The sequence below is a fragment of the Acomys russatus genome, chromosome 7 (assembly GCF_903995435.1).
Source record: "Acomys russatus chromosome 7, mAcoRus1.1, whole genome shotgun sequence".
Classification (NCBI taxonomy): Eukaryota; Metazoa; Chordata; class Mammalia; order Rodentia; family Muridae; genus Acomys; species Acomys russatus.
Window position 1 is genome coordinate 61,555,310 of NC_067143.1, and position 71,564 is coordinate 61,626,873.

Here is a 71,564-nt window from a genome sequence, read left to right on the forward strand (position 1 = left end):
GGGCACACCTCTGCACATGTCTATGAGGCAAGGAGTTTCCAGAGAGGTCTAACTGAGGAAGGAAAACTCACCCTTATTGTGGGTGGCACCAGCCCATGGACTAGTGGCCCAAAATAAGTAAAAAGGGGGAAAAGGAGAAAGCAGAGTCCCAAATTGCCCTTTCTCTGCTTCCTGATCCTCCACGTTGCCTGACCCCTGACCCCATAACTTCCCTGCCACAAATGGATGCCTCTTGCCCCCTGAATCAGGAGCCAAAATAAACGCTCATCCCTCAGGTTGCTTCTTGCCAGGTATTTGGTCACAGAACCCAGTAGAGTAATTAAAACCAACGTGACAGAACTTTCCACCTTTAAGGGGTGGGGCCTTGTAGAGGGCCCAGACCCTGAGGGGAAGGGTGTGCCTGCACAAGACTGCACCATCCCCTCTCATCTCTTAGCCAGGAAAGGAGCATGACTCTACCACCACCACCATGATGCGCTGCCTCCACACAGTTTCAATCAATGGGATTATGACTGAAACCTGAAATGGTGAACAAAAATTAACTTTAAAAAACAATCTCTAAATTAATCACTTGAGCTATTTTGTTAAGGTAACAAGGCTAACCCAGGCCCAGAACTGCATTTGATTACAGGGAGCCTCCAGGAGAAGTCTCATATATTCCATTTGTTCTTTCAGGAGATGAAAAAGTATTTTCTCCCTTAAAACTAATTCCCATCCAGACAAGGATAACAATTCCAACATTTTCCTGTGACGCTGGAAAATCTGCTTCTATGGAAAGATTTTTTTTTTCTTTGTCTTTTTATACAACAAACTGTTTTATTTTATTGCACGGAGGGGGTTTAAAAGAAAGTCCAAGAATTACCAAAAAGGAGCCAAAATGATTTATGCATGATCTTTGAGTGCAACACGTGTTCATACATAATTTAAAACTCAGAAGAAAGCATGCTTATACAACTGTGTGCAACCTTAATTTTTAATAACTCTGGATGAATACAGGATGGAAACAGTTCCTGGCACCTGTGACTGTCATCTGAGGCCTGACATTCAGCCCAGCCTTCTGTCTGGATGTCACAGCCTTATTTACACAGCCTGGCCTGGTTTTGATTTCTCTGTGTGATTGAGAAAGGCCTTCCGTTGTTGCTAAGCGACTTTGCGAATTTTATTTACAATCCTGGCCCTCCCGTTACCCAAGTACCTTTCTTGCAAATTAATTTATGCAAACTGCACTCCAAACACTGACTTTCAGAGTTATTGAAGCAGATGGCAGGGGACAATGTCCACACTGCTGACCTCTACACTGCTACTAACCTTAGAGAGACATGCAAACTTGCCTGACCTTAGTTCAGTTTGAGGCATGCCTCCCTCAGAGGAGTGAAAAACAAAAAGAAAAGGATTTCACTCCCCTCCTATTGGAAATCCTGTTGGTGGCACAGAGGCTGGCATGGAGTTAAGTAATTAAGAAAGCTTGGGGCTTGGAGAGGAACCCACTCTGGTCCCTTCCCAGGCTGGGGTGAGTGTGGATATGTAGGTAGGGCTACGCCGACAGTGAGGTAGGAACTGAAAGGGCTGAGGGATGGATGTGTGGGAGGCCACAAGGCCAGCGTAGCTCCTGTGAAGCCACTGCCTCAGCCCACGGGAGGGCCACAAGACAAAGACAATGGCTACACTTTGCCAGGTCCGTGTTTGCAAGGCAGGCACCCTCCTCCCTGTGTCCCCCAAACCCGTCATGGGCAGACTTCACCTCTTCCAATCCTCTCCCTTCAAACAAATCTCCAGTCCATGAAGAACAACAGAGCAGCATATCTGGCAACAGCATGGGGCGGCCCACTGCGGCCTTTGCCCACCATGCCTGTCTTCCCCACGCTAGAGAGCTGGGCAGCTGGAAGAAATGTACCGCACTGCATCTTGTCAAGCCAGAGGAAAAGCTACTGGGAAAGAGCTGTGGCTGTTCCATAGCTAGGGGACACTCCTGGGGAAATAAATTAGCCATTTCTAGCTCATGTCTACCAGTGATTCAGCCGGGTCTGGGTCTAGATTGTCTCTCCACCCAGTGGCTCCACGGGGCCAGGCTCCTCAAACGCCATTTCCTGGGCCAGGCTCCGCTCCAGGTCTTCCAACTCCTGGCGCACCGCTCCTATGAAACCACCATCTTCATACTCCTCAGGGACCTCCCTGGGCAGCAGGCTCTCCTCATTTTGGCCATGGCTGCCAACGAAGGCTGGTTTGCACACGTACACCAGACTGTGGCTGGGGAAGAGAGGTGAGGTTTAGTCACGGTTCTCTTCATCACCCTTGTAAGCTCCAGGCTTGGAGGCTTGGAGCACTTCAGCTTGGGCCATACCCCTGTGGGCCTTTAGGCCTCACTAACTACTACTTCCTGTCACTGTCTTACTAAGAATGCCCTTAAGGGCCTGCTTTTCTGTGTGATTGAGTATTGTCTGCCTAGGAGCAGGCCCTGATGTCGGGGGATTCAGAAATTCACCGCCACACGGAGCCCCCTCAGCGCTCTGCCCCTTTTCGGTTCTAAGCAGGAGGCACATTGTAACCCCCACACCTGCTGTACACCTGGACCTCTGTGGAAGAGGGGAGGGAATTCTGTGTCTTCCCTGTGACCCTGATAGAGCAGAAGGCTCAGTAAAGGCTGTGGGCAGGGCAGAAAAATGTAGAAAATATCCCCGTCAACCTGGAAGCTTCCATGGTTGTTTTGTTTTTGTTTTTATTTTTTAGCTTCTAACACTCCAGGTGCCTTCCACATGGGTGGTCATCCCCTCCCACCTCTCCCACTATGATGGTATGGTCTACACTTGTCCCCTCCACACTCTTCCCCTAGGGCATCCACTTGGGAAGCCCCAATCACTATCTAACAGAGCCCCAAGCTACAGATCTGATGTTGCCTGGACCCCCTTCAACCTAGAGACCCAGGGACATCTCCAGTCACACCTGCCCTACACTGAATCAACATCTCCTCTTAGCCAAACCTGCTCCTGAGCCCCGCTGTATGACACTTTGACTGCTCTCAGCTGTGTACACACACACACACACACACACACACACACACACACACACACACACACACACACCCCACACACACACACACACACCACCCCCACTCCTGTGCAGCATCAACAGAAGAGAGCTCACCTGTGTGGTTGGCAGAGGAGGCCACTGGCACAGGGGCATCGGTCCAAAGCCCCTTCAGGCTCCAGCTCCCAGGTGATGAGGTCCAGCAGCTGGCTGGGGGGGTCATGGCAGAGCTCCCCCTCCACAGGCAGGGGTGTGCACACAGGGAACAGCAGGCCTGGATCCAGCAAAGAGTCGCCATGAGGGCAGGCAGGGAAGCGCACGTAGCCCTGCTCTCCTCCCTCAATCCCACATGAGGTTAGAATTGAAGGGGAAGGAGTAAAAAGGGACGGGCATATTCAGGGTGGTGCAGCCACTGAGGACTGGAGCAGTTACAGGGCTGTGCCTGAAGAGAGGAGCTGGGTTTTTTAGGGGCCAAGCCACCTGGAGAAATGAACCGTGAAACCAAGACACTTTCAGCAGAGGCAGAGTACCAATCAAAGGCCTGGGTCAGTGGAGTGGGAAGAGCTGGGCCTAGGAGTAGAGATAAAGGGGACAGGATTGGGTGAGCAAGGCCTTGCAGATGGGAGATTACAGGAACCAGCCGGGAGAAGGGGATAGGAGGAACAACTAAGAAACAACTTCTAGAATTTTGTCCTCCAAGCAAATCACTGTGGTGGCAGATAACAGGAGGACCAGTGAGGCTGGAAACGCGGAGCTGAGAGCTTTCAGATACACTCCTGCTAAGGAGAGGGCCTGCACTAGCCCCACAGGGAGAGGCACTGAGAACAGAAGCCAGGAATTGACAAGAGAACCCACTCAAAGAAACCAGGCCAACGGTGACTTCAGGAGGTAGGGGAGAGGCTTCTGGAATCTCACACACCTTGGGGTGTTCCTCCTGCCCAGACTCACCCAACCTAAAAGAACTTAACCTGCATGGTCAACAACTGAGGAAAAACCAAACCAGGTGCTTATCTTCTCTAGCAGGAGGCTGTGGGACTGGGGCACACAGGTGAGAGCACTGAAGACCCTGCTGAGGGGAGGTGAATGCTGTGGGCAGCATATTCTGAGGCCCAGTAGACCTTTGTCTCTAAGATTGGGACAAGTTTCCCCAACAACCACCGGAGAGCCCACATACCTCTTTGGAAGGCACAGCACAGGCCAGGCTGGCAATCTCTCTGGTTGTCACAGATGGTCCCATTGCTACCTTTGGTGGCCTTTTTGGTGCAATGACCCCAGGCACACAGCTGGTCTCCACAGCACTCACTGTCCCGGGTGCATTGCTGCAGAGAAGTGAGAAAAACACAAGACCCAGGGGCTTACTAGTCTACAAGCCTGTGCAGCGTTTGGCATGCTGCTCCACCCTGCTCAGACTAATCAAAGGTGCCTCACACCCGCATCTCCAGGAGAAGAGACAGACCTAAGGTGGGTAGGGCATTAGTGGAAACTAAAGGAGCCAGTGGGGAAATGTGGCTATTGGTAGGAGAAGGGTCAAAACCCTGGATAGTGGGGGGGGGGGGGGGGGGGGTAGTTAAAAAGAAAAAAAGTTTAAAAAAAAAAATCTTCCCCTCAGGCCAAGACGATACAACGACCACCTGTGTGTATCTTTGGTACCTCCATCCCATAATGGTACCTTTTGCCCTTTTAACTAGCCCCAGTCAGACGGCAGCTTAGGCCACAGGTGGAGGCAGCAAGCTGCTCAGTCAAGTCAGAGGCAGGAAGGCATAGGCTGGGAACAGCATGCTGGGAACAGGAACCCAGAACCCCACAGAGAATAGGAATTAGAGAACCCTGCGGTGTGGGAGTGGCCTGGGGGGACAAGAGAGGACAAGAGCCGCAGTCTGACCATGACCGACTGAGCAAGGTCCCCAGCTTTATTTCCCCAACTTGCTGTGCTTTTTTACTATCAAGAGTTCATGAGCCCATGGCTTTGTGCAAAAGGCCCTAGTGGTTTTTTTTTGGGGGGGGGTCCTCGGCTTAGGCTTCACATTCGGGGAGAGCTCCAGCCTCCCCCTTCCTCCTCCCTCTGTATAGTTATTAATCCGACTGGATGCTCAAGTGCTCTGAGGAGCAGCCCAGGAGGAAAGAGGTGGTCCTTTCCCCCTCTTGGGGGACTGTGTGTGTGTGTCTGCTGCCTTCCGCTGTCCCAGAGGAAGGGACCAGTCTCCTGCTCTCTCCTCGCTCCCCCTTCTTTGCTACCTAAGAGCCACACACCACACCTAGAGATCATGGGATAGGATGGCTGCAACACTGCTGCAGTGGCATCCTGACTGCTCCAGGAGTAAGCCCCCCCCGGGACTCCTCCCCATCACTGAAAGGCTCTGGCAAGCAGCCTGGCTGAGAGCCTCCCCCCCCCCCCAGCCCCGCCCCCCCGCGACACGACAGTAGAGACTAGCGGTATCTTACTGTCTGCTGGTCCCGGCACGGCTGGCAGGAATACTTGAAGCTGGAGAACTGGCAGTATCTGGTGGGCCCACAATCCTCATCAATGATACACTCCTGGGGGGGGGGGGGGGGGACAGCTTTGTCAGTAAAATGTGGAGGTGGAGACCTGCAGTGCCCTGCAGGAGCAGAAGCCTGGTGTATCCTAGCCTTGAGCAAAGCACCAGGCCAGAAGTGTCTGCTGGCTCCAGTCACCAGAGAGCCTGGCCAGGCTGGTGCTTTTCACCTACTCCTGACATGGAGGCGGGGGTTGGGCGGGAGGGGGGGTTAGGGGATGACAGGGGGGTCCTATCTTCTCAAGACTCCCAGGAGCCTTGAGCCTCCCACATCCATTACACAATTGCCATCTGTGTTCAGTCCCCCCCACACACACTGTCATTCCCCTCCCATCCCCACCTCATACACACACCCAGACCCAGGGTGGGCAGGGAGGACTGGGGACTCAAAGTTGCTCATACATAGAGCAGATGGTTTTAATAGGAGGTGCTAATGAGTTCCAGGCCCTGAGTGACTGCACAGGAAGGGCTGGAGGCCAGGTCTGACAGTCCCTGCTGCCTAGGAAGATCGCAGAGACCACCTCCCTCGGCACTGGCCACAGATCTGCATGAAGAGGGCCCTCCACGGGCTCCTGGCTTCTAAGGAACAGCCAAGAGGCAAGGTGTGCTATTTAACACAGGATGGCTGTGGCTGTGGATCCTGGGGTACTGAGGCTGGCTGTAAATTACGTGGTGCCCTTCCTAGCACTCCATCACACACTCCCATACACAGGCAGCTTGGGAGGTACAGCAGGATAGTCTCCCCAAAACCCAACAGCAGAGAACAAAGTGGGTGGGTGACACTTGGGCAGGAAAAGCTAGCAGACACCAGGGTAGGGGGGATGTGGGGGGGAGAGGGGGAGGGGGCAGGGGGGCAGAGATGGCTGTGTGTGTGTGTGGGGGGGGGTCTCTGCCTTTAAGAAATGTGTAATCCAACTGAGGGAGGGAACAAAGAAAACGAAAAAGAAAGTCCAGTCTAGAAGTCCCACGTGAGGAGGCCAAGTCCTCTCACCTGAGTAGAAGTGACAGGGGAGGCCCGACACAGCGGAGAAATCTAGCTTTTCCTTCCTCCCGGAGTTCCAGCTTCTCTTTCCTGTGCTCAAGGATTATATTTACATTGGAGTCCTCCCTACAGCCACCTAGGAGCCCAGCTGTGCCCAGGCCACCAGGGGAGCTGAGATCTGAGGTAAGAGGCCAAGAGGTGCTGAGAGGCTAGAGGCCGGGGGAGGGGGGGCTGGGGGGCTGCTGGGGGGGGGGGGCTCTGTGCTTCCTGTCTGTGGCCATGAACTCTTGAGTGCTGTGATTTCTGAGAGCTGAAGGCCTCACTGGCCTCCCATCTCTTAGGTTCTAGAACTGAGGGCACAGTGTCGCACAAAAAGAGCCAGGCCGGAAGACCAAGGCTGAGCTGCCCAGCAGGAGTCATGCGACAGGAAGCTGCCCCATGGAGGTCTCCAGCCATCTCAACACCACACAGGCCTCTAGCACAGCAAGGTGAGTGCCCATGGGACAACGTGGACTCCCCCTACTCCTCTCAATGTGGGTAAGATTCTTGTGAGCTGAAGTTCTCAGGACAAAACCATACAAACACAACCCTAACCCTAACCCCCTACTCCTCTCAATGTGGGTAAGATTCTTGTGAGCTGAAGTTCTCAGGACAAAACCATACAAACACAACACAGCCACGGCCTCAAAGAAGGGTCTACAGGATAGATTTTCTTACTAGACCTTAAGGGTGAGTGTGGGGAGTCAGAATGTTGCAGGTGCAAAGCCCAACTGTCTTGAGCAATTATTTTTAGCCCTATATCTATCTGTTCATTCCCACTTCTATATTTGACCCATCTTTTTGTAATATATAGACTGACCCTTAGCCTCCCCATAGGCTAAGGCTGTCATCAGATAACAACTGAGGCCTATAGCAGATATTTTCCCAATTTGCTATAATTCACCTATATGTTGTACCTCCCAGTATATTTTAAAGTGCCTTGATTTATGAGTGGTTTTCTCTGTGTATATATATGTATATACACACACACACACACAACCTTCATGAAGCCATTACCAGATTAGAATATGGAATTTATGATAACCTGAATCCATGTTTCCAGGGCCATGGTCACTCATATTTGGCTCCCAAAAAAACTTTTACTCCTTTTTAAGTGATTGCTGTGTTTGTTTGTTTTTGTTTTGTTTTGGTTTGGTTTTTGGTTTTTCGAGACAGGGTTTCTCTGTGTAGCCCTGGCTGTCCTGGACTCTCTTTGTAGACCAGGCTGACCTTGAACTCACATCGCTTCTCCTGCCTCTGCCTCCCTGGTGCTGGGATTAAAGGCGTGCGCCACCACACCCAGCTTTGTTTTGTTTTCCCTTTTTTGGTATCACCGTTCCCATCTCAGTTTTAAGATCTTGAAGCATCAGCACAGGGTCACCCATGGGCCACAGGCATCTCCTTACTCCTCTGTACGTCTCAGCTGGGTGCCCCACCCCCACCCCATCAGCTTCAGTTCAGTCCTCTACCTGAGCCACAGCCCAACACCACCAGTCTGAACCAGGGCTGAGAACAAAACTAAGGCCAAAGGCTCTGGTCTCCTGGTACTGCAAAGGCAGCATAGGGCTTCCAGACTTCTGTGCAGTGGTAGCCCTGTCCTATCTGTCTGTCCTTCCCCTCCCTCAGACGGACAGACGTCCAGGAGCTGGTCATGTGCTACAGCCATTCCACGGAGGCCCTTTTTGTTGTCTGGAGCCTATATTTAGAAAACTAGGTAGGAGGCCTGAAAGCAGAACTGAAAATGGTATGGCCTGGGCCAGGGCCACCTGGAAACTGCCCTGAGGCCTTGATGAGGCCCTGAAAGAGTGGAAAATGACACAGGCCTCGCCTGGCATCTCAGCTAAGCTCACAGTTTATCAGCAAAGAGATCCCGGGAAACAGTGGTCAAAATCCTGAGAGTGGGAGGTCAGCAATGGGTCCCCACACAATTGCCAAGGCATCCATGTGGGGCCAGTGGCGGGGGGGGGGGGGCACTCTGCTGCTGTTCTTAATAGTCTCAAAATGCCCCATTTTGGGACAGCAAGATGGTTCAGCCCACAAAACTGCTTGCCACAGAAGCCTGGTGACCTCAAGTTCTATCTGTAGGGTCTGCATGAAAGTGGAAGCAGAGACCCACTCCAGAGTTGTCCTCTGACCTTTGCACTCATGCCACGACCAGCGCAATCTGCACTCACAACCAGAACCAATAAATAAAACATTAACGCCCCATTTCGGCTTTGCTCGCCTCGCCCAAAATTCCTATGTTGACCTCCTAGCCACCAAACACTTCCGAACTCACCCTGTCTGGAGCTAAGGTCGTGGCAGGCTCACTCAGCATGCTATACTCATGGAAAGGCCTAGCCTGTGTTAAAGAAGCGGCAAGCCCGGCTAATCACAACTTCCGGGCTGTGGGGGGCGTGGGAGTGTTGCATGCCTAAAGCTACATTGTCTCACAGTGTCTTTAGTATCCACTCACTGCCCACCTCTGTGTCTAAGCTAACACCCTGTGATTACCAGATAAGTCCTTTTGGGGTATAATAACAGACCATGGCCTGCCACCTCTGCCCTCATCTCCAGAACACACCCCTCAGGGGGCAGGGGCACCATCCGCGTCTCAGGAAGACTCCAGCAACCTGATTCGTCTCAGTTTGGGCTGGCAGACCTCACCTCAGTACGTTTTCTACTGAGTGAGGAGCAACATGAGGCTGACACCAGGGCTCTGCCTGTCACCACAACTCAACTTCCCAGAATCCTCTGTGAGGAGACAAGGACACCAGAGAGGGCGACAAAGACACAGAAATGCAGAAGGGACCCAAGACTGGTCAGCTCACCAGAGATTATAAGCAGGCAACAGAGGGCAAGAAAGTATAAACCAATTGACCAGTGCTGCAGGCTGAGCCTCACCTGTCACCTCCTACCCACCACTCTCACACCTGTCAGTCACCACCCACTACCCTTACACCATCCTCTCTCTCACACCGAGCAGAGAAGCCCTACTTACATTCAAATAAGTATGACGTAATGACATCATCAGTCTCTTGTCAAGGGCACCAGTAAGTAGCAGGGTCTGCTTGACCCTAAGGTGGAGATTTGGAGACCAGGGCAGACATAGGTCTAAGGGCAGGCAACAGGGCAAGAGATGACAGTGTGAGGCAGTGGGTGTTCCAGAGCTCCTGAGAAGGGGCACCCTCCCTGCTGGCTGCAAGAGGACAGCTCTTTTAAGCTGGCCTTGGACCAAGGTACTCAGGAGAATGGTGGGTGGCCTCTGTTCTTCAGTTGATTTCCACATCAGCAAGTTCTAAAGTGTGTGTGCGCGCGAGCGCACGCGTGTGTGTGTGTGTGTGTGTGTGTGTGTGTGTGTGTGTGTGTGTGCGCGCGCGTGCGTACACGTGCGCAGAGGCCTCCAGGTCGGTCTTTGCCCGCTGCTGAGTCTTTTTTTTTTTTAACCTCAAAATGAAGCCAGTTGCAGGAGCGTGCAACAAAACCTGCACATCTGTCTCCAACACAGCAAGGCCTGCAGCCTTTCCCAGAGATGGGGAAGCAAGCTGTCAGCCAGCTCAGGGATTTGGGGCAACCTCACCCAGGGCTCTGGCCTGGCCCCTGCTGTAGAGACAGCCCTATGGAAAACTCCGGACAGGAGCCGGGGGCCGATGCCAACCCTTATTATCCTTAAGTGCTAGCGTCAGCAAAAGTCTGGGTGGGTGGGTGGCCTGTTCCTGCCAATTCTCCCTCCCTGACATTTTACAACCCCTAGACTTGGCTTGGCTCCCTGAGGTAAGGAGTGTACCCTGGCCCCTAACCCTCAGCCTACTCTCACAGCCTCCTTTGCGTCAGTCACAGATCCTTAGGTGGAGAAGTGTGTCTTAGGAAAAGCTAGCAGACCTGCATCAGGCCCTGGTCGCATTGCCTGACCCTGACGGCTCACATCCCCCCAGGGCTTCCCACTACATTCTTTGAGCCTGTGTCCTTCCAGTCAGCATTTCTCTGAAGAACGGAACCAAGATTTGCTTTATCCAAAGTTTCTCTCGGGTCTTCCATCTGGACTACTGACTGCTGGCCACTCTCCCTCTCCCCATCTCTTTTACCTTTTCTCCCTCCCCCCCTCCCCCCCCCCACTCCTCCCACCCCACCCCCGCTCTCCTGCTCCCTCTTCCTCCCTCTCTTTCCCTTCCTGCTTTCCTCAGGCCGTGATCTGAGTAGCCCTACTCCTGCTATCATGTAGGCGGTCCTCGCCATGACAGTCTGCTTCTTCACAGTCCCCCCCAAAACAACTCACCACAGGCTGAAACCACAAGCCAAAATACACTTCCTCCTTCATGAGTGATTTTCACAGTGAAGGCCAACTGATACCCCGACAAAGGACAAATGATGCCAAGGAGAGCCCCTCACCTCCCCAGCTTCTCGTGTCTTCACCCCACTTCTGCTGTGTTCTCCCAACCACAGCAAACCCCATTCATCTTCCCTTAGGTGAGGGGAGCAGAGGGGAGCTGGGTTAGGCTTTCTCAGGCCCTCTCCCATGCTGCTGCCTCTGCTCAGCTCCCCCACCCCCATCTGAGATTCAGTGCAGGACTGCAGCCTGCAAGGCCCAGCAAGGCCCAGTAAAGCTCAGAGCCATGTAATCAGGTAGGTTCAGAAATGACAGCCAGCCAAGTTCTTGCCAGGTTCCCAGTAACTAAATCCAGACCTGAGCCCCTGGAGAAGGTGTTGAGCACCAGAGAGAAACAGGGAAGGCCAGGCTTCTGCTCACCTGACCCTCCCAAAGGGACTCTTTGGGGGCCAGTCCCTCCCAGGGATGTAGCTTGGGGGAGGGGCTTGCTCCAATTGGGATTCTCGTGTTCAGATATGAAAGGGGGTTTTCACACATGTGGCAGAGGGATTGTTTGAAGGCAGGGTCTCAGATATCCCAAGGTGCCCCCAGGCTCACTAGTTAGCCAAGAGTGAACTTGAACTCTGGATCCTCCTGCCTCTACCTCCTGGGTGTTGGGGTTCCAGGACTGCATCACCGTTACAGGTCCCCAGACCTTAGCACAACTGACGCCATGATGGAGATACCATTCAGGCCTTGGAATCCAGCGTGTAAGTAGCAACACTCACCAAAATACTGAGAACAAAGGCCTGATCCATCAAAGTCCATAGTTCTGAGAAAGTTCCTAAGATGCACTAACCTTGCTTTTTGGCCTCTGTAGTTCTGCTTCTGGCTAACTGTTCTTGTAAACTGAGGTGTGTCAACCCAAGATACGGGTTTTATGCTTAATGGCTCACCCTGAGAAATGCTCAGGACTATGGTTGGGTCCTGAACACTTAGGGTAGTAGCTCAGCAGCTGGTAAAGACCTGAACCTATGTCCAAGCAGTCTCCTCTGGTGGATGCCTCACAACACACACAATGTCACCAGGCCTAGCTTACATGTTGCTGGGTATGGGGACCCAGGGCAAAGAGTCTACTCAACTTACCTGCCGCTTCAGCTCAGTGGTGAGGTTTACTGTCCTCGGAGGGGGCTCTCTCTCCCCTCAGGTCACATCTAGATCCCCACATAAATCATCAACAACAATGCTGACCTCCAGCCACTCGCCACCCCCTTACCCACAACTCTCTGCTGTAGTCCTAGTCATTCTCTGAAAACACAAACCTAATTACGCATATTCCGTGTTCATAATTGTCCTGAAAGTTCATGGCTGAGAGCCCCTGGAGAAGGCTGAGGTTGGACTGATTCAGTCAGCACATAATAGGAGGAGACAGATGCCTTCCGGGCCTCAGTGTTAGCCGCCATCTGAATTGCTCTGTGAGAAATTGATGTGACAAGGAGGACTCGAGTGGAAAAAAACAGCACTTCCCCAGTGATCAGGAAGTGGGAGGGGCTTCAGTTCTAGAGTTGAGGAGCTGTCTACCCTAATAATTCTGAGTCCTGAAACCCACAGTGTGTGGGTCAACCATTTGACCTCCTATATCTTTAATCCTCACTCACCCAGAAGCCTGCTGGGTTATGATTAACATCAGATATGGGGCTAGGGGGCAGGACCCTCACAGTCCAGAAAAGGCGCTCCTTGCCTCTGCAAACTAACAATGTGGCTTTCTGGTTGCACATACGCTCTGGGTTTACTTAGGAGGAAGGCTGAGGATGTCCAAGCACTCTGGGGGTGGGGGTGGGGTGGGGGAGTGGGAACCCTGACTGACAAAGTTCATCAAGGCGGAGCCTTCCCAAGCCCTCTGTTCTGAGGACGCTACCTACCTTCCCCACCAAACACAGCCTGGAATCCAAACTCTGTGTTCCTGACATAGCTTCTAGGGTCAGCTCCCAACCTACCACCCTGCCTGATTTCCTGCCCTCCCCAGGATCCAGAGTCCGGAGCACACATCTGGAATCCTTCACCTGCCTGATCTGCAGTTCCCTCAAAGACTAGCACAAAGAACAAGGCGTGGGGACACATGTCTGCAATCCCAGGACTTGGGGAGCTGAGGCAGGAGGATCACTGAGAGTTCCAGGCCAAACTAGGCAGAGCACAAGTGCTGTTTGAAAGTGGCAACAAAACAGTGGCACATGCCTGTAATCCCAGAATATAGGGAGGCAGAAGCAGGCAGATCTCTGTGAGTTTGAGGCCAGCCTGGTCTACAAAGTGAGTCCAGGACAGGCAAGGCTACACAGAGAAAGCCTGTCTCAGAAAACAATAATAAGTGACAACAAGCTCTAGAGAGGGACAACTCAGAGGATTGGGAGTTTGAAAGGTTATCCTTGGATATATAACTAGTTCAAGGCTAGCCCATAAAAAGGGGGATTCTACCTCAAAAAGCAAAACAGACACATGAAAGCACTACAAAGTATTTGTGGTGGCATCGGTACCCAGTCATACATAGCTGGGGGTCTCCATTTACGACATTCAAGGTTGGAGGAAGTAATTTAAAAGTTAGGCTGGGAGACGGCTCAGTGGGTAAGGTGCTTGCTGAGTGAGAAGATCAGAACCGAAGTTTGGTCTCTAGCATCCACAAATAAAACTAGGCACGATGAGGCACACCCGTAATGTCAGCCCTGGAGAAGCCGAGACCAGACAGGCGGATCCCTAAACTCGCGGCCAACCAAACCAGTGGAATTGGTAAGCTTCGGTTTCAGTGAGAGACCCTGTCTCAAAAACAAATGAATGAAAAACAAATAATTAAAAAGTGGGTGAGAAGAGAGATGTGGTCTTTTTGGGTAGATTGTGAGGGTGATGCTTGGGGGTATCCATGACTAAGAACCCCTACTTCTAAGTTACCTCCTTTAAAAATATAGCATGGGCCGAGATGGCCCTGCAGGTGAAAGGTGCTTGCTGCCAAGCCTGCTGACCTGAGTTCAATTCCCGGGACCCCCATGATGGACAGAGAGAACAAACCTCTGTAAATTGTCCTCTGATTACACACACACACACACACAGAGAGAGAGAGAGAGAGAGAGACAGACAGAGAGACACAGAGACAGAGAGAAAGAAACAGAGAGACAGAGACACAGAGAAAGAGAGAGAGACAGACAGAGACAGAGAGACAGAGAGAGACACAGAGACAGAAAAAGACAGAGATAGACAGAGACAGAGAGACAGAGACAGACAGACAGGACAACACACACACACACACACACACACACAGAGAGAGAGAGAGAGAGAGAGAGAGAGAGAGAGAGAGAGAGCGAGAGAGAGAGAGAGAGAGAGAGAGAGAGAGAGAGAGAGAGAGAGAGAGAGAGAGAGAGAGAGAGAGAGCGCTCCTGGTATGCCCCACATGCACATAAAAAGAAATAAATGTTTAAAAAATACATCACAGAACCAAAGTCGCTTAGCTCTGGACAGAAGAAATAACTCCCTAGGCTTCTCACAAGCTTCAAAGCCCCTCCAGCTTTCCTCCCACAATTCTTTTTCCTCTCCCTGCCTCTACCCACAAAATTCTTCCATGACAAGGCACAAAGGGGGCTCCTGGAATTTCTAGACTTTTCAACTTTAGCCATGCATGTTAATGGGCCTGGAAAGGGTTTTAATTTGCTTCTGTGGTGGAAAAACAGTGCTTGACTTCATTTTTCTCAGAAGTGGTTGAGTCTTTGCTTCCCCCTCAGGGGCTGGTAGAAAACACGGGCACTTTGCCTCCAAGGGGAAAGCTCACTCAGATGGCCCAGGGCACACCCAGGGGCCTGGTCCAACCCCACATGCCTGATGTACTTTACCACTCAGGCATTGGCAAGAGAGAGAGGCAAAACAGCCTGGCACACAGTAGGTGCCTGGGAAAATGAGTTCTCTTTCTTTTCTCTCGCCATCTAAATCCCAGCAAGTTGTGGGGGGCAGAGAAACTGTCCTACTCAAGGTGGCACTGAACTGACTGTGGCCTTGGACTTGGCCCTTCTGCAGCAAGATGCTTGTCCTCCCTGGAGGAGGAGGTCTCCAAAAGACAGGGACACTGGAATCAATGGAAGAAGCAAAGGCTACTGGGAACTGGCCTGAGCCTATGACCTTCTGCTCCCAGGCTAGAGAAAGACAGCGTCACTACCTGTTTTAGTCCCAGGGATCCAGGGTGTGGGGCACTAGCTTGCCCCTATCTTTGAACTTGGATGTTCCTCTGTCCTAAGCAATATTCTCTCTGCCTCCTGGACCTAACTTCCCAGAGGTCCTAACTGATGAAACTGTGGAAAATCCAGGCTGACTCCTGTGGCGGTGTTTTCCACTTCCCGTCGTTGCAATGTAATCTGTGGCCGGTGTCTTCTGACACACATACTACTCTCTGAAAACACCCTGCCTCAGTGGCTGAGGCTGTCCCTCTGCAGCAAGAGCAAAAGAGAGACAAAAGATGGCTCAGTCAGTGACTTCTTTACTCTCCAAGAATGGTCCCTGAACCGCAGGCTGCTAGGACAGACAGAGACAGGAAGAGCCCTAGGACTCACTGGCCAATTTGTGAGCTTTCAGGTCATGGAGAAACCTGCCTCAAAAATAAGTAGGGAATGACTGAGGAAAACACCCAATATTGACTTCTGGCCTCTACATGTATGTACACACATGTGCATGCAAGTGTGCACACCCAGGAGCATATAAACATACACAAAGAGCAGCAGTGATATGAGACCACCATCTGTCTTCGATCTGTGAGCCACAGGGTTTTACCATGTCTGGGGAGGGGACAGCCACTGTGAGTGTTGGGTCTGGTTGTCCTTTGTAAATTTGTTTTCTGTTTCCAGAAGAGAACTGTGACTTTTTTTTTTTAATATTTATTTATTTGTTTTATGTATATGAGTGCTCTATCTGCATATACATCTGCATGACAGAAGAGGGCATCAGATCACATTAGAGATGGTTGTGAGCCACCATGCGGTTGCTGGGAATTGAACTCAGGACCTCTGGAAGAGCAAGACAGTGCTCTTACCCACTAAGCCATCTCTCCAGCCCCGGGAACTGCAACTCTTGATCTAAATGACACACATTGCAATCAGGTAGTAGCAGTTCTGATAAACTCTCCCAAAATTACCCAATATTACAGCCGCAAGTGCCCATGACTTTTTCTATCAGAAATACATGTTTAAAGACTGAAATAGCCAGTTTTTTTTTAAACTCTAGTTCTACCATTTAATATTCTGTTGTAGCACTTGATATTTAACTTTACCAAACTCCATTGTCCTCTCCCCAAAACAATACCTATGCCATAGTGTTACAGGGATTGAAAATAAAACATGAACAACCCACATGGACACCACTCAGTGGGCAGTGGGTGCTAAGGAATAAAAAGGAAGGAACAAGGCCAGAAAAAGAATCGTTTAGAGTGGTCAGTTTTCTAATAAATAAAACTCATTTATAAAGCTGGAGAGATGCTTGCCTCACAAGCACAGCGAACTGAGGTTAACTCCCCAGCTCCCACATAAAAGCCAGGAGTGGTGGTAACACCTGTAATCCCAAAGCTGGGGTAGAGGGTGGGCAGGGACAAGTGCATCTTGGGACTCTCTGGCCAGCCAGTCTAGTTGGACAGGCAAATTCCAGGTCAGTGAGAGACCCTGTCCCTAAAAGTAAGGTGGAAAATGATAGAGAAAAGACACTTGATGTCGTCTCAGGCCTCCATAGGGGACACACACACACACACACACACACACACACACACACACACACACACACACACCATATACTCTGTCCTGGCTCTTGTGTTCAAGAATTTTTCTGTTTATAGTTTCCAATTCATCTATAAAAAGTGTCCCCTCAACTGCTGGGCGCCATTCCTTCCGAGCACAGACCTAGAGGTGACACATAACAAATGAAGCCCTCTGATTTCCTGGGACCCAAGACCTTTCAGAAAATTCTCTCATCTGTACTCTATAAACTTCTCTTCTCCTCATCCAGAACTCCCCCAAAAGTCTCCTTCAGCTATTGAAAAATAGCTCACTTGTGGTCAGCACCCCACCTTCCTTGCCACTAATCCTCGGCGCCACGACACCCCTAGGTTCACCCTCTGCTCTGTAACAGGAAAATCCAGGCCTATCAAAACCTGAACTAACCTGAAATGAGGCTCCAGGCCTGATCTCTTCATGTCCTGAGGAAAACTCACACACCCCCAGCTCTGTACCTCATCTATAAATGAGGCGTTTGGCCCCCCAAATAGTATGAGAAATGAGTCACAAACAGGACTTTTTCAGCTCCCTGTCAGCAACTGCCTGTACTGTTATCTTAGCTCACATACTGACATATCTGCACTTACTCTGCAATGTATTAGTAATGCCTGCCTTAGGGTGGGGCTTGACAAAGTTCTGTACCAAGCTTCCATTCCGTTTTCTTTTGTTTGCTTTGTTTTGGGGCAGGGTCTTGACCAACACAGGCTGGCTAACTGAATTTACTATGCAGCCAAGGGTGGCCTTGAACTCCTGATCCCTCTCCCCGCCACCTCCAGAGTGCTAGGCTCGCACCACCTCACCTGGTTCTTACAGCATCAGACGTCGAACCCAGAGCTTTGTGAATCCCTGCTAAGCAGCCTATCAACTGAGCCACACCCTCAGCCCCTCATTCCTGTGCCTTACAGAATTTGAAGTAAGCCAGCCGGCCCTGTGAGTTCTCCATCTTCTACCTGCCAGACCCTGTGAAATGTTCCATTTTCTTTGGCACAGGACCCATCTGCACACATACAGTTTTTCATCTGTTGGGTCTGGCACCTTGGCCACTGACACCTCTTAGGAACTCATAGTCGCTGCACTAGGAGCAACCTTACAGGAAAATAAACACCATTTCTGATTTATTGCAGTCATCCACTGTAATCTATTGCCTTCCTACCCCAGGGGAAAATACATTAAGTCAGAAGGGAAATTTTACACTTATTCTTCTGATTGTGTGTGTGTGTGTGTGTGTGTGTGTGCGTGCGCGTGAGTGTGTGTGTGTCTGCTATGTAGCCCAGGGTGCCCTCTAATCCCTGATCCTTCTGCCTCAAGCTCCCCAACTTCTGATCCTCATGCCTTAGGCTCCCCAGTACTAGGATGACAGGTGTGTGCCATAGGGCCAGCTCATTGCTTCCTGTTTCTGTCTCTTCTCAAGCTGTCAGGACATGCTCTCCTCAGAGCAAGGCCTGACACTCGGAGGTGAGGGACAACGGCCACACAAGAGGGCTTCTGACCCTCAGTGGTTCACGTTCCAAATCCCACCATAACCGCACTACTCTGAAATACACCCAAGGGCCCTATTCCTTCTCAGTGTTGCAGAAGTGAAAATGGCAGTGGCAGCAGGTCTAGAGAGAGCAGGGAGATCTGTAGCTTCATCTCCATCTGTCATGTCTCTTCCCTTGCGGGGGAGGTGTCCAGAGAAGCAGCCTTTCAGCCTGACACCAGCTAGGCTTGTTCAATGACAGCACCATGGTCATTCCTCAAGGGTATTAAATCTGGCCTCTGCCCTGTCCACCCCATCCCAGCTGTTACCTGCATCCTACTCTGAAGGAAGAACAGACATGACTGAGATCTCCATTGCTTCTGTTTGGGCCCATCTCCCAAGACGCCTCTCCTGATGGGACTCAAAAGTTCATTGGTACCACAAAACCTCCCTGGGGACCCAAAGCTTCTGGGGTCTGGTGTTCCTGCAGAGAAATGGGGGAGGGGTGTTCTTTCAGGAGGCTGGAGAGTGGGTATAAGGCCTCATATGGAGACGTTGGGGTCATAGATTCCTAGAAAGGCACCCAAAGCTTATTTTGTTATTTCAAAGCTCAAGCTATGGGCCTGTGTATAAGACAGTCTTGAACACAGCAACTAGGGACCCCAGTGTGGGCTGAGAATGCAAGGCCAGCAGTGCTGGCTCTACCACTAAGGTGCCCCGGGCTTTGCCGCTGCTGCACTGCAAGGCAACTTCCGGAGCCAGAATTGGGAAAGTACTGCCTCACCCAAAGGTCAAAGAGGCCAGGAGTTGTTTGGGGTTTGGATTTTATGTTGTTTTGCCTTGTTTGGTCTTGTTTTGAGAGAAGGTTCATTAGGTACTCAAGACGTGCTTCAAACTTGAAATCCTCCTGCCTCAGCCTCCTGAGTGTTGAGGACACACAAGAAACAAGATAAGCTTTTATATTAGGTCCCTGTGTGAGTCTCCCTGTGCCTACAATCATGAGATTTGAGAGGGGAAGATATGCTCCTGGCAAACAGGACCTGAACCCCAGTCACTGTGGGAGGCAATATGGCAACCATTCAACAAACCAAAAGGCCCTGTGAGGAGCCGAAGAGATGGTTAAGTGATTAGAGCACTGGCTGCTCTTCCAGAAGACCCAGGTGAGATTCCCAGCACCCACATGGCAGCTCACAACCTTCTATAACTCCAGTTCCAGAGGATCCAACGCCCTCTTCTGGCCACCTCAGGCACCAGGCAGGAGAGTGGCACATAAACATACACGGAAGCAAGACACCCATGCACGATATTAGGGGGCGAAAAAAGAGCCTGTGAGCTGTGAATTCCACTGCTGAGTATACACCCACAAGAATGGAAAGCTGAGTCTTTTTTTGTTTTAATGGTGTGTGTGTGTGTGTGTGTGTGTGTGTGTGTGTGTGTGTGTGTGCGTGCGCACGCGCGCGCGCGCACATGCATGCATATGCGTATGACTGATGCAAGTGCATGCAGAGGCCAGAGATTGACATCCGATCTCTTTCTTCATTATTTTTCACTTTATTTTTTGAGGCAGTATCTGTCAGTGAACCCGCAGCTCACTGTTGAGTTTTAGCTCGGCTGGCAGGCCAGTGAGACCCTGAGGTCCACTTGTCCCCACCACTACCCTAGGAGGAAAAAACTTAAGAGTCATTCTCAGCTATCTAACAAGTTTGAGGCTGGCTTGGGCTGCATGAGACCATGTCATTACAACACACACACACACACACACACACACACACACACACACACACACACACACACCCCTCCTCAGTGTTTCACCCTCCTGTTGGTACTGCCTCCGAGCTCGGATTGATCTCTCTGTCTTCATAACTCCATCTGTGTAATGAGGGTCAGTGGGTGTCCTCCTTGGGTGGCTGCCATGCAGATGGTGGTATCGGGGAGCTAGAGACCCTCACGCATACCTGGCACACGACAGGCAGTGTTCGCTTTCTCCTGTAGAACCCTCACTGCCGTCATAATCACTGGTTATTATGAAACACTTAATCACATCTTGACAGCCAGTATTTACCCTGGGCTCACAAACGCCTGGGGTGGAGGAGGGGCGGCTTAATCTGATCGCTTTTCAGTCACAGGGACCAAAAGAGGGGCCTTCGGGGAGCACTCAGGGAGCACACGGGAAGCACTGCAGACCCTACTGTTATTACAGTGTTTGTGACATTGTTTTCAAAACAAAACAAGACGGGCTCACATGCTCTGTGATGTTTTCAGAACAACACCAAGGGCAAAGGAGGGCAAAACTCCACAGATCTGACAAACAGGACGCAAAGGCCCCTGGGCTGGTGCCTGGAAGAATCTCCAAGTCCCTGGAGCAGAAGACAGCCACACGCCTGCAGGAGACACTGCTTGGCCCCTACACGTCCAGAGGGCACAGTGTGACTTATCTGTAGCCCATAGGGACTTGCATCTTGAGCCTCAGCAAAGCTGCGTCCTCAGAGATGGCCTCTGCCACCCAAACTGTGTCCTCCTTGCTCCCTTGCCTTGGAGATCATGGGATAGCTCATGTATGCAATACAGGAGGCGGTAAAGGCTGACAGACACAGAACATGCCTAACTCAGCATGTCTCCTGACTCCTTGGCTGGGTTCTCCAAATCTCCTGACCCAAACCCCACCCCTTCCCAGCTTCAGCAGCTGCTCCCTCCCTTCCCCCCACTCCCATGCTCTGGCACTTCCAAAAAGTGCTCTGCAGCTCTTATATCCACGTGTCTTCTTGCCTTGGAGCAATCAGTGCCTCCCTTCCTCCCTGCAACCAACTCCCAGACACCATTGCAAATTCAGCTTAGCCACCACCCCTCCCAGGAAGCCCATCAAGAGTGCACAGGGCCCCAGTCTCCGCTGTTTTCAAAATGAGAATGGAGCAAGACTCAGGCGGGCTGCACAGGAGCAATGTGAGGTCAGTCAGTGTCTGTGCCGGTCCTCTGGCTCCCAAAGCTGCATGCACACACTGGGGAAATGCCACCTGTTGTATCTCACACCTGATGAAATGGAAGTTTAAGGAATAAAACTTTTGCTGGGCGTGGTGGCACGCCTTAAATTCCACCACTCCTCCTTGGGAGGCAGAGGCAGGTGGATCGTCATGAGTTCGAGGCCAGCCTGGTCTCCAAAGTGAGTCCAAGACAGCTAGAGCTATTACACAGAGAAACCCGGTCTCAAACAAAACAAAACATGCTGGGGCATATCACCTTCTACCATGATGGGGAGAACAGTCTTTGCCTACCAAGTCTACACAATACTCTAAGGAAACAAAATAGAGCAACAGTTAGTTACTTGGCTTACAGAGCAAGCAGAAACATGACAGACTATGCAGAACGCCTCCCACACGCCCACCAAAGTCCTCTCGGGCTACCCTGCCTGGTTCAACCTCTGCTTTAGAAACTACATATCTGTGGTACATAGCTATGATCCATAGCACCTGAGAGGCTGAGGCCAGAGTTCAGGAGCAGACTTGGCTACCACAGCCATCGCAAGGCCTGTCTCAAGAAGAAAGAAACTGGGCTGGAGAGATGGCTCAGTGGCTAAGAGCACATGCTGCTCTTCCAGAAGATCTGCGCTCCATCCCAGCACCCAGGCTAGGCAGCTCTTAACTGCCTGTAACTCCAGCTCCCAGGGATCTGACACCCTTTTCAGGCCTCCTCAAGTACTTCATACACATGCATAAACACTCACATGAACATTCACTCACACACACACACACACAGTTAAAATAAATCTTTAAAAAAAATAAATTATGAGCCGGGCGTGGTGGCGCACGCCTTTAATCCCAGAACTCGGGAGGCAGAGGCAGGCGGATCGCTGTGAGTTCGAGGCCAGCCTGGTCTACAAAGTGAGTCCAGGATGGCCAAGGCTACACAGAGAAACCCTGTCTCGAAAAAACAAAACAGAACAAAAATAAATAAATAAAAATAAATTATGCACTCATATTGCAATTACTTCTTCGGTTGGTTGGTTGAGCTCGGGTTCTCTTTGATGATGGAAACTCTTTTATGCTACCCGCCAGTAACATAATAGGTGAGTAATGCTGGGAATTATGATAGGCATGGGCTAGTGGTCGTCAAAATATAACAGTCATTGAGTGATGACCCAGGCACATCCAGGTCAAACCCTGGACTATTTTAACTTCATGAATATGGCATGTGGAACAAATTCATCTTTGTGTGTGTGTGTGTGTGCGTGCACATATGTGTTTTAAAAGGGGGGGTGGTCTCATGTAGCCCAGGCTACTCTTAAACTTACTGTGTAGCCAAGGATAACCCTGAACTCAGCCTCCAGCCTCTACCTCCTGAGTACTAGGATCACCACTCCTGACTAGAAGCAAATTGGAGGAACTCATTTTTCCTATGGGAAAGTTAAGGTACAGGGCAGTTAAGGCACTAATCAAAGTCACTCAGCTGGAAGTATCAGGGGTGTCCTTTGACCTGACCTGCCTGGGACCAGCCCTTAATTAACTTGCTCAAAAACTTCTGGTAGGGGCATCTAAAGGCCTATGGAAAGAGAGGATCAGGGGCTGAGAGGAGAAGGGGCCTTGTTTTTCTCTTATTTCAGAGGTGAAGGCCGTGGCCTCTTAAGTCATCTCCTCCTCCACGTGACTCAGCCCTGAGCTCACACAGACTGAGTGCACAGCTGGGCCCTGCTGGACTTCCCACCTCCTTATCTGCCCTGGTGGGGAGGAAAAGGGAGGGGCTGGGATTTGGTCTTGAGACAGCCTGCAATGCAAATCTGACCTTTCTCTGACACTGAGGGGGGAAAAAAAAATGAAGAGTGAGAGCAACTTCAGAAGACTATTTGCTTCAGCTTACAGTCCTGACAACCACCTTTTTGACCCTATACAGACACCATAGACAAGCTCTTCCTTCCCCTTGATAGTCCCTGAGGCCACCCACTGAGACACTAGGTGTAGCCAAGGCTGCCCAAAAACAAGCCTGAGAAACTGCCGACACTTTGAGCACAACACCCAGATGGGAAAATTCTACAGGATGTCTCATAACGCACGGGGTGTTCACCCTTTGCCTAAAGTGGGTTGACCTCCAGGCTCGCACAACAAAAATAATTCTCTGTACTGAAAGTATGAGTAATCTATAAGGTCTTTAAGAGCAACTTCGAAGATTATTTTTATTTTATGTGTATACCACATGTGAGTGGGTGCCCATTGAGAAGGCCAGAAGAGGGTGTAGGATCCGGAGCTGGACTTACGGACAGCTGTGAACCCTCTGAGGTGGGAGCTAGGAACAGAACTGGGGTCCTCTGCAAGAGCAGCAAGCACTTTGACTTTTACTTCCATAATGAAATTCTCTTGTTGGGTTAGTTTTTTTGTTTGTTTGTTTGTTTTAAATTTTCTTTTGTGGGGAGGTTGCAAGGTCAGGGGACAGATATAAAGGGACAGGGAGATGAGTGGCATCGGGGTGCATGACGTAAAAATCACAAATAGTCAACAAAAAGATTTGTAAAAATAAATCAAACAACAACAACAGCAAAAATACCAAGAAAACCAGGTTCTCATGTAGCCCAAACTGGCCTTGAACTCATTATGTAGTCAAGAATGACGTGGTGGAATGTCTGATCCCCCTGCCTCAACCTTCTGAGTTCTCGGGTCTCAGATGTACAACACCATTCCCAGTTTATCCTGTGGTGGAGGTGGGACCCAGGCCTTCATCCATACTTGGCGAGCACACTACCATTTCCAGCCTGAAACTCACTAAGACCACAGTGTTTTGATTCAAGACATAGGATCATTTACAGATGACAGATTCCTTTTTAAAGGAAATTTTGGTTGAGCACATACCAACCCTGTGAATATGTCTCCCCCACATCAAGTGTATTTGGGGCTAATTATCCGTGTCTCAGAGTGGCAGAGTTCTTCGGTTTCCAGTGTAATTTTTTCCCTACGGCATTAGGGGCCTTCCTTCTGCTTGGTCTGACATAAGAGCATCATACTGTGTGGTTAGGGGCTGACCATAGAGGGTCACAGCAGCCTAAGACACGTCCCCATAGAACCCCAGCTCGGTTTTCTAGCACGGAAGCAGGCATACACCTACTAGCAGGACTTACACTTAGCCCCTCAGCTCCTCTCCTTGTCTGCTGCCACATGGATCACGCACATGGGAGCCACAGACTGAAGAGGACACTGCCCCACAGCCACCTCCTCAGACAGGCAGTGGGGCTTCCCAACATCCCCTGCTCGCTGTTTAGTCCTGTTGTTTTCCCCCAGCAGGTCTCTGGGAACCAGGGCAATTGCCGATCCCAGCCCAACTTTAATTGCTTTTCCTTAATAATAGGAGCGCCACGGAGCTTTTGTCAGTCTTCTGCATGGATTCTCAGAAGGCAGAGGCTGCACGCATGAGGGCACTACTGGGATGCCTGCCTCCTGCCTCTCTGCGTGCGTACACATGTCTCCATCCTACCCCAGGGCCACCTGAAGGAAAGGGCTGCATTTCAGTCCTCTAAGCCAGCCTGGCTTAGCAGGACTTTCCAGGAGGCAATGTCAAAACTGCCTCAGACTTCTCAGGAGGCTTGTACCCTCCCCAGGGGTACACACTCAGTCATGCAAACATAAGGAGTTGAGTTCAATCGCCAGAACCTAGTTAAAAGAAAGAAAGAAAGAAAGAAAGGCCAGGCATAGTGGTATACACCTTATAATCCCGGCACTGGGAGGGCAGAAAGGTGCATCCCTAAGCTCACTGACCAGCCAGCCACGCAGCCTACATGATGAGTTCCAGGCCAGTGAGAGGCCCTGCCTCCAAAACACAATAACTGAAGAACAGCCAAGGCTGGCTTCTGGGCTCCTCACATACTTGCACACACAGAAGAAATATGTACACACACACACACACACACACACACACACACACACACACACACACACACACACACATCCTCAGCATCTTAGCATATCTAGTATTTCCATTAACTTGACAGGCAGGCAGCAGCAGAAATCAGGGTATGGAGGGAACAAAGCCACGCCCACACAAGCCTTTCCTTTGTGACCAGGCTGGGGGTAGGAGAGGACTGAGCAGGATTCGGGTCACCAGGCACACTTTCCCCTCCCATTCATTTCTGGTCTCTGTCTCCCAGGGATGGAATGTTTATTTTCCCACGGGAAAAAACAAACAGTTGCCAAAGCTCTGTGAGGGTGTAACCTTCTACCTTCCCCAGGATCCAGCAGGAACAACAGACAAGGTGACTTGGTAGCAGGGAAGCCATTGGTTCTGCAGTCACCAGTGGAGGCACACTGCCTTCAGCAATCACTTCTAGTCAGAGGGACAACTTGAACACTGGACCCTCTCTTGAACAAAGAAATTACCAAGGCATTCACATTTCTACCCACTGTACGCCTTTGGTGACCAGATACAAATGAACTCATAGCTTCAAAGTAGGTGTGTTTGTGTGGAAAACAAACAGACTTGCTCATACCTAGGAATACCTAGGAAGCTGAGGCCAAGACAGGCAAGGCAGGCATGCTAAATCCTGTAGCTACAGGATGTGTTTTCAGCAGAGGACACAGCCTTTCAAAAATGGTGGCTTGGCAAGGAGGCCAGAGTCCTCTATGAAGTAAAGCTTCCTGATGACGCATAATGGCCTGTCCTCTCCAGCTCCTCCCTGCCACATCCCCCTAGTCCCCTACCCAACAGAAGCACAACAGGTCAGCCTGACCGCTGGCCCGCAAGGGGCTTGGCTGAAGGCTCAACACAAAAGCCCCTTACAAAGCCGGCAGGTTCTATCTGCATCAGCAAGGCACTGAGGTGAAGTTACACGCCTCAGGGTGTTTCCCCTCTCACATTTGAGTATAAAAACAGACAAGCGCCTTACATAGACTGTGGAATTTCTAGACAGACATATAGTGTTACTGTCTGGAACTTTCCATGAACCTCCTCGGGTTACCATACATATTTATATGAACACCACATTTAAAGAAAGGAAAACATGCCATGCTGGGGGGATTGCTTTTAATTGAATTCTTCTGGGAATTTTAAATCCCCAAAATGCGGCCCTGTTTACAGCATAAGAAAGGTTGAGCAGTTGTGACTTTTGCTTTTTAGGACAGGACGGTTTCTGTGGTGTGAAGTGTTGGTAGAGCCACCTGTAAAAACCATTAAGTTGCAGAACTATGAAATGGGACAGTGTGACAACGTAGGACTGCCGTGGACCTTCAGAGGCAATCTGGCCTTCACAGCCTCCTGCTCAGAAAAAGAAACTTGACATTCCTATAAAGACAGGCCTACCGGGCGGCAGAGGTGGCTCAGGGGTTGAGAAGACTTGTTACTTTTACAGAGGACCAGAGTTTGTTTCCCATCGTCGACATGGGGCCTCATAAGTGTCTGTAACTTCAGGTCCAAGGAATTAGACACGTTCCTCCAGTGTACAACACACGGGTCTGCGATGCAGTTACAGACACGCAGGCAAAACACTTATATACATACAAAACTAAACTAAATTAAAAGATATGGGAAGCAGAGGCAGGAGGATGACTTCGAGTTCAAAGCCAGCCAGCATTACATAAGGAACCCTTGCCTCAAATAAGCAAACAAACAAACAAACAAATAAATGATTCACAGGAAGGCTCAGCCGGTAAAGGTGCTAATACCAAAGCCTAGTGATATGAGTTCAAGCTCCAGAAAGCTGATTTATACAAGTTGTTCTCTGACCTCCATGCACACATGCACAGGCATTTGCACACACACACACACACACACACACACTAATAAATAAATAAATAAAATAATGAATGTAATCACGTGACTAGGATCTGGCTTAATGTTTACCATGGTGAGTCAAGAATGGACAAGCCAGCCGCGGAATGGAGAATGCTATGAGCTTTGGAAACTAGATGCCACTTTCTTAACATCTGACATGCCACTGTGGCACTAGCCAGGCCCTACAATGAAGTAGACACACAGCCTCTGTCAATGGCATCCCTTCAAGAACCCGTGTTGCTCTTGCAGAGGACCAGGGTTCAGTCTCCGTCACTTACACAATGGCCCAAAGCTGTGACTTCAGCTCCAGAGAATTAGGCATTCTCTGCCAGTGGGCAACGCACATGGATGTGGTGTATTTACAAGCTCCACTCTGTCTTCTGAAGCCAGGAAGAAGAGCCAGGCTCTGTCCAGTGAAGCACTCAAGCTCAGGCCTCCCGTCTGGCCAGCCAAGGTGACGTTTATTCTCACAGAGACATTCAGGCCCCTTACCTCTTAGGGTCTAAGCAAAAACCAAGGAAAAAATCATAATGAGCCTCTACTTATTGGCTTGGCTATGCAACACCCCTGTAGTGTCCTGCCTCCTGGAGGCCACCACACAAGGGGGTTCAGATTATGCACCACACAGAGTGCCATATTTATGTCTCTTGCTACCTAGTTCACGGGGCTGGAGAGATGGTTCAGTGGTAAGAGCACCATCTGCTCCTCCAGAGGCCCTGAGTTCAATCCCCAGCAACCACATGGTGCCTCACAACCATCTATAATAAGCTCTGGTGCCCTCTTCTGGCCTGCAGGCGCACATGCAGTCAGAACACTGTATGTAATAAATAAATACATCTTTTAAAAAAATGTTAAAAAAAAAAAAAAGAATCACAATTCCCCTCAACACCACTCAAACTTACTATCAGGGCCCTCACTAGGGCTAGAGAAGGTAAAGGTGTGCAAGGCTGTATTTTGGTTAGGGATGCCCCATGTAACATGTGTATATGGGCCTCTACAATCTAAGCATCATCCTGGGGAGCATCCTAGAGTCAAGAGAAACTATCAGGAGAACTAAGGCCTTCTTTCTGATTGACAGCCCTTCTTTCTGTTGCCCCGCCCTTCCTACTCCCATGGTTTCTACCCAGGCTGTTTCCTACCAGCCTGAAGCATAGCCTTCACTCAGGAATTCTGTAATATGTTCCCTATAGGAAGACTGCCCATGGTGTGCCATGGCTGGCTGGTTTGAGCTCTGTGTCTCTGTCTATTTCTGTCTCTCTGTGTCTCTGCCCCACCTCCCTCTCTCTCTCTCTCTCTCTCTCTCTCTCTCTCTCTCTCTCTCTCTCTCTCTCTCTCTCTCTCTCTCTCTCTCTCTCTCTCTCTCTCTCTCTCTCTCTCTCTCTCGTCTTTCCTCTCTCCTCTCCTCTTTCTCCTTCAAAAGCTGGTCCTTGGGGCCATGACTCTGGCAGCAAAACATTTGCCCTGCAAGAATGTTAAGTGCTTGGTATGATGTTCCGTGCTTATAACTCTGGCCCCAGGAAGCCACGTGGGGAACGGGAGGCCTGCTGGCCAGCCAATCTATCCTAATTGGTGACCTCTAGGCCAACGGGAGATGCTGCCTCACAGGAGATGAACAGTGTTCTTGGGGACGACAGCCATGGTTGTTTTCTGGCTTCCTCATGCGTGTATTGAAAAGAAAAGAAAGCTGGCCTCTCCTCTTCCCCATCCATCCTTTGTTAGCCCCATCTTTGTCTTCTATCCTTTTATAACCAAAAGAAGTTACAAAGTATGAGCTGATAGCTAGGAAAGTGGGGTACCTCGATTCGTAAAGCAGCGATAAGCTCACGCTTTTGGCTCTGTGTTCAGACCCCTCCTTCCACCTCCCAGCGGTCTCCCTTGAAAGGTGGTAGCCACTGTCACACATCCAATCAGCCCCCAAGCCTGTGGTAAGTGTCTACAAACTCCCCCAACATCTGAGTGCTCTGCCAAAGTAAGCAGAAAAAAAAAAACAAAAAGAAAAGTTCCGACTGCCAAACAAAACACCACCACCTTCCTAATAACCCACCAGTTCAGCAGTGAGGTCAAGAGTGGGCACAAATCCTGGAAGCTGTTGCCAGGGGAGTGTGGGAGACAAATGGTCAAAGAGGCTGTCCTGTGTCCCCCACAAGGAAGGGTATTGTCCCGGGTGACCGTTTTCACTTGCAGGGAATTCTCCTGCAGCCTGGAGACTTGATCTGTGGCTCGCATTGGGTTCTCCCTGACTTGGGTGTGCATCCTATCCCTGCCAACTTTAGGACTTCATAATCCTACAAAATCCAGCACACCTTTTGGCAAAGCCACAGGCAAACTGCAACAGCAGTTATGGGGACCAGAGCCTGGCGCCGGGGATGACAGGCAGCCTTCGTCGCCTGTAGGCTACTGGCTGACAAACCACCTGGTCAGAGCTGGGGTTATATAGAGCGTGAGCCATCCCATGGTCTCTGGGCGTTTTGTCAGCTGGGACACAGGGTCTGTTATCAGAAGGTCTTACATATAACTGACACTTGTTCCCCTTTTGAATTGGAGGCATAAGTCAAAGCTGCACTCAACGGCCCTTGTTTTTGTCCCTCAGACAGCAGGTGGAGGAATGGACCCTATTGGCAGTGACGAGGCTAGAGAGGAGTCAGGAGTCTGCCCCCGTCACCCATGTCCTGCAGTCTAGGCCTGCAGATGGTGCTGCACAGAGGTGCGTTGCTCTGGGGTGTGAAAGATGAGATGGTAACTTACGTGGCTCTTCTTTCCTTCTTCATCCCCTATAGATGTAATGACTGTCTCAGAAAAGACCATCTGCCCGGTCTGGTTGTCGCTTATCTACAGACAAACACAGGTGTAATAAAAATGAAACGAGGAATTCTGGGAAACATCTTATGACTTGGTTTGTCGTTTGGATGCCCACGCCCCCTTCTGAGTTACAATCATGGCACAGCCAGTGGATAGCGTTCCTGGAGATAGTCAGAGTCCACATCATCAGGTGACCATGCAGAGGGAACAAGGTGATAGCAGACAGCACACGAGGGGGGCCTGCCACCTTGTAAGTACTCAACACCAGCTATTTTTACCACTCTCGGGGCTCATCAATTGGCTGCACTCAACGGCACAGTGTCAAGATTCTTTTGAACAAAATTCCAGTCTGACCAAGGTGATAGCAGAGGCTGTACTCACAGCACTGGGGCTGCGGAGGCAGAAGGCTCAGGACTTCAAAGTCATCTTTAGCTATAGTCAACCGGGGGTGAGGGTGGGGCCGCAGCCTGGGCTACATGAGACTGTCTCAAATAAGAAACAAAAATCCAGTCTGTGCATCTAGCCAAGCAGTTAAGAGGCAAGACGGTGGAAGGTTCTGGCCACTCCACCCAGCTCCTGATTCTATAGAGCCATTCATCTCACAGAGAAAGCCCCGAAGCACACAGGAAGTCTGCCCCCCTGTGCCTGCTTGTGGGCTGCCCTGATTGTGTCCTGTACCGGCAAGGAATCAGGCCCATTCCCAGCCGCTCCAAGGCCAGGACTAAAGATGGGTCTGGTCCACGCCCAGGAGAAGTGTGTTCTCTGAGCTATCGAGTCTTTTCCATTACCCTGTTCAGTTTTCTCATCTTGACATCCTCTTTAAAGTTGGGGCCACCTGTACTGTCTCAAGATCTACACCTGGAACCAAGCGACTGCGCCCCATGGTGCAGAAAGGGACCAGCTTCCCAGGCAGTGAGGGGCAATCTCTACAACGATGCTCTGTGCTCTCTCTCCTCCCCCTTCCCTCCCTCCCTTCCTCCCTCCCCCCCCCCCTCCTCCAAGGTCTTAAGTCATTAGATAACCGAGGCTGGCCTTAAACTCCTGCCTTCACTGCCCAAGTGCTTGGATTACCACACCTAGTTCATGCTTTAGGATTTTTCACCTAAATACTTCCTGCCTATGAAAAGGAATGATGCCCTTTCCCCCCCTTCCTCTTCATGGTAGCTGTTTGTACCAATGTCATTTTTTTTTTCTTTTCTTTAATTCTGAAGTCCTGTTACAGGCCCTCTTGGTGCTTTTATTATCCCACCATGCACTTCTTCATCTCTGGGAAAAGAATGTATACATTTTTTTTTTTTCCAAATAAATTTCACTGCTACAATGCACCTCCCTCCTGAAGCGCTGCACAGGTTGGCGCTCCATGGAACCCCTTGAGAGCCTGTGCTGGCAGCAACTTTCCCTTTTGTCATTACCGATGGGTCAAGGTGGCATATGTCTTTGATCCCAGCACTCAGAGAGTGTGAGGCACGTAGATCTCTGTGAGTTCAAGGCCAGCCTGGCCTACATTATGAGAACCTATATTAAAAATCAAAGTTTTTCTTTTTTTTGTTTTGTTTTCTGAGACAGAGTCTTTCCGTTGTCCTGTAACTGCCTCTGCCTCCCAAGTGCTGGGGTTAAAGGTGTATTCCACTACACCCAGCTGAATATTTCCCTCCTTAAAGTGAGGTGTATCGCTAATGAGTTGTTCCTGCAGGAGTAGAGAAGACCCATTTACCATAAGGTCACTTCAACCGTGACAGAGTCACTCAGACCTGAGGTGAGCGCCTCCCTCCCACCTATGAAGAAGCCTCACTGGTATGCACTGTGTAATAAGTGAGGAGACACTCAGTGCCCATACACACCTCTTCCCTTGAACAGTATCCGCCCTTCCTTTGGGTTTAAATCTGCTTTCTATACCTCTCACTTAAATACTTGTGGCTTTGTATCACACAAGTTAATAAGCCTCCTTCTCCCCCAGTGGACTGCCTGTAGGAGCAAGACATGGCTGCGCCACAGCCCTTACCTTGTGAATTTCTTGGTGCACATGGACTGTGTCATTCCCGACCCTGGTATCTGTGTTGGTCTCATTGTGATAGCTGGCAGGTAAACGGGACAGGTCCACCTCAGAGGGTGCCCTAGCAGCTGCCTCTTCCGCCTCCATCTATCAAATTGAATAAGCAAAATTGTTTCTTTCAGTCTTAACTGAGGTGGAGCCAAGGGGCCACCTTCTCTTTCTTCTTCTTCTTCTTTTTTTTCTATTTATTTATTTATTTATTTATTTATTTATTTATTTATTATGTTTACAGAGTTTTGCCTGCATGTACACCTGCAAGCCAGAAGAGGGCACCAGATCTCATTATGGATGGTTATGAGCCACCATGTGGTTGCTGGGAATTGAACTCAGGACCTTTGGAAGGGCAAGCAGTGCTTTTAACTTCTGAGCCATCTCTCCAGTCCCTCTTTCCCTCTTCTATAGGTCCAAAGGTTGGCAGCAGTGTCAGGCCACCAGCAGCCATCAGACGTGTTCCAAATGTTCTACATGGCCTCCAAGTCTCACAACCTCAGAAGGTAGAAGTGCTAGTCCAGCAAGCCTAAAGACCTGAGCTTTATCCCTAGAACCCATGTTAGATGTGGTGACTCCAAACTGTAATCCCAGCAGGGCTCCAAGGGCATGGGGGGACAGAGAAGGGAGAACCAGCGGGGAGCCCACAGAGCAGCAGAAGAGAGACCCGGCCTCTACGAGGTGAAGGAGAGCACTGACTTTGGAAAATGTGTTCTCTGACCTGCCACACATTCACCATGGCATGCGTGCACGCACGCGCGCGCACACACACACACACACACACACACACACACACACACACACACATACACACATGCATACACGCTCGACTCGCCCCTCAAACACTACCCTCACCTCTTCTGGTTTTTAATCTGCATTCTATTGATCTCATTTACATTTGTGGCATGGCATCACCCATGTCAGTATCCCCCACCCCACCCCCCTTGTTTTGTTGTTTTCTGAGACAGGGTTTCTCTGTGTAGCCCTGGCTATCTTGGACTGGCTTTGTAGACCAGGCTGGCCTCAAACTCACAGAGATCCACCTGCCTCTGCCTCCCCAAGTGCTGGGATTACAGACGTTCATCACCACTGCCTGTTGTTTTTTTTTTCCTTTTTATTATCACAATAATTTCCTTTTATTATCCTAGGAGATGAATGTTAATATCTCCATTTTATAAGTAGGGAAACTGAGGCTCAAAGAGCCTCAAAAAATTCCTAAGGTGCTTAGTATAGGCTGAAATTGAAATTTGAGCATTGGTACCTTGTCCAGGCCATGGGAAACTCAGATAGCTTAGTGTCTGGGAGACAGGAGTTCCCTTCCCATCTCATCTCTTGGTGGCCCTGGGTGGGTCTTCTATGGGATAAGTAGAGAGGTTACTGACCCACACCCCTTCTAGTTTTTCAGAAACATTTATCAGCCCTTCTTTGGAGCCAAGCTTCTGAGGCCATGCCCTCAAATCTTCTGGTGTTGGGAGCCCACTGACACCTGTGCCACAAACATCAGTGACACACGTTTACACACAGTTTTTCCTTCCAGACCTATCACATCTCCAGCCCTGGTGAGTGGTCAGGTGACAGAATGACCACTCACAGCTCCACAGGCACAAAGGCAAGCCAGGTCCTGGACTAGAGAGCCAGCCAGAAGCTGTCTCCAGAAATCTCAAATGCAAGACTCAGGAGGGAGTAGTCCTGGTTGAGAGCTGGGAGCTTCCAGTATGCAAGCTGAGCTACTTTGGTTCTGGAAAACAAATCCTCAAGAAAGCATTTTTCTACTGAAAACAATCACTTTCTCTATCCCCAATCCTCCCCTCCCCCTTTTCTTTCCCCTCTTCTTGACAAGGTCTCCTGTAGACCAGCCTCCTCACGCTGCTGACTATGTATGGGAGGCTGGCTTTTAATTCTCTGCTTCCACCCCCTGAGTGCTTCCATGAGCCTCAACACCCTGCTCTTATTCTCTAAAATACGCTAACAGCTTTTCCCTACCTTCCCTGCCCAGAAGGCCAAGCCAATGAGAACCGAGACAGCACACGCAAGCTGAACTAGAAGAGCCCTGCTGAGCACACACCAGTCATCCAACACAGGGGTACCTGCCTCGGCTACATTATTGTGCCGACACCCTAAAGGTGAACGGATGCCGCACCGTGTAACCACCACCACCACATCCTTGTAAAATTCTAGCCTTAGCCTGGAGTCTGGCCACTGCACCCAGCCGTGGTGCACATATTCACAGCCCTGCCTGTGGGGAAGGGGACGTTCCCTCTCCTGTTATGAGCAAAGAAAACAAGCCTAACAGAGGCCATTACATTAATTGGCAAATGACAAAGCTTGGGTTAAAAATTAAGTCTTTCTAATTTCAAATAGCACGCCTTTCCTAAATAGTTTAAGACTACCTCTTCCTTCATGAGCTACACATTTATGGGAAGAGTCCCACACAAACCTGTTTAATGGTAACTGTGGCCCTTTCTCACATGATGGTGTCTACCAGCAACTGAGGGAATAAAGAAAAAAGGAGTGAGGCTTCAGGAAGAAGAAGAGGAGGAGGAGAAGGAGGACTCAGGATTGGGTGGTCCCAGTGGGTGAAAGGATTTCGATAGAGGGGACGAAAATGCTACAGAGTTCAGAGGCAAAGCTGCAGCATCCTAGACAAGCAAACATGGCGCTGGCTGTGCTGGGCACAGGAGAAAATTGAATAATAGGACAACAGAAAATATCAAAAGAGCATCTCTAATACAGATTTCTGCCTGTTTTTCAATCAGAGACACCAAAGACATTTGAAAATCTTAAATAGGTAGGTAGTAGATAGGTAGGTAGACAGACAGACAGATCCCTGGTCCCTTCCTAGATATACCAAATTGTCATTTCTAGAGGAGGACCCCACACATCAGTGAGCTTGTTTGGATAACTGGGAAGATTTCTTTCTCCCTGCTCCTGGCAACTGGGAGCTACTGCAGGTTCTATACCAGTTATGAAATAACTTCAAGACCGGGGTAGGAAAAGATTAGAGTCAGAGGACTGGTCAGAATCAAGTCGGGAAAAAGGAGCCTTCTGATTTTTAAGGCTTCGTGTAAAGTCTAGGAGGACCAAGATGAGCACTGAGTTAGACAACCAGCTGCCCTAGCATCACCACAGGGCAGCATGGGAGGATGGGCCAAGGTTCTGGGGTCAGACAAGGTGAGCTTAAGCCCCAGCTTTGGCCCCAGATAACCACAGAACCTTGGGCAATACTCTCGGCCCCTCTAAATCACAGCTTGGACGTGTGTACGGTGAGGGTGCTCCCCACCGTGTTCACCAGGTACGAGAACTAAGGAACTCCCAATCTGAGCATTGGGTGACATGGCACCTGTTGCTGGGTCAGCAGGCGTCTCTGGGTTCTGCTCTCCTCCTTATAGCATCCTGCGAGGAAGCAGATGGTGAAGCCGCCAGCTTGGGGGAAGTGGGAGGGGCAGGCAGCCAACAGCAAGTGTCTGAAAAACTCCCCTTATGACAAAGTGGAGACGACCGAGAAGAAGCCAGGACTAGACAGCATGGAGGGGCAGGAAGTAGCATAGTTTTAAGAGAGGAACCTGGCATGTTCAGCAAAGAGTCTAGTTGGAAACAAGGAAAAGCAAGGTACTAGATAAGGTGTGTCCAAAAAAAAAAAAAAAAAAAAAAGACTGTCTTAATGTGCTCCAAATCACACTGGAGTTGGAATTGTACAGTTTGGCTTTCAGAGAGTTGGCAAGTCCCCAAACCTCTAGGCTACTGTTGGCTCAGCAGTCCCTCTTAAACCCTATCCCCTCTCTGCCAGTGGCTGTCTCGACACAATGAGCTAAGGACTATTCAATTAAAGCGTAAACCGAAAGAACAGTTCACCACGGAGGAGTCTTCAACCGCAGTGATTACTGCCACCAGCAAGAGAAACTGAAGCCCCAGGCAGCAGCTGCTTCACAGCAAAAGAACGTGGATGCCGTTAAAAATGGCACTCGCAGCCCATGCAATCCACGTGTACTAAAGGGGCACAGTAAGAAAACTGAAGAGATAAATCCAGGCTTGGTACTGGGGCTCTTCCTAGGACTGCCAGACAGGAAAAGTCTTCTATAATATGCCAGTTACAGGCTGGGAGGTGGCGTGTGGGTAAAGGCACGCCACCAAACCTGATGGTCAGAGTTCAACCCCCGGGGCCCACATGGTGGAAAGAGAAAGCCAATTCCTTGAATTGTTCTCTGACCTCCACATGTATGCAGTAGCACAGACACACACACACACACACATACACACATACACACACACACACACACACACACACACACCAAATTATTACATATACTAAAACAGGTCCTTCTCAGATTGGAGATTGTGGAGGACCTGCTTTTTCTAAAGATAATCCTAGAAAATCAGCTACTTTGTCCCTTAAGACATATCAACAGCCAGAGGCAGCTGGAAAAAATAAAATGCCAGGAAGTTACTTGAAAGCGGACTCATGATCCAACTATGTAAACATCGACTGCCTCTGGCTCCGGTCCTTTCTCGTTCGCTTAGACAGCAGCTAAGCAGCAACTGTCCTGTGCTTATGACATTTGGGGGGGGCTTCAAGGCAGGATTTCTCTATGTAACCTTGGTTGTCTAGGACTCACTTTATAGACTAGGCTGGACTTGAACTCACAGAGATCTGCTCTGGTAGATGGCTCAGAGAGTAAAGGTGCTTGTTGTGCAAACCCAACAGCCTAAATTCAATCCCCGAAACCTACACAAAGGTGAAAGGAAAGAGCCAATTCTGCAAAGTTGTCTTCTGACTTCCACATATTCGCTGTGACACACAGGCATAGGCATGCGCACGCGCACACGCACACACGTGCGCCCGCGCACACACACACACACACACACACACACAGGTCATGCATAAATACAGTAATAAGTAGAAATAAAAGGTATTTGTAAAAAGCCACAATCTATTGAAATCATACACTACTTTAGACTGACTTTTAATACTTTCCGTTTTCCTTTTCTCTTTCTTCCCACCCTCCTCCAATGCTGGGGACCAAATTCAAAATCAGAGTCTCAAGGATGACAGGCTGCTGAGCTATACAGTCCAAGCCCAAGATGTTTTTAAGATCGGCTGAGAATCTATCAAATCTTGGTAAGAAGCATGTTATTTATGCTACTACTGTTGGGTTTTTTTTCCTTTGTTCATTTTTAATTTTGCAATAGAAGGCCACACTATGTAGCCTAGGCTGGCCTCAAACCCATGGTCTCAGCCTCCCAAGGGCTGGGACTACAGGTGTGTACCACTAAGCCTGGCCACACTGCTAGTATTACTCTGACTATAAAGAAGTCATTATTTCCTGAGACCCAACAATTCCTCATAATCCTTACAAATGACCTCAGGAGGAAGACACTTGATCTGTATCTACCTGGCTTTCTTATATCAATCTTTGACCATGTAATTTGCTTTCTAGAATCTTCTCTTTGACTTACCTAGAGATGGGTATTTTCTCTGCTTCAGACCCTGAATCCTATCACTAATAAATGGCAGTGCTGGGACTAAATGAGAGAAAGTTGGTCCCTACAGTCTATTATGCTGCCATGAGAGCGCTCAGCTCCCGTCCCCGCTTTAGTCCTTTTCCACAGCCCATGAGGACAATCTAGGAAAAAAGACTGCTGACTTCGGTTGACGTGGTGATCAATGTCTTTGGGTTTTTAGCCGATCAGCACAGTTCGGGCAGAGATATGTCCAGGTGGGCAAGAGTGGAGCCATGATAAAAATCTACTGTGGATATTTCCATGGGAAAAACATAGCACTAAGGTCTGATGTCAACAGAGGCTAAGCAGGCCTCACCGCAAGCTGATGCCAGAGAGCCCTGCTGCAAATCTTCTGAACTGTGTGGCAAGGCACTTTCCAGTGCGCTAACCCATGAAAGTGACGTGGTCAGCATCCCTGGGAATCCATGCACACGAGAAAGGTCCTCCAGCCCAGGGAAGGACTGCAGGAGGCCTGCTTTGAGCAGAAATGGTCAGGAGCTCCAGGCAATCTGTAGCTAGAGAGTCAGGGGCTGCTGGCGTCAGGCCAACCCCCTCACCCTTCAATCACTTTCCATGCTAACTGTCTCAGAAGCTCAGAACACCCACAGGACTCGGAACATGTCTGTCTGGTAGACATTCATATATGGCTGCTTTGTCGCTGCCTCCTGGTCCAGTGTTCCCGGCAAAGCCCATTAGGGCTGGCTTAGGGACTGGAGGGCAAAATACACCCAAACGGCACAAGGGCACAAGGCTGAAGCGAAAGCAACCTATCCCAGCAGACAGTGCCAACATGGAGGTTAAGTTCCCTGCAACAGCTGGTTCCACTCCAATCCAGTTGCCCATCTCACCAAGGGCCAAGGACTGCTAGCCACGCGCTGAAGATCAACAGGGCCCAGGCAGCTTTCGAGATGGTTGCCCCCCATCTTAGTTGACCGGGCGGGAGGGGGGCGTGGCGGGGGGGGAGGGGGGCTTCCAAAGTGTTGGCACCTGGAGGATGAGGAACCAAAGTTTGCCTCTCACCTGCCACCTACCCACATTTTTTGGCATTGCATTTAATTTTCACAGGAAATGAAGGGTCGGGCTGCTTAAATGCTTGACCACTGTCCACCTACTGTTGAATGGCAGAAGAATCTGAACCTTGGGCCCCCAAACACACTGGGTGTAGGTGAGGTCGGGTCGCTGCTCACTCTCTCATTCCTTACCTTCTGACTCACTACGGCATGGACTTAGGACTTACTTCAACCTTCCTTGTCTGCCTCACAACACATTTAAGGGAGCTAGACAGATTGCCAGCAGAGTTCTGGGACCTTTATCTCGCCCCTACGCCCCACGCCCCACGCCCGCGATCGACATCCTTACATGGGGAAGATGGTATAGGCTCAATGCCCAAGGGACACATTAGAACTTGAAGCTGCCTGAAGCTGCCCCAGCCTCTGAAAATCTACTGCGCTTGGGACGCCAGAGTGGCCCCAATCTCAGCTCAGCTCCAACTGGGCAAGAAGACGACCAGCTGCATACCCGAAGACATTTGCGACACGGAGCGACACGGAGCGGCACGGCAGCTCCAGCTCCCCAGGACGGAAGGCTTCGGTTAAGATACCCTTAGTGGACAGGGATGCACCCAGACCTTTTGGCAACGCTGCGCTCGCTCCCGCACTCCACGTTTGTCAGGCCCTTTCCAACTCTGCACACAGCCAAGTCTTTGACCAATGCTGCGACCATCGTTAGAAACATTGCCTCCCCCAGGGTCGGTTTCCTAACTCGTCCCCGTACTCATGCCCTTGGGGTGCACCCACCTCCTCCACCGCGCTGCGCAGTTTGTGCTGCGTGTCTTCCATCAGCTCCTCCACCTCTTGGAACATCTCATTCAGCGTAGCTTCCTCCTGCGGGTAGCTGAGAGCCGGGCCCGGCTCCAAAGGAGTCCAAGTCGCCGTCGGGGCAGGAGCGGGAGCAGTGGGGACCGCCACCGCCAGCAGCAGACAGAACAAAACGCCCCTGAGCTGCTGCATGTTTGCTCGGTGCTGGCCGCCGCCTGTGTGTGTCCCGGAACGCTATCAGAGACTGCAGGACCACCCCTCTTGCCTGCCCCGCCCCGCTGCTCTGCCCGCCCCCAGAAGGAGCAAGACCCAGCCCCCCTCCCAGACACAGCCCCTGCTGGCAACAGTGGCAACCGCAACCCGCTCTAGCCTGGATGCCCTCTGCACTCCCCACCCCATCCCCATCCCCCCCAGTTCTAGTACCTAGGGTGAGCCCTGCTTGACACGCTAATGAGAACCCAGCTCCTGAGCCAAGGAACCTAGGTCTCCTACTCTAACAACAGAACCCCCTTCCCCGGACCAGGATCATCCTAGTTGGGCTACTGGTTCGAGTCCCGTGTCTTCCTTTACTAGTTCGCAGACTACTGCTGAGACCCTGCGGCTCCCCGACTCAGGCTGTAGCCTCTCCTAGCCCCCAGCAGAGCTTGGCAAATCCCAGATCACCCTCCTTCCATTGCGATCCAACTGCATGAAACCCCAACCTCTACCCAGGGGAGACCCAGCTGGACTATCTCCAGGACGACGACCACCGCGCACCCACCTCGAATGGACAAAGCTGAGCTGCAAGCTGGATCTGGTCACGGCCGGTAGCAGGGCTGCCACAGAGCAGCCTGAACCGAATCAGCACTGCGCGGCCGCGCCGCTACAGAAGCGCCTGTACCTAGTGTGAGCTTGCCGCCTGCGCCCCCCAGTTCAACAAGCCTCCGCCCCGCGGGAGGGGCAGCTATTCAGCCAATCGCTCTCCCCGCAAGCCGCTACCTCTGGCCTCAAACCTGGGAGGGGTCCTGGGAGACTCTGCAGAGGATCCTCTTTCCAGCAACCCCCTGCCTCCGTGATAGCCCAGGCTTCTGCTATCTTTTACAGCCGCCTTGAGTCGCACACTTGCTGGCCCTAAGCCCACCTCTGCCTTAGACGCAGTCCTAAGGGATGGAATCTCAGTCCCTTAGCCATCACAGGCTGGTCTAGGTGGCCTCCAGCCAGATAATCCGCTTTTGGCCCTGAGAATGGGTCAACAGAATGTCAGCAAGCCCCTAGACAGAGACAGCAAAATGACTAGGACCGACACCAACAGCCCAAGTCCTGCCAAACTAGAATGGTCTGTGCCATAGCTTGCTGTATGCTGCAGGCTAGTATGTGTACTTCCTACTTAATATGCAGGATGCGCGAAGAGGGGTCCGGGCGCAGAAATGGGTTGTGTCACTATCTTTTGTTTTTTGTTTTGTTGTTGTTGTTGTTTGTTTGTTTTTTTGTTTTGTTTTGTTTTGTTTTTTGTTTTTCGAGACAGGGTTTCTCTGTGTAGCCTTGACTGTCCTGGACTCACTTTGTAGTCCAGACTAGCCTCGAACTCACAGCCGATCCACCTGCCTCTGCCTCCCGAGTGCTAGGATTAAAGGTGTGTGCCACCAAGCCCGGCTGTGTCACTATCTTAATGAGATGGCAAACTCGTCTATTGGCAGTTATCTCCTCAGTGCCTAGAAATGAGGGTATTTAAAAATGTGTTTTCGAAAACTTTTCTCACACTTCTTTGATTATCTAGTCCTTACTTTTCCCCCTGGGCTTCCCGAACACACACACTCCCACTCCCTCTCCCTCTCCCTCTCCCTCTCTCCCCCTACCCCTCTTTCCCAGTAGAATCACCTGGGAAAAGGGAAGCTCAACTGAGAAATCACCTCCATCGGGTTGGCCTGTGGGTATATCTAAGGGGCGTTTTTTTCTTAATTGCTAATTGGTGTAGGAGGCCCAGGCACCGTGGGTGACAACCACAGGCATTTGGACCTCGGCTGTATAAAAAAAGTGGCTGAACAGACCAGAGGAGGAAAAGGCAGTAAATGCCTTCCACCACGGTCTCTACTTCAGTTCCTGACTACAAATTCACACTGCTGGCCTGGCTTCCTTTGCTGATGGAGGATAGCCTGTGAGCGTAACAGACTCATTCCTTCTAGCCATGACCTTTAGCTTTTAGCCATGACCTTTATCACAACAATGAAAGCTGAAGCAGAGAACTCATATCTTTCATTGCAAACAGGAAGCAGAGAGAGCAACCTGGAAGCAGGTGAGTACATAGGATCTCAAAGCCCGCCCCCAGTGACCTACTTCCTCCATCAGCCTGAAGGCAAGTGTTGGGTACCCAAGCCTATAGGGCACATCTCTCGTTCAAACCACCACATGGGGTCTTGCTTCATTTGGCTGTCTCCTTTCAGTCTATTGGGAGCACTTTCTGGGGTAATTACGCAACACTCTAAATTCTCGCGTTTTTTTTCTCCCTGAGAACCAACTGTGACATAAACATCTCATTTTCTGGGTGAAGACGTGGTCCCAGCATGCTTGTCACTCGCTAGAAATTTCCTAGAGAGTTAGATGCTGCTCAGCAGCTTTTCATCTCACTGTCCACCCACTGGAAACACGCGAGCAAGGAGGCCTGTGGGACGCTGCTCATCAGAGCTCTGTGTGTGCTGGTGAGCATCCAAAGGCCACTTATTGGCACTTCTCTGGAAGAGAGAGGATAAACTGGGGCTCCTACACACAGCAATAAGAGTGAGTGACATTTATAGGCGACAATATTACTTAGTCTCAGAAACACTATGAAGAGTGAAAGAGGCAGTTTGCAAAACGAAATTCTCGGACTACTGTATGTGCATATTTTTAAAACAAAATAATAGCAGGTATTATTTAAGAATCCTCATATAGCTGGGCAGTGGTAGCTCTCACCTTTAATCCCAGCACTTGGGAGGCAGAGGCAGGCAGAGGATCACTGTGAGTGCTAGGCCAGCCTGGTCTACAAAGCGAGTCCAGGATAGTCAAGGCTACACAGAGAAACCTTGTCTTAAAAAAAACAAAAAAAAAGAATCCTCACATATGGTAACAAATATATACATAACAGGCATGCACAGTTTGCTTTTAAGCAGGAGGCAGGGGGAAACACGCACAGACTTTCTCACTACGCAGCTGAGGTGTCTGCTTTAATTCCTAGTCCTCCTGCCTCTTGCCTTCCAAATAAAAGGATTGTGGACGTGCACCACCACACTCAGCTCTCTCCTTGATAGATTACAGTGAGCCTAAGTTGGAATAATTCAGAAGGTTAATGGGCTTTGCTGTAACTGTTTCATTGTGTGACGTTATTCAAAGTGTTGTGGAGAAGGCACTTGCACGTAGCATACTCATCACAAGTCTGAGTCTTCAGACAGATGCAGCGGTGGTATTTTGTGTCTGTGTGCTTAGTTTCATCAACTTGATACTAAGTCAATTGTCTTCATCAAATTGACCCCTTGGCAATTTTTTTTTTTTTTTTTTTTTTTTTTTTTTTTTTTTTGGATTGGCAATTGGTATGGGAGGTTCCATTCCCACTGTGGGTGGTGCTAAACCTGGGTTTGGTCCTAACTTCTTTTAGTGATCCGATGAGATTCAGACCTGTAATCCAGTAAATTCTTTCTCCCTCGATTCTCCACCCCTCCAAATACATTGGAATAAAATGGGTAGAGTTGTAGGTAGAGAAAAGGTCTCTGACAGCTGTCTTCATGGCTCGAATGAAAGCCAAGTGAGATTACACAGGACACATGGCCCTGTAACCACCTTCAATCTGCCCCAGAGCTGCCACAGGTTATACCAATTAAACATAAGCCTGTGGAACCACAGTGCAACGAAGAGCAGGTAAATAGGCAAAGCAGGGGGAGGAGGAGGGGAGTGGAGGAGGGGGGCAGGTGAAACAAAGGGCAAAGCTGACTCTTCATAAGGTACTTGAACAACCACCATCCACACGCCCCCCCCCCCAGCAGCTGGAATGGGGATCACGCTGTAATGGTGTGCACAGGTGATCACCTCATTTGATTAAACCAAGGATGGACAGCTCAGGATGGACAGCTCAGGATAGACAGCTCAGCAAAGCTGGACCCTTTTTCTCTCTCAGACTCGAGGCTGAAGAAACCATCCAAATGAGGGAGAGAAACTTGGTGAAAGTCAGGAGGCTGAGGGGGCGGAGGGGGTGAGGACCAGACTCTGGTTTCATGTGGATCTTTCTGAGACCCGGCTGAGACATCTGCCCTGAGGTTCTTCACGTCCTTGAGGGGATGGTTCTAGGATTCCCCACAGATACTCAACCCATTAAGAAGTGTTGTGTTTGCCTATAGTCTGCTCGGTTTGGTGTATTTATTCTCCTCCTTCTTCCCGTTCACCTGTTTGCTGGAGATTGATCACGTGGAGCTGAGGCTGGCTTCCAATTCACCAAGTGGCAACTGACTCCTTAAATCACTCCTCTTCTATTTCCCAAGTGCCTGGATTCCAAGTGTGAACCGCCATGCCTGGCTTTCTCCCCTTCATTTTAAGGAGGCAGTTCTCTTCAAGGTGGTCTACTTATCCACAGGAGTTTACTGTTCTCCCTTGAGATTCCTAAGAAGCGTCAGGTCCCATCAGGTCCTGCTGAGCAGAGACAGGTCACCAGGGACACCCCCCCCCCTTTATTAGCCAGCGTCTGCTTGGCGATGCCTTTCCAGATCCTGCCTGTAGCGTACAATTGTTCAGAAGAAATGGGTGCCAAGATTTTTCTGAATGGAAACTCCATCTGCCCTTGGAAAGAGTGTCCATGTGGATTCAGGGTTTCCATGAGTAACTGAACATCCAAAATATATGTTTCCTTTGCCAAGTTTCCGCGGGCCGGTGCGAAAGAGACCCAGAGGGCCTTGTTCCCCGCCGTCACCTTTGTAGCTCAGCACAGGAGGAGAAGAGCCTGGGTGGCTGCTTGTCTTGTTTCTTTGGCTAGCAGGTGGATCAATGGGCTCCCCATAGTCCCTTGTGTGTCTGAAATGGAGGCAACTAACATGCAGGAGAAGTATTTTGGTGGAACTAGTTCACACACACACACAAAAAAAAGTGGCAAAGTCTGATGGCAAATACTTATTATTCTAGAACTCAGTCCTCCAAGCAAAGCAGCCTGCTTTCGAAAGATCTCAGGGAGGGAGCAGGTCTCTTCAGTCACCTTAGAGAAACGGAAGGTTGGGAGAGCCAATGGAAGCTCCTTTGTGATTCCAGCCACACTCCCTGCCTTCCCAGCCAGTTGTATGTAATTCTGCCCTAATTGTTCAGGATTTCAGAGGCGCTATCCTACAGACTATGGAAAGTTACTTGGGAAGCCATCATCCACACTGGATAAAGACTTCCTGGTGTGGTGATTTAGAGATCCCCACACTGCTTGCTGCAAGTAGCCTCTCACCGGCTCTCTGTAAAAAAGAAAGCCCAGTGATCTCACTGGCTTACCCCGTGGGGAAATCCCACTTTAGTTTGTCATCAGGGCCTTACAGGGAGGGTGTGGACGTTGTTCATGTCTCCCCGGGGAAGGAATATTTGAAGCACCTATTATTCCCAGCACTCAGGGGATGGAGCCAAGAGAATGGGGAATTAAATATTATCCTCAAGCTATTAGGTTGAGCTATTAGGTTGAGCTATTAGGTTGAGGAGGAAAACCTAAAAATGTGTTTGCTCAGTCCCCTCCACTCTAGGACCTGGGGTCTAAATGGTGTCTTTATTTGTTATCTAGAACAGTTTGTTTGTTTTGTTTATCTTTTTTTTTTTTTTTAAGACAGGGTTTCCCTGTGTAACAGAGCCCTGGCTGCTGGCTGTCTGGGACTCTCTTCTGTAAACCAGGCTGGCCTCGAACTCAGAGATCCCTCTGCCTCTGCCTCTGCCTCTGCCTCTGCCATTGCCTCTGCTGCGATTAAAGGCATTTGGCACCACGCACGGCTTGAATAGGAACCATATCACTTACACAGATGTTTGCTGAAAAATCAGGTGCTTGGTTGCTGTGTTTAGAGGTACTGACTTAGTAGATGTGACATGGGGTTCCTTTCATGTTGTGGTCCAACCTAGCTCTGCAGACCACAAGGAAGCATCCTTGTAAAGCATCCTCTTACCCTTAGACCTCGCCACAAACCCTTCTCCTGTCCTCCCATCGGCTTCTTAGCTAGCTTGTCCACACCCTTCAGTGCCACCCTTCCTCCTGATGTACTTGGAAACCGCTGGAGAAGTGGGAAGAGGGATGGACTTAGAGCTTGACAGGACTGATAGGCAGGTTAGTAGCCAGTGCCTGGGCTCCTAGCCCTACCAGCTACCAATTGCATCCCTAGGGAGGCCTTTAGGAAATGCTTGCGCAGCTAAGGATCAGTCTTGTCTTCTAGTCACATCGCTGCCACCATCACCAGGATGGCAGAGCCTTCCTGAAGATATTGAGGCAGGACCCAGCGTGCACTGCTCACCCAGTAGATGGTGCCAGAAAAGTGGGGGTGGCTCCTGTAGGCTTTGCAACCTTAAGATTCTTGCCAGTCAGCCATTGACAGGAATGAACTCTTAGAGTCTGCACACAATATGGACACATCCCAGGCACATTACACTAAGAGAAAGAAGCTGGGTTTAAAGAAATAGGTTCCACTTGAATGTTCTAGAAAAGTCAAACTTTTGGACCTGCAAACAGATGTCCTGTTGTCGGAGGCCAGTGTGAGGAGGAGTTGAAGTCAAATAAACCCTTTCTCCTGAAATTTGCTTTTGTTGGGATATTTTGTCATCAACAGGAAAGAAAGCTAAGGCAAAGTCTGTACAAGTGCGAATGTGTGTGTGTGTGTGTGTGTGTGTGTGTGTGTGTGTGTGTGAGAGAGAGAGAGAGAGAGAGAGAGAGCACACACCAGATGGATTTCTTTCCTGACGTTCAGACACATACAATCCCATAGCTGTAACAGGCCACAGCCTTAAAAAAAAAAAAAAAAAAACCAGGCCACAGCCTATTCAGCACCAGCGGCCTTCTCAGAAGAGGGCTTGGCAGATAGGCCCCAAACGCTGGTCCACAAACCCTTCTAGACTCATAATCGTGGATAAGCCAATGTGTATAACCCTAACATTTTCTTACTTTAAAAAAATACGGTTTCTCCCTTGTCAGAAAAGAGCAACACAAACCTACCTTAAAAAGAGGAACCATGCCAGGGGGTGCTACACTTTGGGATGGGGTGAGCATGCTTGTGTGGTGCATTTGGACATGTGGATTTGGAGGTTCAAGGCCCTCCCTGGGTTCACTCCCTGGAGCAATCCACATGTATATGTACTACCACACTTGGGCTTTTTTTTTTTTTTTTAATATGGATTCCAGAGATCAAGCACTTGACCCACAGGTCCCTTTCCCCAGTCCCCAACACTGCAACTCGATTATAAAAGCATGGCCCAAAGCAACACCCTATTCTCCCAGGTGACCTGAGAGTTTCCTCCACTTCGCTGAGCTGGGTTGGCCTCCTCTATAAAAGGAGGGCAGCAACTCAATCTCCCTCCTGGGTCTGCTGTAAGAGACGGCTCCTCAAAGCACCCAGCAAAGTGCCTGGCTCTTAGGAAGCCCTGGGGAGCACAGGCCACGATTATACAGCCATCAGCAACATCATTACCAGGCCTGCTGGCAGGGCTTTAAGCCTTTTATCACAAACGGCCAGCGTGGGCAGGAACAGAGCCCCTTTGTGTGGGTCCAGCCAAGTTGTAGGGAAGGCCGGCAAGGGAGTGTCCACAGCAAATGTGCTAGGACCACAAAGGGCTATGGAGGGTCCAGCGGATAGCCCTTTTTGTTTATGCAAGCAAACCTTTTATCTGCCTCCCCGCCCAGAGCTGCCAGGATAGCCGGGTCAGAAGTTCACGTAATAAACAACTTCTGCATCCAGAACATGCTCCCGTCCAGTCCTGGGTGCTGTTGCTGGGACGACCACAGTTTAAGGCTGCTGTTCTTAAATCAAGCATGCTGATGCACACCTGAAACTCCAGCACTTAGGAGGCAGAGACAGAATCAAGAGTTCAAGGTCATCCTCCTTTACACAGTGGGTTCAAGGTCAGTTTGAGCTATCTGAGGTTCTGTCTCCAAAACCAAACCAAACCAACAAACAAAAACCACATCCAGGGGTGTAGTTTTATCAGTAGTGTGCTTGCCCAACATTCCTGAAGCCCTGGGTCTAAACTCTAACATAAAATCTGACCAGGGGATTGAAGGCAGGAGAATCTGAAGTTCAAAGTCATCTTTCACTCCATAGTGAGAGCCTGTATCTTCAGACCTCAGCATCCTTTCTTGCAATAGGATGCCCATCCAGCTCTCTGATGAAAAATGAGCAGGATTCAAGTGAAGACTTTTGTCCAAAGTCCCGCTGTGAATGAGGAAGAGACTCCCTACCATTAGAATGATTTGGCTAGACTTGGCTCAGCTCCAGCCTCTAATTTTGCATCCTCTGTCATGGCCTTGCTCTGCTGACCCAGTGGCTCTATGTGCTGCCCATCTCTGAAATGCTATAATCCGCTTGCCTCTTTGGTGGGACAGCTTTAGAGATTTGCCACCAGCCTTGAGCTGGCCAGTGCTGCCAGGAGAATGTGCCTGGGTATCTGATGGTTCCCAGACCTTAGTGGGCATCGGGAGCACCTGGAGAACTGGCATTGGTATTCAACACAGGCTTTGAGTACAGTCCTGCTTCCTGGACCAGATAGTGCCAACCTCCCAGCTGATGGTCTGAACCTTTGTTCTTAACTCTTGAGGCCGTTGCAAGCTTCACTGGGAGGGAAAGAGGGATGCGGTTGGGTTCAAATGACAGGACCAAGACAGAAAGGGGTACAGAACGTACTATGAAGGACCAGTGTGGAAAGCCCTTGGGAACTGGTAGACAGAGACTAGTTTTTCAGAGCACAACTGACACCTGGGCCTGGAAGGTGACTTCTAGTCAGGTTGGAATGGGCAGTTGAGGCCCAATGATGCAAAAGGCCTGTTGGTGGAAGACAGCCGGACGCTGTGATGAGCTGTTGGCTTGGGGAACTGTAGAGTGAGTGGCCAGTGGTGGACGGATCCTGTAGCTGGGCGTGGTAGCACAAGAATGTGATCTCAACACTTGGGAGATGGGGGCAGAAAGAGATGGAGGCTCGGGGAGCCGGAGTTCCATTCCCAGAATTAACGTAAAAACACTGGGCATAGTGGCACATGCTTTGATTTCATGCCTGGGAAATCACAGACAGGAGGGTCCCTAGGGCCTATTGGACAGCCAGTCTAGCCTACTGGGTGAGCTTCAGGTCAAAGAGAGATCCTATGTCAAAAATAGGGTTTAATGAGGCTGGGCATAGTGGTACATGCCTTTAGTCCCAGCACTCAGGAGGCAGAGGCAGGGGGAATCTCAGTGAGTTTGAGGCTGGCCTGGTCTACATAGTAAGTTCTAAGACAACAAGGCTATGCAGTGAGATGCAGTCTCAAAATGAAGACGATGATGATGAAGAAGAGGAAGAAGAAGATGATGAAGATATCCACGGTTGCTCTCTACCTAAACCTACGCCACCCCACACACAAATAATAATAATAATCAATGCTGAATGCAGAGTCAGACTTGAGCTAAAACCCCAGCTCTGCCTTCAGCACCCTGCCAAACACAAGCGACCTTGTGTTTCTTTATTTCTCTTGATGTCTGGTAGCGTATGTGTAATTTGTGGCTAATACTTAGGCCTGTTCTCCAGGCTGCCAAGACAATAAGATGATGTGTGTGAAGGTACCTGAGACTCATGGAAATGTGAGCAACAGGGTTTCTAATCACAGCTTATGCAAGGTTTCCATGACAACGACCCCTTCTCCAACTCTTCAGATACCGGTGGCCTGCAGTTCAGTTAAATTCTAATTGGAGTTACATGGGGTGGTACAGCACCGCAAGCCCCCCCCCCCCCACACACACACACAGGTCAGTCTTATAAGTCCTGTAAGCTCTACTCAGGGTGACAGATGAAAGTCTCAGGTTGTGACCTGGGCTTCTTGTGATGAGAAGTTCTGGCAACTCATTCTCAGAATCTGCCAGAACATTTCACAGAAAGATGTGGTCCTTTTTACCTGGTTGTTGTAGTCCCCTCAGTACTAGAAGAATAGTTTATTTCCTTTTAATAATAATAATAATAACAACAACAGCAGCAGCAGCAACAACAATAATAATAATAAAATCATTTTGAGGCAGGGTTTCTCTGTGTAGCCTTGGCTGTCCTGGACTTGCTTTGTAGACCAGGCTGGCCTCGAACTCACAGAGATCCACCTGCCTCTGCCTCTCCGAGTGCTGGGATTATAGGCGTGCGCCACTGCACTCAGTTAGTTTATTTCCGGTTATCAGTTAATTGTGAAGGATAAAATTCAGAACCAAAAGCAATGCAGAGGTCAAGGAATGGGGCGAGTGTTGTCACCTGACATATACAACTTGTAGGAGAAAAGGGTTTATTTCAGCCCACAGTTTCAGAGGTTTGGGCTCACAGTCATTGACTCTCTTGAATCTCTGGGTTGGGGAATGTTATGGCAGCGGCTGCTCACCTTACAGTGAACAGGGAGCAGAGAGAGGCCAGGTACAACCTTCAAAGCCAAGCCCTCGTCACCCATTTCTTTCAGCTAGCCCTTCTCCCCAGAGTTCCCAGAACCTCCCAAAATAGTGCCCAACTCTGGAGATGTTTAATACATCACATCGACACCATAATGAGTGTATGGGGCTTCTGTGATCTCTCAGGGTGTACCACCTTCCCGGAGCCTCAGAGGACCCACCAGCTGCCATGGTTTGCATCTCAAATATTCCTTTAAAATGCACATGCTGATTTGGGGGTGGGGTGGGAGAGGGGATCAGTGGATAAGACTGCTCGCTGCACAAGCATGAGGACCCGAGTTTGAATCCCTAGCACCCACATAAAAAAGCTGACATAGCGGGAAGTGGTAGTGCATGCCTTTAATCCCAGTACTCAGAGTCTCTGAGTTCAAGGCCAGCCTGCTCCGGGACAGAGAAACTCTGTCTAGGAAAACAAAACAAAACAAACAAACAAACAAAAAGGTTGGCATGGTCTCACATGCCTGTTAACCCCAGCACTGTTGGAGATGGAGATGGGAGGTTCCCTGGGGCTTTCTGGCTGCCAGCCTAACCCCAGGTGCAAAGAGAGATCATGTCTCAGGTAATAAGATGGAGTATGACAGAAGAAATCCCCCGGTGCCCTCCATAAGTGCACAGGTGACCATATGCCACACATAGACTTACATACAAACAGCAGCAAAGGCGGTGAAGGCTTCCCAGCCTTCGGTGCTGCCTGGACTAATGTGCAAGCTCAGGCTATGAGGCCCACGGCCTGATGTTAGTGGCCTGGTACCTCACAGGGAAGCAGGTTCAAACCGAGGCATAGGCTACAGCCCTGGGCCCAGCACTGATCACAGAAAACAGGGCCATAATCCGCAGGAGGCAATCTGGTGACTTGAGCAGTCAGTCCTTCCCCTAATCCAGCTCCAGAGAAGTGAAGAAAAATCTCCAACCAGAGCTATCTCAAGAAGACTCCTAGAAGTCCTAAAAAAAATAATTAAAAAAAAAAATTTATTTAGAATGGTCCTGGCACAGTAGCCACACACCTTTAATCCCAGCATGTAGGAGGCACAGGGATGCAGATCTCAGGGAGTTTGAGACCAGTTCAGCAAGTTCAAAGCCAGCTAGAGCAACATAATGAGACCATGTCTTGAAGGCGCGCGGGGAAGTGATAATGGACTTTTGTGTGGCTCATCTATGCCACTCCTGAGCATCTACTCAAAGGATTGCTTATTACACAATGACCACATACCATGCGGTACTTACTATAGCCAACTCAGTGCCCACCAGTCGATTTAAAAGCAAAGAAAATGTAGTGTATAAGCACACAGAGGGCTGTTCAGGCATAGGAAACAAATACATCATCTGTTTTCAGGAAAGTTTATGGTGCGGAAGATGATATCAGTACAGAAAATAACCCAGACACCCAAAGTCCGGTAGCCATGTGTCATGTTCTTTCTCACAGGCGGTGCGTTGATTAGGCAGGGTTCTCTAGAGCAACAGAGCAGATAGGACGAGTATACGTTATGAAAAGTCATTCACAAGACTGGCTTACAAAGGCTGCGTCATCCCACGATGGCCATCTGCAGGTTGGAGATGCTTAGAACTTAACCAGGTCGCTCAGGCCACTCGCTGTGTGCCCCAGCAGTCCCAGTCTGGTGCCGAAGGCCTGGCAGATTCTTCAGGAACTCTTGGTCTTCAGGCCGTGTTGGAAGGCCAGAGAGGCTGGAGCCATGACGGACAGTGGCAGTAGCCATATGAAAACAGGATAGATATGCAGGCAGGCAAGCAGATCTGTTTTTCCCTCAGACCTCTTTTATCCTGTTATTATTTTTTGAGACAAGGCTCATCTGGAACTACCTAAGCAGACCAAGCCGGTCTGCAACTCACAGTGAACGCCTGTCTCTGCTTTCCAAGCCCTAGGACCTAAATTGTGTTCTGCCATACCCAGCCTCCTAGTAGATTCTTAACTTCAGATAAACAAAGGCTCTGGGACTTGGAATGGGCCAAGAGATGGATGCCTGCTTCCCCTTGGCATAGGTGGGATTCTAGTGCTTTCCACACAGAGGGCAGCCTGGGCTAACTACACAGAGAGACAGCATTTCAAAGCAAACAAACAAAAAAACAAACCAGTCTGAGAGGAAGTGAAATAAAAGACACTGTAAGTGGGCAGGACATAGAGACTTGCTTCTTCCCATGATAGCATCCCAAAGCTTGCTCAAAGCTAAATTTCTTTCTTCCTGATAGCTTCTTTCCTAACCCTGGCCACCCTCTCATTCTGGTTTGGGGGCTCCTGGGGGTGCTCACCCAGCACCGAGGCTGAGTGTCACCCTTTTCCGGTTGTTTTCTAACCCTGCCTTTGGGAGGGAGCTTCCAGACACCTCGAGCTAGCACCATCTGGTTAGTCTCCTGGGTGCTGGCATTTAGCAGGGACTGGAGCACAGCACCGCCCAAGAACCATGGAATAAGTGAATAAATTTGGTTCTGGGCTCCATCACTCCACGTCAGAGCTCAAGCAAAAACAACCCAGTCTGTGCCTGCCATGTGTTCCTCCTCCTGCCCACACTGTTCTTGTCCCCGCCGTCACAGTGCAAGAGAGTCTTAGCCACTCTGCCAAGAGGTGACTCGGGTGAAGGCAGCGGAAGTGAGAGGCTCTCCACCCTTCCCTCAACCAGGTGATGTCTGAGCAGCAGGGTCCAACTAATGTGGTAGATGGCCTTAGCCAGGGGTCCTCCCCTGGATGTTTCCCACTGGTTTGTCTGGCCAATAGCCTGCGACAGGGCCCCACTTTTTATATGTGTTCTGGGGATCCGAATTCATGCCCTCACACTTGCAGAACAAGCTCTTCACGAACTGAGCCATTCTTCCAGCTCATGTTATTTTATTTTATTATTTTTTGAAACAGAATCATACTGCATAGCCCAGGTCTTGAACTTTGGCCTCAGCCTCCCAAGTGCTGGGACTACAGGCGCCAGCTGCTGTACTTGGCTTAATTTTTTATCATTACAGCCATACTGTGTGCTCTAACGTGAATCTATTTCTGTCTTTGTGCTTTGACTGTCCCTTCCCTCCACACCCTCAGGGGTACTGAGGGTCCTGGAGTACACAATCCTGAAGGAGGAGATGCACAGGGCACAGGAGCACCAGGTGTCACTCCATTCTGCCAGGTGCAGAGTAACCTAAGGGCATCTTGGACATAGAGATGAGAAAAAAAAAAAAGATTAAACTCTAAGTTGAAATGCCTACTTTTGCAGGCTTTGACTTGAAAATGAAGCCACCGTATAGTAGAGCACACATCTGTAAAAGCCCGCCCCTTTTGTTTGTTGGTTGGTTGGTTGGTTTCGTTTGTGGTGAGCACCTTTGATCCAAGCACTTTGGAGGTAGAGGCAGGTGGATCTTTTAGTTCGAGGGCAGCCTGGTCTATAGAGCGAGTCCATGACAGCCAAAGCTACACAGAGAAACCCTGTCTCAAAAAAACAAAACAAACCAAACAAACAAACAAAAATCGGCCTCTTACTTTTGAGTCTCATCTTTCTCCCCTGTAGGGCCCGAGCCTATGGTTCTCAAGCCATGTTCCGGAAGTGGGTGCAGAGGTAGGAGGTCCACTCAGCCCGTGCAGTGGTTAAGTTTTTAATCTCACCCTGTTTTTAAACATATTTGACTTCTGTGTAAGATGTAAATGTTTTAAAATAAAAGCCCATAGTTAAATGGGAGATGGGGCGCAAGCTCGGGCTGAAAGACTGTGAGTTTAACCACGTGATAAAATCTTGTCTTAAACCAACCAACACCCTTCAGTTAGGAAAACGCCACGTTGAATAAGCTGTGAGGTCATCACCGTCCTTGCTCTGCCTTTCGTGTTTACACCCACAGGCGGATAGTGCCATGCGGATGCCCTTCTCCGGAGTATGAGGCATGCCTCTGGGTCCAGAATTCATTTGCAGCAGGACTTGGTCCTGGGTCTAAAACTTGCTTAAACATTTAAGTGTGCACTCAGAGGAGCATTTTTCATAGCCGAATTCCGAAATCTGAGCAACCCTTTGGCAACTGAAGGCTGAGAAAGAAAAATCAACAATCCGTCCAGAGCCATCTCCCAGAGTTGAAATGTTTATGTTGGGTGCAAACACGGCCTGAGGTTTCTAGAAGAGGGCGGAGCCGATGAGGGGTGGAGGGCTGTGGAAACAGCGCCACCTTGTGGACTCATCATTGCTTTCCAGAGCAGATGTGGGTGCAGTGTAAGCTCCCACCAGGCTGGGGCGGACATTTTGGACATAGGACTTTGATTCTGAAATTGGGAAGGGGCCTGGAGGCATCTACACTAGAACCTAACTCCAGTAGGCCCAGCTGCCTGACTCGAAAGACTTCATAAAGTCCACTAGGGCACAGCTACGAAGAAGGGCGTGTGGCAGGCACTCATGGGACCCTGCTTGGATCTGGAAGAAGACTAGATGATTTCACAAGAGACGTGACCACACCCAATCTAGGAGGCTGGGGAACCAGGCCTTCTGTAGTGGGAAGGCAGATGGGTGACTCCTCCTTACCCCTTACCTTAGCCTTGACTTCGGCCTCTCCCATTGCTGCTGCCCCCAAACAGGGTACCAGGAAGGTAGAATAAGATGGCAGTTTCTGCGAACACTGCAAGTCCCCAGAGGTACCTGGATCTGTCCCCTCCTCTCCTTCTCAGTGGGAGCTCACAAGCACCACACAGCTCAGTCTGATCCAGAGAGGATACCCATCACAGGCAGTGATCCAGAGAGGATACCCATCACAGGCAGTGATCCAGAGAGGACCACCATCACAGGATCCAGAGAGGACCTCACAGGCAGTGATCCAGAGAGGACACCCATCACAGGCAGTGATCCAGAGAGGATACCCATCACAGGCAGTGATCCAGAGAGGATACCCATCACAGGCAGTGATCCAGAGAGGACACCCATCACAGGCAGTGATCCAGAGAGGACACCCATCACAGGCAGTGATCCAGAGAGGACACCCATCACAGGCAGTGATCCAGAGAGGACACCCATCACAGGCAGTGGACACTTGAGTAACTTGTACCCGTTTTTCCTAACAGCTAAATCAAAATAAAAATAGAGAAAGCAGATACAATTCATTTCACACGTCTTGTCATTTTCGCATGCTATTAAAATGGAATTCAGGGCTAGATTTTGTGGTACACACCTGAAATTCCAGTGCTTGGGAAACTGAGGCAACAGGATTGTGACTTGGAGGGTATCTTGGTCTAACTCAGAAAGACCGCCTAAAAGTCAAAGATAAACAAGAGAGTAATGAGACAGTCAAATCCACCCCCACCCCTATTCTAAGGCTTTGTAATTCTGTATGTATTTTAAACGTACCATACACTTCAAAGGGCACAACATTCTTTAGTAATTAGTGGAAGAGACCAACTTTACCTGCCAAAGTCATGTGGGAGGCTTCCTGAAGGAGGGGGCTTTCTTTCACACTGGGCCGTGGTGGCTGTGTAAGATGCACAAAGTGCAGTGACTGACAAGGTGGGAAGTGCTTGGCCTGAGGAAGATGGTATATTCATTCCCACGCTACTGGGACATGTGTGACAGCTTGTCCCTCTCAACTCAAATCTCCCCTCATCACTACACACACACACACTAGGCTGGCCAGCCAGTGAGCCCTGAGACCTGCCCGTCTCTGTTGTGGGTTGTGATTCCAAACACACACACCAACACATCTGGCTTTTTAAAAGTGATTCTTATCTAAAGAAGGAGTTCCGGGGCTCCTAGTCAGGCCCTCATGCAGCCAGGCCAGCACGTCACTGACTGACTGAGCCACTCCCGGGATCTTTAAACGGCCGACAAAGATCAGTAGAGAACCCTCCCTGGCCACCTCTTCTGGATGCTGCAGAAAAATGTTCTAGGCTGACCCAGTGGCCCCATCCCATAAGCCTCTGGGACCCAGTTCCACAGCAAACCTTCCACTGGGGCCTTTCAGCTGGTAGTCTCTTCTGAGAATCTCAGAGCCAGTGGTGAAGGTGCCCTTAGCAAGCACGTGTCAGGGACATCCCCTCACCCACACACCCCTGGTTACAGACTTTCCCCAAACCACAAGCGAGTCCACATCACACTTTCTTCCAGTCCTTTTTACAATTGCATCTTATGTATTTACTTTGAGTTGGGGGCACAGGCACAGCTTATCTGTGGGGGTCGGAGGAAAACTTGTGGGAGTTGGTTGTCTCCTTGGCAGGTGGGTGCTGGGGTTTGAATCTAGGTGTCAGGCTTGGAACCAGCACCTCTACCCGTGAGCCATCATCTCTAGCTGCCTTCAGTAATTAAGCCGGAGTTGATTGAGACCACAGTTCTACATTTTCCTAATGGGGAAACTGAGGCCCACTGAGAGAAGGAATGTTGCTAGGCCATGAAGTGAGCGAGTGAGATGGCTCAGAGGGTAAAACAGCATGCCATGTCTGATCCCTGGGACTCACAATGGAAGGAGAAACATCTCCTGAAAGTTACCCTCTGACTTGCACGTGCACACCAAGGCACATGTATACCGACACTCACACACACGTCATATCCACAACACACAGCCATCGCCAACATCACCACCATCGTCATCATCATCATCTCATCTCTCCTCTTGGGTCTCCCCCTCCCTGTACATAATACATAATAATTAGTTAATTATTTATTAATAATAACCCCCGGTGGTGGTCTGAACAGGTGAAAGCTGATTGACACTTCCCTATGCGGTCTACACTTCCTGGCCACTCCTAGTGCGTCACTCCTCCCTGCTCACACCCAGGGTTTATTCTCAAGGAAGACACTTTGGCACATGTCCCAATGGTCACACTGCTAACTCTCAGGGCCACTTGAGAAACATTCCCTTCACCTGCTCCCACCAACCCCTGCAGGTTCAGGGACATGTCTGGCTTCTCCATGTAAGCATAGCCTGGAAGTCTACGTAACAGGAGTGATCAGGAGCCCAAAAGCCTGGTTTCTGGAATGTTCCCATTCTAGACGGTGACAGAGCTGTGCTGTGCCCCCCTTCCTCACTGCTAGCACTGCTCTATGCAGGAGAGATGCTGACTCCCCTGAGGCAGACGCCTCCAGTCTGGGTTTGTAGCTGCTTGTATTCTGCAAGAAGGCCAGCAGGTGGCGCCAAACTGATGCCCACAACAATTGCCTGCGGGCATCTCTGAGGGTGGTTCCTGAGGATGTGAAGGAGGGGGGGGTCTGAGAAGGCGCTGCTTTCCTGGCACATCTACTTGGCCTTGGCCATGGCTCGGTTCCCCTGCTATAATAGTGGTCCTGGGATCCCTAGTGAAGACCAAGAAGGCTCCTGCTCATTACTGCTGTCCAGTGCTCAGTGAGGACTGGACTCTGGGTCCCCTCAGACCAGGTACAGTACGTGTGTGTGTGTGTGTGTGTGTGTGTGTGTGTCTGTGTGTGTAGGGGGTGTCATGCAAGAGTAGACAAAGTTCTTTGCACCCCTACTCTGGCTCTGAAGGTGTTCTAGGCCTGGAGCAGGTGGCAAAGCTGGCCGTCATTGAAAACTGATGGGCCTACAAAGCCTCAGAGAGAGATGGCTGCTTGGACAGCTGCCTCTGGCAACAAGTAACCTCATTATTCTGCAGTGGCGGTTCCCATATTAGCTTAACACAAATATGGTTGGGAGGTTGGGCCAATATGATAGCAGGCACTAGATGCATATAACTATTTAAATTCATTCATAAAATTTAAAAATCCTCTGCAATAGGATAGCACACAGTCCAGGTGTCCTTGAACTTGTAAGGGAATGGCTCTAAATTCTCATGTCCTGCCTCCACCTCCTGGGTGCTGGGATTACAGGTGTGTGCAGACACCCCCGGTGTAGGCAGCGCTGGGCAGAACCCAGGGAAAATGCCAACCAGGCACTCTCCCACCTGAGCTCCATTGCCAGCCATAAGATGAAACAAGATTAAAATTCAGTCCCTGCCAGATGTGTTGGCACATCACTGTAATGCCAGCACTCAAGAGACCAAGGCAGGAGGATCGCTGTGAGTTTGAACCCAGCCTGGGATACATAGCAAAACCCTATTCAATAACAACATTCCTGAAGTGAAAAATGCAGTTTCTGAGTTCCACTTGCCACATTTCAGACCCACGCGGCCAGTGGTTGCCACTGCACATAGGCATGAGTGCATATAACCACTGAAAGTTTACTAGGCAACATGAACCGCTTAGTCTCCCACTGGCAGGGTTGCGTTTGTATGTTGGAGTGTCCTTAACCCACTACACACTACGCTCTATGGATGTAGCTCCTGCAAGGCTCTGAGTGGTGGGATCGGGAAGACCCAAACCCAGTCCAGATGCTTGAATCTGTTGCTTTATGCATGCCTTTAATCGCAGCATTCACTTGGGAGGCAGAGGCAAGTTGATCAATGTGAGTTCTAGGCCAGCCTGGTCTACAAAGAGAGTCCAGGACAGCCAAAGCTACACAGAAAAACTCTGTCTCAAAAAAAAAAAAAAAAAAAAAAAAGAATTACTTTGGGCTGGAGAGATGGCTCAGAGGTTAAGAGCACTGGCTGCTCTTCCAAAGGTCCTGAGTTCCCAGCAACTACATGGTGGTTCCTACCATCTGTAATGAGATCTGGTGCCCTCTTCTGGCATGCAGGCAGAACACTGTCTACATGATAAATAAATCTCTATATTACCGAAATGCTGGACAAGACAGTCTGCCTCCAGCTGTGTTCTCACCTACGCCAGCTGCTGCAGTTATTATTACATAATAACAGGTGAGCCCCCAGCTCAGTTCTGTCGCCTACACACCCTCAGGCTGGGTTGTTACTGTGGAGACTTGTGTCTGGTTCTCAGGAAGCACTAGCTGTGATTCTTGCCCAGAAGGAGATGGCCATCTAGGTGGTACATGACATGACGTGATATGGCCAGCCTAAGACCATCCCTAGGTCCCATCTAGGGTTGCATATGGCCCTGAGGTATGGGACCACAGGAGAGGCACCATGCTTATGAAACTTACGTGAGAGGACCTGGATGGGTTTTGGACCAACAGGGATAGTGGGGACAAGGGAACCGTGTAAGGATGGAGAGAGATCGGGAGATTGGGAGAGAAGGTCTGGGGTGATGCTCTGCAGCCTCGGAAGGGAGGGGAGAGCCCCAGAGGAAGGAAGTAATATCAGAAACTAGGCCATGATGCTGCAGTTGAGTAAAGCAGATGGTTTTGAGGCGGCAGGGGTGGGGCGGGGGAGGCTGGTACTGGAAAAGGCAAAGCTTGGGGACCAAATGTGTTGGTTGCGGGAGGAGGACTCGGGGGGGGGGGAGGTTGTACAGAAAAGGTGACCTCTCCTTGGTGTGTTTTCCCTCTAGCCAGCGCCTCCAAGGCTTGAGAACTGGGCCTGACACCAGGCTGGCAGCCATCAAGCCAGGAAGTTCCTGTTCATTTCTAGCGGACATTTCTCCTCCAGACCCGGCCTGTAAACACTATTTATTTTGGAAAGCAACTGCTCTGTTTTCAAATAAAATGTTGGGACATGCAGTATTAGATTTCCCTGATCTGACATTGACCTAGAAAAATGTGCTGGCAGAGACAGAAAATGTGATGCCCCACTGTGCTGGCAGGCACAAGTGTCTCTGCTCTTGGCTGTGACTGCAAAGGTTAAGATGAGAGAGAGAGAGAGCAGGTGGGGCCTTCTCCCTGCTGGGAGCACATTCTCGCGTCCCCCCTCCCAAGAGGGGGTGCTTCCCAGGGGCCAGGCGACAGTGTGGGCTTCTCAAAGTCTGTGTGCACATGGTCATGAGGAGCAGAGAGGATGAGGGAGTGGGTGGATCCTGGAGACGAAGTAGGCCAAGAGCTGCCGCAGGAGGTGCTGAAGGCGAACAGGGTCCAGTTCTCAGGAAATGGCCAATGTGACTTGAGGCCTAGGGGAGGTCTGGAATTCATTCCTGTCTCTTAAGGGACAAGCTTCGAGAGACAGAGTGGCCGTATCTAGCTTCAGGAGGAGGTCACAGCCTGTCGTGGGCTGGCAGGAGACTGGGCACCTATGGAAGGGGTGAGGGAATACCAGGGAGCAAAGTTCACTGCAGGAGCCCCTGTGTCATAGACGGGGCATAGACATCTGGGGTCAACACAGGATGTTATGTTAATGTCTCCTTGACAAAGGAGACCCAGAGAGGCATAAGAAACCACCACTGAGTCACTAAATCTCCCAGAATCCCCCAGGCGAGCCAGGGACCTTATTCTGTGCATATTTCACGGAGTTTATGCTGTAGCCATTTCATTACCCCCTCCAATGGTACCCAGTACCCAGCTGGGAGCCGGGCACACTAAAGGCTCAAAAGGCGTGAGGTTGCACGGCTGCTCCATCTCTCAGCAGGGCAATGCCTTCATTTCCTCATTTGTACCCTACAAATAATAACCAAATGTGCCTCACAGAGCTGTAAGAGGGCCAGAGATACGGCCCGATTGGCAGGGCGCCTGACTAGCATGCAGGACAGCCTAGGCCTCACCCTTAGCACCATATGCACCATGGTGTGATGGCCCATGCTTGTAACACTGGCACCAGAGTGGTGGAGTTAGGCGTTCAAGGTGGTCTTCTGTCACATAGTCAGTTCAAGGCCAGCTTGGGCTACAGAGCACCCCATCTAAAAACAAAACAAAACAGCAAAGACACCGTAGTGGATCAAAATCATCCAAAGGGTGCTGACAATGCATGATGACGCTGCTTGCCGTCTTAAATACTACGCCCAACTGTCTCACCGTGCTACCCTTTTACTTTCTTATTTCCTGTATCTCTGTGGAGAGTTTTCAGTGTGCTGAGTACTGGGGATGGCCCAGGGAGCAATGTCGAACAGCCTGATGGGAGCAACCTCAGAGAGAAAGGCTCGCAGTTTGAAGAGGCCACAGTCCATGGTGGTAGAGCAGGGCAGGCCAACAGGAGTGGCTCCCTCCATATCTTCAGAGACATAGGCCAGCTGTTTCACACGTGGCAGCTAGGTCAGGGAGCCATGAGTGGGATCTGAAACAGGGAAAGCTGTCCCTCACAGCCATGCTTTCCCTCTGCCAGCCATGCCTCTGGTCCCAGCGGTTCTGCAACTTCCCGAAACAGTGCCGGCAGCTGGGGAAAAGGTGTTCAAAAACTCAAGCCTACAGGGGACATTTTTGTGACTAAACTATAACAGTCTTCAGACCATCCATGCCTGTGTCCTGATGTCTGGATTGGGTGAGCATTCCGGGTCAGGTGGCTGAGGAACTTTGGTTACAGATAAAGGGAGGCTAAGCCTGGGATCGCCAGGGTGTGTCCATCTCCCCATGAAAGCCTTATAAGGAGAATAAAATGCCCATGAGCCAGAGCATGCAGGTGGACAGCAGGTGACTGTGGCTTTGGAGACAAATGCCTCAGCCAAGGAAGGGAAGGAGACGGAACAAGGCGGGGCATCCCTTCATGTCAGCTTGATGAGACTGGACCTTGCAGAAGGATACAAAGTCACATGGCTCTCAGCCACTAACTTGGGGGGAGTTATAGCAACCAAAAGCAACTAACACAAACCTTTGGCATGGAGCCTCCATCCTTTTAAGGAGAGACAAACGTTAAGAAATAGAAGGCGGGGCATGCTGAACACAAGGGTTGGATGTGGGAACAAGGGTCAGACTGTCCAGCCCGTCCCTCTGTCCCTCCCACTCAGCCACCCCCAGCCTCACACCTCTGCTCTTGCTGCCTCCACTGTTCAGAGCTTCCTGGCTCTGGCTGCAAATAGCAGTCCAGAGAGAAGCAGGTTGTGAGGTTCTGGGGCTAGAGAGAGGCAGGTGTGTAGTTTCTGGACCAGGAGTGGGCGGGGCCTGTGACTAAGGTCTAAGGTAATTAGCCTGTCCCCAGGTCCCTGGGTGGGGAAATGAGGAACTATGATTGGTCCAAGGCAGCCAGCAGAGAAGGGCAAAGCTGGCAGGCAGCCCCAGCGACTCCCAGGTCTCTATGATCACAAGCCCTCACTGCTGTAGTAAAGAACACCTAGAGTAACACGTAGACCCCTCCCGTTCCGTTCCGAGGCCCTGAAACAGCACTTAGGCTTGCCTTTCATCGTGCCGGGACGGCTTACCGAAGCCTCCCTCTTTCATTTCCCTTGCCTTTAATTGACAGGTCTGAGCCCCAGGGAGCCACCTCGACTCCAGTGGACCTCTCTGGCCTCTCCCCATTCACGTCACCACACAGGTCTCGGCCCCGCCCTGGAGCAGACAGCTGAGCAAGGCCTGTGCTGGGCAGGAAGATATGGAGAAACATAGCCCACTGGTGAGGCCAGTGGCAGGCATGGCTGGGGTAATTAGCCTGTTTCCTGGTCTGTCAGATGGTATTTGGGGGTAGATAGAGTTCGCGGACCTTGGAAGCATGGTGCTTGGGGCCGTGTTCAGGAGCTCAGGCGAGACACTCATCTATGGAGAACTGTTCACAAGGCAGACATTTTAATGCACAGGGGGATCTCGGCAGAACTCTCCTGGACCCAACTTCACAGTGCAAACTGAGGCACATGGGCACCCTCTGTCCTATATGCACGAGGGGGTCAGAGGTCAGGTAGAGACTGACCCTGGGAGCAAGGCTGCAGGAGGGAGAGTTGAACCATGGGACTGAAGGGGCCAGATACCATTGATGGCTTGATCCTTGAACCTCTGAGACTGGCATCCTGTTTGTTTGCCTTACCCAGAGGACTGCTGGGGTGGGGAGATAGAACGCATGACTCACAGTATGTGTGTTTGAGCCAGGCAGCCACCATCCATGTCCACCTTCTCCAGCAGTGACAGCATGCTTCAAAGGTCAGTCTGTACTTGAACCCTCTCATCTTGTCCGTCTGTTCCCCTCCTCGCTCCCCGCCCCCCAAGCTGGGCCTAGCCCTGTGCCCTTGTGGTTGCTTACTGTAAACAAGCAGACTATGCTCAGAGTATCCAGTCAATCTGGGAAGCAGAGTAGAGGGGAGGGAGTGAAGGAGGGAGGGAGGCAGGGAGGGAAGGATGAAAGGAGGGAGGGAGGGAGGGAGGGAGGGAGGGAGGTTGGTTGGTTTGGTCTTCCTGAGAGCAGGGCTGGGCAGCCCACCTTGTCCATCCCATATCCTCTGTCTCCCATAGTTGCTTCTCAGTCTGGGCTGCAAAGCAAATCCCAGGCCAGTCCGGGCTACAGGATGGGACCCTGTGTCAGAAGCAAACACCCACCCATGCTTGGATTTCTCAGGGGTGGGTGTTTGTTGTGAGTTTGTGCTTGATGACAGCTGAAAGTCACCCAGTGACCCTTGGATGAAACTGGGCTGCCCTCTGCTCTCATGTACATATGTTCCTAGAAACCAGTCTAAAACTTCGTGTCCGAAAGTTAGATGCAGTTTATTTTTAAAACTCGACCATATCTTTTGTCATCACAAATGATATTTATATTTCAGAAACAAAGTACGCTCCAGGAATAAAAGTAGCTTCAAATCACTGGTTGGGTTTCCTGCTCTCTCGAAGTATAATCAGCAAATGTAAATAATATATGTATTTACACACACACACACACACACACACACACACACACACACATGGATGCCTATAAAGCCAGCACTAGGGAGGTAGAGGCAGGTAGAATGCAAAATTCTGAGCCACCCTGGGTGTTGTGAGAAGATGTAAACTGTATCCTTTTCTTTCCTCCTAAGTCTCCAGCAGCAAACTGAAGGCCAGAGCAGTGACGCTCATCCTCGAGAAGCAAGAAGTTCTTGGGGCTTTACTTACAGAGCATGGGGGAGGCATTACTGACAGGAGTGCAGGTAGCTCCAACCACACTGGAAACTCTTCACCTGCTGGGAGACAACTTCCCCATAGCCACTCAGGTACAGTGCCCTGCAGTCAGCCCTCTACAGCCTGAACACTTCAGCATTTCCCTAGACTCCTAGGCCACATGCTACGAGGGCAGAATTGCACACAAATGACTGAGAGATGTGGTGTGCGTGTTCAAGCTCAGGAGAGGGGCTATGGAGCTCCCCACCTCCTTCTGTAAGCGAAAGCTCGCAGGGCAGGATACTGCAAAGATGCCCAGATGGGAAACAGCCGTATACATACATGCATCTGGTTATGCTGTAGGCAGACTCTGCATTCACGGACGGGGGCAGCAGACATGGCTTAGTTGGAAAAGCGCTTGTTGAGGCAGCACATCAGTTGACTCCCACACCCATGTAAAAGACAGACATGGTGAGTGTCTGTAATCCCAGGACTGAGGAGGCAGAGACAGGAAGCACCTTGGGGCTTGCTGGACAGACAGTCTGGCCAACTCCAGGCTCTAGGCTCTTAGGCTCAATGGCAAACCCTGTCTAAAAAAAGTTTGCACATACACATATATTCTATGTGTCTAGGGTCTCATGCATGTTAGCCAAATGTGTTATGGCTAATCTATAAGCCTAGATTTTTATGTTTTGGACAGAATCTCCCTGAGCTGCCTATGTTGGCTTTGAATTTACTCTGTAGCCAGGGCATGTCTTCACGTGCAATCCTCCTGCCTCAGTCTCCTCAGCTGCTGGGACCCCAGGCCTGCCGCACCAGGCCCAGCTTTGACAATAGACATCGTACTAATGTTGGTGTCAGCTTCTCTGTGTGATTTGAAGTGACAGTTTTCCAGGGAGTAGTAACGTTGAGTATCATTTGTCATTTGAGTTTCTTCTTTGTAGAAATATCTGTTTAGATCTTTTACTTGTTTAAAAAAAAAGTGGGTGTTTGTTTCACCAATGTAAGAGTCCTTTCTTCTAGAGTTATATGATTTACAAGACTCTCCCCTTCTGTACCTTACCACAATCCTTGGCCTCCCCCACCCCACCCGCTCACCTATCTGTCTCTCTTTCTTTGAGATGATTCCCGGCCTCTCCTCTGCTCTGTATAAATGTGTGTTTGAGGTGGGAACTTACTATACGGCCTAAGCTGGACTTAAGGTCCTGGCTCAAGTGCTCTTCCCTCTTGCGTCTCCAGAGCAGCTCTGCCCATCCTTTTGAGTTATTCTCACGGATTAAGTGGTAAATCTTCACCTGTAGAATCTCTGCCAGATGCAGTTTCCTTTTAGATTCTCCAGTCGACTGTGCCAGGACCTCCATGGGTGAGAGCAGGCTGCCTCTCCCATCGCCTAGAACCTCTGTAGGTTGTTCACATGGGAGGCAGGTTAAGAGACACTGTAAATGGAAATATCCCCAAATGAATTACCTGTTGCTTTCAACTGTATCTCCTCCCCTGTGGTGGTTTGAAAGCAAATGTCCCCCATACGCTCATAGGGAGTAGCACTAATAGGAGGTGTGGCCTGGCAGGAGTGGGTGTGGCTTAGTTGGAGGAAGTGCACCACTAAGGGGTGGGCTTTGAGGCCTCAGATGCTCAAGCCATGCCTAGTGTGGCATTCACTTCCTGTTGTCTGAGGACTCAGATGTAGAACTCTCAGCTGTATCTCCCATGTCTGCCTGCATGTGGCCGTGTGTGTCACCATGATGATAGTGGACTATTTGAAATTGTGAGCCAGCTCCAGTTGGATGCTTTCCCTTATAAGAGTTGCCATGGTCATGGTGTCTCTTCACAGCCACAGAAACCCTAAGGCATCCCCTAAACAGTGCTGAACACAAATATGGTCCAGGGGCTACAGAGAGGGCTCAGTGGCTTAAGTTGATGCAAATACAAGCTTGAGGACTGGGGTTCAAATCCCCAGAACTCACATAAGTGCCACGTGGGTGTGGCGGCCTGCCCATAATTCCAGCCTTGGATGTGAGGACACGGAATCCCCAGAGTAAGCTGGCCAGCTGGACCAGCCATGGTGGACAGCTCTGGGTTGACCTATGGCCTTTGCCTCTTGAATCAGGTTGAAGAGTGATCAAGGCTGATTCTTAACATCAACCCCAGGTCTTCATGTGCATGTGCACACATATGTGCCCAAATACATGCAAACGGGAATGCACAATACATAAGCAAGCACACATCAGACTACATGTTAAAATGGAAAAGGAGACGGGAAACAAATGTATTCCAGTTCCTTGGCTCCTGGCATGGGGTCACCACCATGGGACCCTGCTCAGGGACTTCCGACGGGTGGGGGCTGTGCCTGTGCTAGCAGAGCCTGGGTAGTAGACAGACAACCAGGTCCTTCCCTGCAGAGAGGCTGATACTGGGTGCAAACCTGGAGGCTGCTTGGCTCTTGGCTGCAGAGTGGCTCTGACATCAATCGCTAGATCTCCAGGCCACTTTTAGATGCAAGGCTGCTGGTGTGGGGACTTTGTGAGAACAGGACTCGCTGGCTGTGAAATCACTGGCATTTCATGGAGGGAGGGAGACTTTACAAGCACTGTGCTGAGCTGGGCTCTGAACACAGGCCAGGCAGTTATGCAACCAGCCTGGCAGGTGTAGCACGTGTGGGTTGAGGAGTAGGTGGGAAAGAATGGGGAGCTCCTAGGTCACTGGGTTGGGGAGCCTGGGCCCCATCCAAAGACCACAGAGGGCCCACCCTTCAACCATAGACTCCATAGGTTTCCTGAAACTCATTAATGACTTATTGCATGTTTCATGTGTATGTGTGTGTGTGTGTGTGTGCACATGCATGTGTGTGTTCATGTGTATGTTCACATATCTATAAGTATGCGTGCATGCTTGTCTATGTGTGTGTGCTATGTATGTGCTCACATGTCTATACATGTGTGTGCATGACTGTGTGTGTGTGCACATGCATGTGTGTTCATGTGTGTGCTCACATCTATATATATATATAAGTGCTGTGTGTGTGTTCATATGTGTGCCATGCACCTTCCTGTCTGTCTGTCCCCTCCTTGCATCATCTCCATAGAATACAAGCTTCCTGAAAGTGGGAGCTGTACCAGCATGCTGTTTTGCATCCAGACATAGAGGAGATCCTGAGCTCCCTGCTTCTGGAAATATCCAAACACCCCTTCACTCAACAAATTGACAATTTGACCTCTGCACCTACTCAGGTACCCTAAGTTCACTGGCATCCTCAGTGCTCTGATGTCCAACTTTATACATTGACTCAGTGAATGAACAATGTTTGCACATATCTGGGACAGGGCAAAGAGACACCTGGGCCAGTCCATACTAGGTCTAGGTGGCCTGGCTGTTGGCTCTGCCTTGGGGTCAGCTGCTATGACCTCCAGGTGACCGTCCTATATTGTTTCCACTGTGAGGCCTTTCTGTGTACAAGCCTACTCCTCTTGTCACCATAATCCCCCAAGGATTTAGAAGCAGTGCCATGTGCTGTTCAAGACAAGTGTCCCATGTCTTTGAGCTGTCTTTGTGTGTCATCGCTATCCTATTCACTGTCCTTAGAAGGGTGCTGGTGAGTCACTGTCCCCTGCTAAATGAGTGACATCTTAGAGACCTCAATGGGTCTTGTCAATTTATGGATTTTGACAGAGTGCTCTTCCCCCACTGTAGCAAATGTTTGGGTCACTTTTCACATTCCGACTTTTTAGCTAGAAAAAAGAGTCAGTTAATTACCTGAGGAGAAACAACCCCTCCTCATTTACTTATTTGTTTTTGAGACAGGCTTTCTTTTTGCATACCAGTTTTGCCCGGGACTGAATACACAGCTCAGGTTGGCCTAAGAACGTGCCAATCAATCCTCTTAAAAATAATCATGGCTTGGTGATGAGGAGCTAGGAGGCCAGAAGGATTTGGAACACTGCTCTAGTAAAAAAAAAAAAAAAAAAAAAAAAAAATCAGAGCTATGCCTGCTGGCCAAAGCTTAGGAGGTAGAGGGAGGAGGGTCAGGCGTTTAAGACCATCCTTAGCCACATAGCAGGTTCAGGGCTAATGTGAACTTTTTAAAAAGAGCCAGCCACATTGATCAGTAGGTATTGTTTGCCATGCCTGCTGTGCAAACCTGGGGACCTGAATTCAGTGCCCAGAACCCACATAAAGAGGGATGGAGGAAACTGATTCCACAAGTTGTCTTTTGACCTTCAGAGAACACCATGGCATGCATGTTCACACACAGAGAGAAGCTAGTGACAATAGTAATAGTAACAACAGCCTTAATATTCCTGGATGGATGGTTGGGATTCAGGTAATTGTCAAGAGTCACTTGGAAGGTAAAGGTGACTTTCAACCACAGATTGTCACAAAGACAAAATGATGATGATGATGATAAAAAAAAACTTTAAAAGGCTGGTTATTTGGGTATACATGGCAGCCTGCACCTATTGTCCTAAGGGTGAGAGAAGACCATATTGTGGAATCGCCAAGCAGTTTCTTGGAGACCCATTCTAGTACTTTCTATCAGTGCTCACCACCAGGATCCAAGACTCTGGCCATGGTTATCTGTAGGCTCAATTTTCTCAACCAATATATTTTATTACGAACTTATTAACTGAGCGTACATCCCTTATAACCCGGCTAACCGAAACAATAGAAAAAGAGGATTAAAGAATAACAAAACCGTAAGGATATCAGTTCCAAGGAACGATTCTCCTGCCGTAATCAGCAGGATTTCTTCTGCTGGAACCTGGAGTAACCAGAACCCGGACCCTCAATAGGAGCCTGGAGCCCTGAAGCCTTCCCTCGAGCAGTTCTCTCTAGGAGTGTCTCAAAGTGGAGCGATGAACAGCCAAAACTATCCCAAGTCTCCAAAAGCTCTGCCTCTTGTTTTTGGCTCACTTACATATCTCCTCCCAGAGTCTGTTTGCAGATCTTTTCAGCTGGCAACAATTAAGCTCCCGCACGAGGTGGTTTGCCCTCTAGTGGATTAGCATCACCTGTTCTCTCACACGACCGTTCCCCATCCCACACTTGGGACCATAGCAGAAACAGGTTTATCTCTCCTTCAGTCATCCACTATGCTCATTGATTCACATGTAAGGGCAGAGGGTTTCACATTTGAGGGCAACCTGAGGCACGTGTATCCAACATGCAAGGATCAGACACTTCATGGGCACACTTGGGGACTCCAAAGTACAGGTTTCTCGATCCTCCCCAAGTTGTGAGTCCCAGATCGGGCGCCAACTTTCCAGTGCCTCAGTTTTCCCACTTTTCCCAGGGTGATTGAGCAAGGACTAACCCGGGAGGCTCATGGCAGTCACTGTTGTGTAAACAATGGGAGGTTCATGGCGTCCCGTGGACCCTGGTGCTGTTCCAGAAGGCGTATTTCACGGAGCCTGTGAAATTTGAAGACCAAAAGGCCCGGTGAGTGCAGAGTATCTTGTCCCCTGACATCCTGGTGCGCACGCCCTGTACCTTGGCTTCCCAGCTTCCTGAGATGTCACACTTATTCCAAGCCAAGGTCAGTGGTTTCACTCTGTAACATTTATAGCTGTGACAGTGACAGCGAGGACCATAGCACCTCTGTGATCTGGTCTATTTCAGTCAGAGCCGAGTCAGAAGGGGGCATCTGACTGCCATGGCTCCTGCAGCCCAAAAGTTAGGAGGTTCTCAACAGGTGTCTGGGTACGTGGCAGCCCTAGGATCTCACCCAACCCTGCTGCAAATTGCCGTGTGCTCTTTGAACTGATTTTGTCACCACCATTAAACCCCAAACTCTTTATTTATAAATTGGGGGGTTAACACCTGTGGCTACATAGGACTACTGTTTTAAATGACCTCTATCCAAGGGTCCTGCTGAGCACTTGGTGCAAATGCAAGGTTGTTGCAAACGAGAGTGTCCTGTCTCCTCTAGGGGTTCCTTACTGTCATGGCAGAGGTATGGGCTGCTCAGCAGCACTCCCTTTCTACTCAGTCCTTGTATACGTCATCATCTGTGCCAAGAGCACTGGATTCAACCCAGCATCCCCTTCAGAGGTCTCTACACTAGTACCAGGGACCAGGCTTTATTCTTTAATGGCAATCACAGGAAGCCTCACAGGCACATGGTCATCTATGCAGGCCCTCTGAGCCTTTTCCACTCTCAGATCCTTACACTTAAGACATTTTTACATGGCCCCAGGTATATAGTGCTATAAAATAGAGGTGTAAGTCAGACATTTACTGATAACAAATCAGAATGAATCTTATTTTTTTATTTATTTAATTAATTTGTTTGTTTTTGAGACAGGGTTTCTCTGTGTAGCCTTCATTGTCCTGGACTTGCTTTGTAGACCAGGCTGGCCTTGAACTCACAGAGATCCATCCACCTGCCTCTCCCTCCCAGGATGCTGGGGTTATAGGCGTGCACCACCATGCCCAGCTATGATGAAATTTATTTTAAAAGCAATCCTTTGGAGGTTCGGTTGGAGGAATGCTTTGCCAGGATGCACAAAGCTCTGGGGGTGAACCGAGAACCACATAAATTATCTAGTGGCACACACCCCTGCAATCCGGCACTTGGGAGGTAGACGCTTAAGAATCAAAGGTTAAGGCTCATTCTTGGCTGCATAGCAAGTTGGCGGCCAGCCTGGGCTACAAGGGAGACTCTATCTCAAAATCTAAAACAAAACAAAAACCCAAACCCAATAATTCTTTAATATGCATATAATTTTAACCATAAAAAGAAGAAAGAAAATTTACACACTGATGAGGTGGGCCAGCTTGTTTCTCCACAAGGACTTTAATACTGAATATTGGATGCTGCAGACACAAAGCATCTTCAATACTTGTCAGAGTTAACGAACATTTTGATTTGATTTTTGTAATCAATGCTAAGAATACTACTTCACATAAATACACAGTGCCAAGTGGCAGAAGTATATTTAGGGCCATTTCAGAAACTGCTGGAAATTTTGCCCTAATCTTAAACTAACACTCATGGATCAAATTTAATTAATTAGTTACTTAATTTTAATGAAGCTCAAGCCAGAAACTCAGCCTGAAATTTAAAGGGTTTTATTGCTATTATTTTAAATTATTTGTATTGTGTGTGCACGCATGTGGGTCGTGCCCACAAAGACTAGAGGCACCGGTGCCCTGGAGCTGGAGTTACAGATAGTTGTGAGTCGCCAAGTGGGTGCTGGGAATGGAACTTGGGTCCTCTGGAAAAACAACAAGCTCAGGTGAACTTTAAAAATCAAATATCCTAATACAATCTGAGTTCCAAAGATATACAGATTTGACATTTATATGCTGAGGCACGATGGTAGGAAAAATTAAAAGTCTTTGTTTCTATACAAGTGGAAAACTGTACAATGAAAATACCGCAGGTCGTAATGTATGGTAGTCTCAGATGTGAGCCAAAGTGTACCCAGCAGTATTTGCTGACATGCTATGGTGCGACAACATGAACACTGCAAAGAGTGAGTGTTTGCATGTCCAGGACCAAGGCTGTAGTGAAATCTGCCAGAGATACATGGAGTTGATTTTGAATCAACTTTTGGTAATAGTGCATACTGAAACCTTATGCTATTGTCAAATCTTGGTGACCCACACATGTTGCAATTCACAATGTAAGAAGCTGGGATCTAATCAAATGACGTTCAGTCATTTTGTTGTAGGGACCAGTTTGGAAAGTAGACTACATGTTTCCAAGACTACAGGATCTCTCTGTCTAACTGGGTCCACTTCCCTCTCTCTCAGTCTTTCTTCTCCTTCTCCTCTTTTCTTTTTTCTTTTTCTTTTTTTCAGTGCTGAAGTCAAACCGAGGGCCTCACACATGCAAAGCAAGCACTATACCCCAGAGCCACATGCCTGCAATCCCAGCCGGCACTTGGGAGATGGAAGGATTGCATCCCTTTATTGGATTTAGAATCCCCTAGGAGACCCATCTTTGAGTGTGTCCTTGGGGAAGTTCCCAGAATCCATCCTGAACGTGGGTGGCACCATCCCACGGGCTGGGGTTCCAGGTGGTGGTGGTGCACGCCTTTAATCCCAGCTCTTTGGAAGCAGAGGCAGGTGGATCTTTGTGAGTTCAAGGCCAACCTAGTCTACATAGTGAATCCAGGACAGTCAGGGCTCCACATAGAAACCCTGTCTTGAAAAAGAAAAAAAAAAAGAAAAAAAAAAGGCAAGAAATTCATCACTGAAGGACGGCTTTTTTGCTGCCTCACAGCGTAGCAGAAGGCATGGGGGAGGAGAAAGAGAAGCAGAGAGGGCTGAACTCGGCCTTCGGATGGACCTTACTC

General features: G+C 49.8%; 1 protein-coding gene across 1 annotated transcript; it reads right to left on the reverse strand.

Annotated features, from left to right (window-relative positions):
- Positions 1–2,028: 2,028 nt before the first annotated feature.
- On the reverse strand, positions 2,029–39,859 carry Dkk3 (dickkopf WNT signaling pathway inhibitor 3). The gene is made up of 8 exons (XM_051149236.1): positions 39,764–39,859; positions 38,987–39,222; positions 31,653–31,790; positions 29,597–29,680; positions 5,467–5,559; positions 4,199–4,343; positions 3,142–3,298; positions 2,029–2,247 (listed from the first exon to the last, which is right to left on the reverse strand). Exons 2-8 carry the CDS (start codon positions 39,197–39,199, stop codon positions 2,031–2,033), a joined length of 1,047 nt encoding a protein of 348 aa, XP_051005193.1. The 5' UTR covers positions 39,200–39,222; positions 39,764–39,859; the 3' UTR covers positions 2,029–2,030.
- Positions 39,860–71,564: the final 31,705 nt, after the last annotated feature.

What these genes read in the sequence shown, in the direction of transcription:
- Dkk3 (XM_051149236.1), bottom strand. Translation starts at nt 39,199, where the DNA reads ATGCAGCAGCTCAGGGGCGTTTTGTTCTGTCTGCTGCTGGCGGTGGCG. An exon ending in TGCACCAAGAAATTCACAAG is followed by an intron (nt 29,681 to 31,652) that starts GTAAGGGCTGTG and finishes GTTTGTCTGTAG; the next exon opens with ATAAGCGACAACCAGACCGG. An exon ending in GTGCTGTGCCTTCCAAAGAG is followed by an intron (nt 3,299 to 4,198) that starts GTATGTGGGCTC and finishes TGCTGGATCCAG; the next exon opens with GCCTGCTGTTCCCTGTGTGC.